The 72,089-nt window shown below is 40.5% G+C and overlaps 1 long non-coding RNA gene across 2 annotated transcripts; it reads right to left on the bottom strand.

Moving 5' to 3' along the window:
* Nucleotides 1-49,440: 49,440 nt before the first annotated feature.
* Nucleotides 49,441-56,977, bottom strand: LOC133225616 (uncharacterized). Of its 2 annotated transcripts, XR_009729211.1 has the most exons (3): nucleotides 56,790-56,977; nucleotides 53,098-54,734; nucleotides 49,441-49,873 (listed from the first exon to the last, which is right to left on the bottom strand). It is a non-coding gene; the product is annotated as an uncharacterized LOC133225616 (long non-coding RNA). The 2 variants fall into 2 exon arrangements; XR_009729210.1 differs by lacking the exon at nucleotides 56,790-56,977 and having other exon boundaries at nucleotides 53,098-56,292.
* Between the last annotated feature and the right edge of the window lie 15,112 nt (nucleotides 56,978-72,089).

The raw sequence follows: 72,089 nt of genomic DNA, 5'->3' as shown, positions 1-72,089 counted from the left end.
AAGTCTGTCAGCCTTCCAACATTTTTCAGCCTTTTCATTTTTATAAAAGAACACAAGGTTATTTGATTTTTGCAAATTCCCTCCTCCTTGTTTAAAAAACCCAGTTAAAACATAATAATACTAAATATATGAAAAATAAGCACATCACTTAAGTAAAAAATAAGTGTATATATTCCATTCTGCATGGAGTCTTTACAGCACAACTAAATCGTATGAGTCACATTATGTCTTTGTAGCTATTTATAGACATGTATGTCCATTATTTGCATCCTATAGTTTGGGGTTACTTTTCCGGATATAAACAGAGCTTCCTCCCTTGCTTTGTTTATGTGTCTGCCCGTCAATGTAGCGCCAGCGACTGTCTCTCCACTTTTCTACTGCTGTTCCCTCATCCTGTTTATAGGTCAGTAGTGATGACTGCCATTGCCTCCCTGCTACCGAGCAGAACTTCCCATAGCACTTCAGGATGTTTTAGTCATATTAACCTGTGCCGCCCGTCTGGAGCCAAACATCTACCCTCCTCGCTAGCACTGCAGGCAGCATTCTCCTCAACAAAAATCAGGTCTTGCTTCCTGGGAGGCCCAAATTTTTCAGCTGTCCCTTGTACAAAAACACAGCTGGGTCCTATTCATTGTCCCATCCATTGCAAAAAGCATAAACAGACACACAGCTGAAGAGTGAAAAAATTCTTCAGTCCCAAGAACATGAAGTCTCACAGTGGACAGGATCCTTGCCAGCCACTGAATGTGGATTTAAAAAAAGTGGTACCTCTTGATTTGATGCAGGTTTTTATTGTCCTTATCAAGTAATGTCCAAGGTCATTAATACAATAATTCTCTAGGTATTTACTTCATCAGGAGCAGAAAGATCATGTGATGTGAACATGCCCAAGACACAATACAAGAGGAAGCGGTAAATCAGCTGTTAAGCACAGAGCCAGTTGCTGAAATGGAGCCAGTAGAGCAGCCTGTCTATATCCCCACAGCACTCGGAGAGTCGTCTTTTCCTTCAAGCCAGCTGGGAGAAGATACATACATCCAGAACCTCTAACAAACATTAGAGCTCTGTGCTTTATGAAATCCATAGGAATAGGAGTGCAGCACTTTTACAGATCACTTTTTCCAGTTACAAATGCATAGCAGCAGAGGATTATTAGTATTTTGGTCAGAGGTTGTTGAAAGACATTAGTTTCTGCCTACAGCCTCCTCCTTATTACTGGATTATAATTCAGGGCCCAACAGTGTATGTCCAGCAGTTTTTAATGTTTCCTTTAACAAGAAGCTCACACAATCTGTTTCAAAACACACATCAGTAACAGCGCTCACAATTGTTCCTGTGCCACCTTGCTGCATTTTGCTTTTTATACAGATACCCAAAGAACATACAGAGCATACATTATGATGAACCTCCTCTTTAGATTGGGAGATGGAAGCACCACGAATACAACATCAAATGAGGTTGACCTCACTTCTGCCAGGAACTGCATGGTTTGCAACCTGTGCAGAGGTTTCCAAAAAGCTAGATGGCACTTACACACCTAGATTTCATGGGGTTTGTATCGGTAGTAAGGTCCTTAAATTGTGCCTTTCAAAAACTTCCTTCCTGGTCTTTAAAATAATGTCAAAAAATATGATGCATGAGAAAAATCAACATCTCAAGTTAAAAGTATTTTTTGCAGACTATTGAGTAAAATGAGTATATCATCAAAGCACTGTTGGCATGTTGATTGAAGTTAAACACATGGCATGAATGTGTAGTCTTAGAAAAAGGCTGATCTAATAATTTTGTTTCTTTAGATTCCACTTGTAAGCTTTTAAAAACATTTTACTGCAATAAAAAGTTGATGATTCTGACATATAGGCAGCTTCCTCTGCACTCAGCAGCCACTGATACATGTGACAAGATCACAATTTCACATGACCCAGTGTGACCAACCTTTGCAAATGCTGTTATGAATCTCATGATGCTGTGCTTTTTCTGTGGTAACACCAGATCTTAGAGTCATATGAACAAGTATGAATATGTCTGGGTTTGTTGCTTTATAAATAAGTGTTCTTTAATCCCACATTTTGGGAAGAGGAAGTTAAACAATCTGAAAATATTAGAAAATGCACAACAAGATACTTTCCCACAGGTATGATTAGGTTTTGCTTCTCATTCTACCGCATAGCTTTGTTACAGTGCAAGAAATTAAACTTATGTTTATCACTTCCCCACGATGACACTAACAAAAATCACTGTACAAGGAAATTGCCTCACTTCAGTAGTGCTGAAGTAGTGAGGTCCATTTCGATTTAGTTCAACATCTTATCTGAAGAGTAGTGCAAAACCTTCTTTGTGGTATTTCTCACTGGCTTAATCACAACACTGGATTTCTGTGGCAGACTCATTTGTTTTGTTCTCACCTATTATTCCACTCTTTATTTAGGCAGATCTGTATTAATTTTACAAGCAGCTTCCTTCTAAATCTTTTGTTCAACTGTTAATTACCTTATGTTCCACTTTCTTTTCGAAGGCTTCCACTACATGTGAAAGATTTGATGGCCCAAAGAGGTGCATATTCTTGATGAGTTTCAAGATTCTCACCTGTACGTTGGGTTGTTATTTTCCTAAAAAAACAAGAGCAAACCAGAAAAGATCAGTATACCTGAGCACGCTGCTGTAATTATCAAGTGATTGTTGAGTAATGCCAAAATATGCTAAACTTGTCTAATGTTTCTGATGAAAAAATGTAATGGCAAGCTATGGAAAGACAGAATGACATTTAACTCATTTTCCATTACTTTCCTGCCAGCTTTTGATGGTGTTCAAAGATATAGCTTGCTAGCATGCCGAATTACTCTTCTGTTTATAACAGTTCTCTGTGCCAAGTCCACAGATGTTCAGATTTTTCCCCATGTGGATGAAATACTAGATACCATCTTACCTTCACATCCAGTCCTGAGAAACTGAAGTAAAGCCTACAAAGCAAAATGGCATCTGGGAATAAGAGATCAACAAGGGGAAGAGCTAGGGAGTCAGACTCAGACCCCCCATTCAGAAATTTTGACCTAGGAGTAAAATGATTTTCACTGATGTTTTAGAGCCTTTTCTACACATAGAATGATGCCTGCCTTTCTCCTGTGGAGATTCTGGGTGACTTAGGAGCAAAAGATCTAGGAAACCCATCACATTCAAAATGTATTTAGTTAGCTGAGGGCATGAAAGGACAAAGAGCATCCCAGTGATAGAGAGGAAAAGTGGAGTTCAAATAAGGAAGCGCTGAATACCCAAGAGTTAAAACTGGCTGAAATAAGAATAGTGAAAGAAAATGAGCTCAACCTGCATGAAAGAAGTAAAGTCTGGGGATGAAGTGAGTCACTAGCCAAATACCTGGAAAAGAGGGAAAAGGATAGGAGAGGAGAAGAGAGGAGAGGAGAGGTAAAAAGAAAAACCTCTTCAAACACATTTAGAAGTAGAGTGCCCAAACATAGGTCACATGATAATTATTCTCTCAAGGAGAGATCTAAAAAGTCAGAAGTCACAAACCAAAACTAGTTCTAACACAGTTTTATTATTTTACTGTTCTCACAATGAGTGTAAGGAAGAGTTACATTTCAATGTATGCAGATATACTTACGTATAGATATGTACATATATGTATGTATATATATGTGTATACATATGTATATATGTGTATACATATGTACATATGTGCATATACATGGGCATATGCATATACATGCATATGTACATATTGCATTGAATTCTTATTTGCTTATCAAAACAATTCCAGACAATTTAAACCAGTGAAAGTAGCCAGTTTGAGCAGTTGATCTGGACACCCTATTTGATTGATTGATAGAATTTCATACAATACAGAATCTATAGCAAAACATCTGTACCTATGAGGTCTGCTCAGGAAAAGCGGTTTTGCCTTTGAGAAAGACTTGTGTAAATCTCAAAGTATCAGATCAATCTGTGGAAGAGATATTGCATGGATAAGACATGGGTTATAGCTTCTCAAAGCTTTTTACCACGGTATGTCTCAATGGACTTTTTCTTTCTCTAAATGTAAATAACTTTATTTACCTTTGCAGAAAGATATTTACCTTTGCAGAAATACAGATTAATGTGTTTGCTTATCTGTTAATAGTTTTGCTTAATGTACTGGGATAAGACGTTACTGCTTTATTCAGCCAAGACCAGCCGTTCAAACAACGTTGATCACTTCGGACCTTTTCCCAGATGCATCATGCAGTGTAAGAGCGCCTTCTATGCTTAGAAAAAAGAAATGCAAGACAAAGAAGCCAGTGAAAAAGCACCCACAGATGTAAAGGCTACCTCTCTTGGCGCGCAAGCTGAGCTATTCTTAATACATAAGAAGGAAGGGTACAAGAGATTTCTCTCTGTTAAAGGAAATGGGTCAAACTCATCATCATGGTAACAAGGATATAGCCATCATCTTTGGAGTATGATTATAAATACTTCTTGAATGCAGTGTAGGTGTAAGTCTCCCCAAGGAGCCTTAGAGAGAGTTTTATTGGCAATTTAATTTTAAAACAAATTTTGAAAATCATTTTCTTAATATTCTCTGTGGCTTTTAAGGAGATGTGTGAGCATTAATGAGCTGGTTTCACAGGGCAAAATGTCAAACGTAGGTGTGAAGAAGCTCTCCTTGTGGAGTGTTATTTTTCTCTTGGGTCATTTCATTGTTCCAGTTGCCCAGGCAGCTTCACAAACAGTTGTAGTCACCCAACTAAACGAGCAGCAAGCTGTGGTGGAAAGTTACAAAAAAGCCCCAACAACTGGAGAGAAGAACTTGGCAGGAGCTACCTAAGCCAATTAATATGCCATTGTATATAAAACTAAGCAGAACTTGGACCCCAAATAGCCACCTCCTGGGTGAGAGTCTAATTCCTAAACTAGAAAACCATGTTATTCCTCTGTGGACAGATCACCTAGTAAAGCTGTGGCCTGGCAAAGCCTTAGGAATATGGTCAGATTAAGCTGCACGAATGCTCCATGTCAGTAGGACAACTTACGTACTTAAAGCTGAGCACATGTCTCGGGACTTACTGTAACCCATGTACAAAGGGTAGAAAGCTAAACTGGTTAAAAACAACTACACAATAGTCTTGGATTTCCATGTAACAGTTCTACTTTGATTTCAAACTCCCCATAATTTTTCATTTTACTCTTTCCATACACATTGATTTTGATATGAAGACTCTCTTAATCCATATACGATCTCCATATGAACAGAACTAACTGTAGTCAGAATGAGTTGTTTTTTCACCTCTTCTCTGTCTTTCCATCATTGCAGCGCATCTGTAAACTGGAACTAGTACACCCAACACAGTCCTTCATGTGCCCTTATATTCAGGAAAAGACAGCCAAACCATGCTAAGTAAAGCAAAGAGCTCCTGTGGTCTATTTGACAGCAGTTATAGGGCTGGCATTCAAGTAGTCACAACACCTTTTCATGACATTAATATCTAATCCATTCACCCATCCACATCCAGACAAGAAGTCAAACTTTGCTGAGGAACCAAATGCTCTCTCCATTAAGATTTTAATGGCAAGTGGGCTCAATAGAAATGAGACTGATCATGCTGTTTGATGGTTGAAAATTACAATTTCCAAGCCAAGAAACTCACTAAGCTGCTGGAACATCAATATGTGAAATAAGCTAACTCAGGCAAGAACAGATACAAGTCTAAAAGAGGATTACGTGATTGTGGCAAGTGATTACATGTGTCCAGAGTCCCTACCACAGCTTAACACCATGCAGTGAAACACCTTGCAGGGAGCCAGAGCAGACACACAGACTGAAAGCAGTATTAGCACATAAGACCGGTCTTGTGCCCATTAGTGAATCCATTTGAGATACAGCTTCTATTGGGCTGAAGGCAGCACCATGTTCATGTAGAAATACCACTTTGCAACCCTGTTACTCTCTAAACACTTTAAGCCAAGACAAGAGCATAGAGCCCAACCTACTGGCCTTCCCTCCCCTAGAGGACATTTACTAGCTAAACTATCCTGGCAAACCCTCTTAGCAGAAATGACACATATACCAGCAAATATTTTTGCACCATAAAGCTTAGGCAAAAGCTTTTGATACTGCATGCAGTATCAGGGCTTATCCAGACAGTGCCTTTATCCCATTGTCTGTCTGTCTTGTGACACAGGTGTGGTCTGCTCTTGTCAGAATATTATTCTTGCTTGAGAACAGAACAGATGAGATCTTAGACCAGCAAAGGTATATTATGAACATCACTGGATGTAATCTGAAATGTCCTCTCTCACTGGTTGGAAAAAAAATGGTTTGGTCTAATCCCTGAATGATATTTTCTTTACAAGTAATAATGTCTCTCTTACACGGACACAGAAAGACAGGATATAAAAACCAGACTAAAGGCAAGGCATAGATTTTGGAACTTAAAATAGCCCTTTCAAAATGCATCTGTCTCAAAGGGAGGAAAGATGTGACTGGCTGAACAGTATAAAACCTAAATGATATAATGCTTTGTGTAATTTTATCTAGCTCAGTCTTCATCTGTGAAGCTGGCTTTCCTATGGACATTCTCAACTTCTTAAACAACAATGAAGTTATTCACCCAGGGGTCTGGAGGCAAATTAGTTCTTGTTTTAAAAGTGTAATGAGAGTTGGCTGCTCTATGAAGTTCTTAATACATAGCATCGTACCTCTGTTGCTTATTTGATCATCACAAAGCAATCCAGCTTGATTTTCAATATAGCATAGTCATCAGCATACAAATCTGACGCAAAGAAAATAAAATTATATTTTCCTGTTTCTGTCACTGATCTCTTAATTTCATATTCAAGTAATGCTGCCTCTCTTCTTCTTCATCTGACTTGTTGATTGATGCTCAAAGCTCTTTGGAGCCAGATCTGGCCTATATTTCCTGTATGGGTCCTTACTAACTGAAAGATGTCCCAGGCTTTTCTGCATATTCTCTGCATTACTATAAACTATTTATAATTAAATGTATTTGAAGAAGTTTTGGTTGAGAAAAGGAAAAATGGTAACCAGTAGCTTAATCAGAAGTTAGTTGGCTTAAAATTACTGTCAGTTCCCTCATAGAGTTAGTACAATACACCACTTGAGGAGTTTTATTACCCTTGGGGTATACTAGCAAAACCAATTCAAATTTAGAAGCTCTTGCTCTAAAAGGTAGATTTGAGAAGCTACCACATGATCAAAACCAAACCAAAAAACACCCCAGAACAAAATAAAAAGAACCCCAACAACAACACAGTGTTTTGTCAACAGTTTTCCAGGTGAGCATGGAGATGGATGATTTAAATAATTGTTTCCATCAGAGAGATCTTGATATTTAATCTTATGATATGAAGGAATTTCACTAAATGCTATGTGCTACAAAGTTTCAATTACCTAATTGCACAGCTAGTGTATTCAGAAATGCATAAGTGGATTTTTCAGCTTGCAATATTATTCAATAAATCTTAGGAAATTATAGAAAAAAAGAGCAGCTCAAGGTTAGTATTTCAAATACTAATGACATCTTTAGTTACTGAGGAGCTTTATTTGGGCCCATGAATACTTTTCACCGATTTCAAGCACATTAAAAACCTGTCTCAAATTGAGAGAAAATGGTCCAGTTTTCACAGCAGTCGCTTGAAACTTTGGAGATGCACAGTGAATTCATTACTCTGCCACTGGGTACCATTTTACCCACTTATTAAATAAATTTATGCAGGGTAAACCAAGAAAGACTATAGCTTTTAGATACAGTTATCTATTTCTAGCTATCTGGAGCTGTCTCTAGAGACATGCGTCTGCTCAGTCCTGCATTGTTTTATTCTATTTTGAAGGACTAGCTCCTTTCTTGCACCTAACAGAATGCAAACCCACATCTCTAGTCACTGAGAGGAAAACCTTTCAAACTCTCTATAGAAGATCTGCAACAATAAGACAAAATTTTAAGATTCATTGAGACAGGAACAGCAAAGGAAGAACCTGGAACTGGGAAGAAGGATATTTAGGTTTCAGTCCGTGCACCTGTGACAGCATTTTATTGGGATTTTTTTTTTTTTTTTTTTTTACTTTTTCCATTAGGAAGTTATTGGATAAACAAGCAAAAATTTCACCACACGCTGATTTAGGCCCCTCTATTCCTCTGAAGTCTCAGCCTCAGAATCACAAGTGATTTTTTTAATCAATATAGAGGAATTAGTTAGTTAAGCATTGCAACACAGAGGTCACCAGTGCCTGAGTATCTTTACAGACAATGGCCTTTTGTCTCTGGACCATGTCCATAAACACACCTAGATGCCTAAAGCTGCCAGGAGACAGTGTATAGTATGTGTTCAATAACTCCAGGGATATTTGGTCTCCAGATAGGAGCACTCCATTTATACGATGCTGTAGGGTGCTCATAGATATGAATTCTGCTTTCCTCTTACTGCTTGAAAAGACCATACAAATTTGTGAAGACCTTAGGGGTGAATCTTCCACAGCCTCAAACTGATGCTGCTGCAAACACCAAAAACTTGTGAAACCTATTAAAATCGTAGACTTAGATTCCACTGGCACAACTATGGCAAAACTGGCTTCAGACCCTACACAGTCCACAACACATATATGCAGTATATGCTTGCATTGTCACAGTGGTGTTAATAACCAAATACATGAGACAAAAGCTATCTTTATGTCTGTCTGAAGTTCTATGGAGTGCTTGCAGACATACCTTACATCCCTATCCCATCTAAGCCCCTGACTTAGACATACTTCATGTGCATGTGAAATACATGTGGCTTCATTGAATGGTAGACCAATTCATCCATTTTTTTCAGTCCTTGAGAATGATAAGAAAATTGCATCAAAATTTTTTGATACAACTTAAGTTAGCTGGCAGATTTTCTGCAAAACCTGCTAAAAGCAATAAAGATAAACCAGGATCTGACATTTCCAGTGTAGAAAAACAAATGAAAGTAAAAGAACACAGAGAAGCCATAGTTCCGCCTTACAATATGGTAGTAAAATACCACCTATGGCACATAGAGCCACACCTTAGAAGTTTCAACAGATACAGACACATTTATTTTATTGTTTTGACATTCATCTCAAAGAAGGCCCTTACAAATTCTACCACCTTAGCATATAAGTAACTTAGAAGCCATTAATCTTTGCCTAGGTAAGTAATTGCATGGTGTGGGTTCTTGTTTGTTTCTATTTCTCTGACTAAGTAGCACAGAATGTACCAGAATATTGGACCACGAAACATTCCTAACATTTTTTAAAAACATGTTTTTATACTGCTGCTCTCAAGCTTTCAGATCACCATTTCATATCTGGCCACACAGACACTCCCCCAGACAATGCAGGGAAATCCCGCCTTCCTGGTTAAAGGTCTTACGTACACCCACAACAGCACTGCAGGTAAATTCCACATATAAGAAATGATCTGCATAAACCTAATGCCATGCTGAAAATTAATTTTGTTTTCCATGATTTGGTTTATTTTCATTATTTTTTACTCTTTGGCTGGAGCATACATATCTATATTTGCATGTTTCTATAAAAGCAAGTCACACAAGTCTTGCATAGGTTAAATTCTATGGCAATGTGTTTAAATGGAAGCAGATGCAGAAATTTTCAGGCTCAGGTCCGCATTTAAGATTGTTAATCCGTTTCTTCAGCTGTTCTTGCATGCACCAAGAAACACTTCTGAAGCATGCAACCTTTGCTCCATTTTTCCAAACAATCATGAGAAAGTAGGGTACATTTACCATGCAAAAATCCCCGAGCCAGGACCCAGGACTGATGTGTTCCAGAACAGGTATGCTTAACAGACCTCAGTTTCCACTTGGTGCAGCTATCTGCAGAAATATAGTTTCTTCTCAGTTTTTTTCCTGTCTTCTTACATTGTCAATAAAATTAATTGCTACCAATTCCAGCAATCGTTGCAATGTTCACATTATTAATAAAAAGTAACTCACCATGGCAGGGGGATTGGCACTAGATGATCTTAAGGTCCATTCCAACCCGAACTATTCTATGATTCTATAAATAGTAATATGCAATAACGTTTTTCTGCCACAGTTGACCTGACCTGCCTTAGAATTGGTCCTGCTGGTTATTTTCCAACTTGAGGCCACAAATTATGAGATACAGTACCAGTGGGTTGATGCTTTACAAAGTATTTTTTACTCTAATAAATACAAACATACAGAATAAAAAACAGCAGCTTTCTAAAATTTGAAAAGTTCAAATTCCATCAGTGTAATCAATGGAAAATAAGATGGTGAAAAATTGCACTTGAAACCAGAAGCAACACAGGTTCTGAAGTTTCTGTTTTCCTTTACTGGTCAGATTATTGTTTTAGGTGGTATGAAATAACAAGACTCCTAAAAATGTATAATTAGATATCATTATAGCACTTATACTGCTGCCAGCTAGTGAGAAAAATCCACATACAAATCCACATAGAAATTCACAAAGTTTAAGACCTAAAGAGACCACTGCATTATCTGATGTTCCCTTTAGTAAATCACATATGACAAAGTTTCACCTGATTGCTCCCCCTACTAAGCTCATGATCCTGCCAACAGACAGACATTGGCTTTTGAACTGAAGAAATTAAATCGCAGCAAAGCCACTTCCTAGGAAAGACACTGTCCTGGAGATTTATGTGCTTCATTAAGGAGTTGTTCCTCCTTCAGACTTGTACAGGATTAGCTGCTAAGCCCTCACCATGCTGCTGCTTTTGTCTGTGCCCTTAAATAGTTGTCATTGGCTTCCTATGAAGACACAATGTAATCAAGTCATCTCCCAGACACTCTTCTCCATTTTCACCTGCAGGGCATATTCTTCAGCCTTCATATCACTTCTGTGCATCTCTTCTGTCATGCCTCCAGTTTGTCAGCCTTCTTTTGGAAAACGGTCTCTACATTTGAACACCGTAGCCCTGCAGCACTGTCGTAAAGGGAGAAGCTCTCTCCCTCATCCTGCTTTGTACTGCCCATCAGTGCTTTAGCTCCTGCTCTCTGGAGGAGGCTGCAGCTGAAATGTCTGTACAGGCACCTCTCCAGATACTAAGCCCATGTTCTGCAGCTGTGTTCAGCTTTCTTTGTTCCCAGATTATAAGCTTTCATCTGAAAATATCTGAATGACCTTGCTTATCACATGATCGTGATCACTCCATTAGCTGCCTCATCCTCTCAATTTAACAGTCTGCTGATCACTATATTATCTCCACATTTTCTCAGTAATGAACTTAGACTGTTACTAAAATAAGCACTAGTTTCAGTCTTGTGACTGTCTTGACCATATCTTGCTTAGAGACAAAAAAATCCATTGGTTCCTGCTTGCAACCACTTGTAGGATTTTTTCATTTACCTTAATTTTGACCTGTAACATTGATTTGATACAAAACAGTACTAATATGTAAATTATAACACTGAGCAGTGCTGACAAACCACTTTGACAGCCACTGGTCACACTGAAGCCTGTTTCAACTACACCAGTCATCTCTTCAGCCAACTTCACTATGTCAGACCAGTACAAGTTAACAACACCTACTGATTTTAAAAGATTTGTCTTAGACATTTGCCATCATCCTTCTCAGAAACTGAAGGCCTGTGTGATACTTCATAAGGTGGAGATGAATTCTTCTTTACAAGCACACTGAGTTATATTTAATGCTTTTTTTCTCTTCCAAATCTCTAATAATATGCCTCCTAATTTTCAAAATTTCCTTTATTGCATGGATATTTATGCTCTTTATCTTTTTTTTATCTAGATCTTTCTTTTGTCTATTATTTCACTAATCCTTTTATGCAGTTTCATAACCTGCCATTTATTTTGATGACTATACAATTTTGCATTCTAATAGAAATATATACATGTATGTATATATACACATAAAACACTTTTTTTCACTTCTTTGAGTCATGAAGTCTTACTCTTTCTGACTATCTGGTACACTACTATCTCAGAGCTAGCAAGTTATGTCACTGTATTGAGAACATGGAAAGTAATAGTGTCTTAAACAAAGGAACCACTGTCACTGACATAGCGACATAGTGTCTAAGACAGCATCTAAGACAACAAAGTCTTGCCCCTGTTACAAAAGTAAGAACATCAATGAATGCATAAATTTCTGATTTCATAATTTAGAATATAATGTACAAAATTCTTGAGGATTACAGTATGTTTTCCCACCCAGAACTACTAAAAAAACAGGAGATGATACTAAAAGCCTTTATTTTAACTCTTGTCTCTCTAAAGGGCACAGATGCCCTCTCCTTGCATCCAGGCACCTCCAAAGACCTGCTTACCTCACCTCCCCAGAGAGGTCAATTAGACTTTTAATACTCAGGTCTTTTGTCTATATTGAAACCACAAGTAAAGTAAAAAGAGATATGTTCAAAGTTTGGTTTGTATTAGCATTAACAGTGGTAGCAAAAAGAGCTTGCTTTCAGCAGATCCCAGATGTGGTCACCTTGAACTACTAGATGCAGCCAGGTTTTCTGCACAGGGATTGTGAGAAGGTCAGAAGGGACAACCACGCTAGTTAAGGCTGAACAAACTGTTTAAATGTGAGCAGAGAACTTAAAAGAAAAAAAAAACTCACAAACAACACCACCACCTTTAAGGTCCATAAATTGTGAAAGAGAGGTGAAAAATAGCTCAGAAGTCATTTCATAGGCAGGCAAACAAAGCCTTGCTTATGCACTGAAAGAAACCAGAAAGCCAGCTCTGAAGTTGGACAACACCTAATAGAAGTTAGGAGAAAGCACTGAGGAGAAGGCATTTCCATAGCAAGCAAGATTCATGCAGTCAACAGCTAATCCATTTCTTTCCTGGTATTCAGCTTACAGAGATTTGGCCCAGTTACCATCTTCCCTGTACAGAGAATGTATTTGAAAAGCAAGCGTTTCAGCACTGAAGTTCAAGGGGGGGTGAATTCATCCAGTGACGAAGCAGAGAGTATCTGACACATTTCAACTTAGGAAAAAAAAAAAACACAAAAAAAAACCAACAACAACATAGGGAGAGAATAGTAAAGGATACATTGCAAATATTGTAAAACTATTATAAGGTCTATTATCAGCTTGTCGATGTTTGATACTGATTTACCTGTACAAAAGAGAAGTTACTGATATGAATCATGAATACCTGACCCATTCTTCAGTTTCCTCTGCCAAACTTCTCCTTTCACCTCAAATTTTGTGAAGTTTTGACTCAGAACCAAATTCAGTTTTACCATAAATTTTTCAGGCTTGTGGGAGAGATCTGTCACGGTGCTTAATCATGAGGGAATATGTCTTTGTTCCATTTGGTGTTTCTCCCTGCCATCATTATCAGGAAATGGAGTATTTAAAAAGGATGATGAATTCCTCACCCTCTCTCTCACCCTCCCACCAGGATGAACCAGCTCCATATCCCAAACACAAAGGTTTAACATGTGGGAGAGCAACTGATAAGCTAAAAGAAAGGCCAAGTGCAACAATGACCCCTTATCTATTTCTTTCTTCATTCTTCAAAAATAGCCAGTACCATGGTCCGAAGAGGAGTCTTCCCTGCAGCATTATCACAAGACACTTCTGAGAACAGACTTAATCTTTATTGGTTCTTTTTTTTTAATCTCTCCTCTCCTAAAGATCTTGTGTATTGTTAGATTATATTTTTGCAGGTTTGGGGCAAGGAGAGTTCAGGGGAAGCCAGAAGACAAAATGTTTTCATTATAGAAGGGCCAAAGTAATTCTCACTCCAAAGAGGCTGCACGGATGTGGCTTTGTTGGTTGTGTCTTGGCTCTAGCCAGAATTATGTTGTTACACTTCTGCCCACAAGCTCTTCTGCAAAGCAGGTGTTTTGTGGACACAGGTGAAAAATCACTGACCTGCCTCTCAACCCCTGAGAAAGTCAAAATCACACCTGCACAGCAAATGAAGGTGTGTTAGGAGTACAGGTAGACATAAATCCACTAGCTTAACCTCTCATTCACAGAGAAAATAGCTGTTAAGATATGACAACAGGGACTTCAGAGTCAGTTATACACTGTGCAAGTCACTTTTTGTCCATCTGGTAATTTTGAACATTAACCACAGTTGCTAAATTGAAGATCAGGTGTTCACCTAGCCTTGTTACAAGGCTGACTTCTATTCAGCTTTATAAAAATGCCTAGTCTGGACATAGCCTTGTGGAAACTCACTATCTAAAAGCTAAGAATTATTTAGAGAAGGGCAGCCTGTTCCCACCCCCACACCCTCCCATGTTTTATTTAACATGTATTATGAAACATGCAATGCTACTCTGTCATCATTTTGCCCCAGCCATTCTCAAGGAATTACAGGGAGTGGGCACAGATGATGTGACTGAATAAAGTAACATGACTTTGCAATTATCCCCTGGTATACACTTTCAGTCACTAGCATTAGGAAATGAGAACTCATCGTGTACAACTAAGCTGCTTTGGCAAAATACTCAGGAAACATGTGGAAGAGAGATTAACAAAAGCATTCCAGCTACCCCTCCTAGTTGCCAGATGTTGAATAGCCAACAGAAGCAAATGATTTTTAGTTGCCTGCTCAGCATCTCTTTTGATGCTGAGCAGCAAACTCAAGGTCAAGAGTGGAGGGACGGAGAGAGAGAAGGCATAGCACACTGGGAGGCAGAATGGTCATGCTTCTCCTGTAGATTGAGCTTCCTTTGCTTCCAACCGTAAGATAGTTTTTAATGAGAGTACTCTAGAAGGGAGGTAAGTGGACAGAAGCAAAGAAAAAGTCAGAGACCTGTGAACACACAATTCTTCCATTTCTCATGCTGATTTCTATTCCTTATATCTAGGATTTTTCTGCCATGTGCTTGCACCATGTATTAGACCAGATTTCAGGGCTCAGCTGAGCAAAAAGTATTCCTCTATGTGGATAGATCACTCAAAATCTCTGGTTAATTTTCTACTGGTACCTGCTCTGATGCTAACATAGAAACAAAGCATATTGTTAAGATCAAATTAGTCTCCCTCAAATACTGTAAAAGGTAATCTTTTCTGGACAGACAAGAGAGTGTATGAGAAGCTCCTGTGAAAGGAACCATTTAAAGCCCCTTGATATCTCAAAATGAAATAATATTCATTTAACATTTAAATTAAATACTATCCAATGTGCTTCATATATGAAACACCTAAGCTTATATTTTTAACATGCAGTTACCTTAAGGCCACTGTGTAATACAGAGATTATAATTTGCCCTTGAAGACCAACTATGCATAGGTGTATATAGGTTTACCTCCACTGCTGTCTGTGTGCAAATACTATTATTTGTAAAAGTACTTACTCCTATGTCTAGCTTCACATTACACAAAGAAAAGAGGAATGCAATGGCTCAGGGTGAAAAGGGGAACTAGAACATTTCGTTCTCAATTACTGACTCAGCTTGAGGTCAGCAGCTGGTGAGGGGAGCTCTCTGAAACAGATTAAGATCTACTTCAATCAAGCGGTAGCTTTCAAAACACCATTTTTTCCATTGAACCACAGTCTAGATGTACTAATGACAGCAATCTATTTTTATGGGCTAGCATTGGGTATGAACCATTAGTCACTAAGAAGGCAATGGCCAATGAGTACCTTTCTTTAAGGAAGCAGATTTTAAAATCCAGGTGTTTCTACACAAGGATCACATCTGCCCAGCTCTGAGATCCCCCCAGTCTACACCGGGCCCAAAACAATGAAGGAAGACAACCAAAAAAAAAATGGAACATAAAGAATGAGGAAAGAGAAACCTTTAATTCTGGCCCACCTTGAAGGATAAAAAAATGTCACCATGCAATGCAGGGCAGCTACTGACGTGGGCAGGTTTCCAAAGATACATATTGAGAAGTTAAGCAGACCTGACCTGGAAGTCCCCCATCACACAGTCTGAGTCACTTGAAGGTGTTGCTGCACATGGCAGCATTCTTGAGAAATTTTTACTTTAGCAGACACGACTGGGATAAGCACTAGCTTTAACAAAATAAACTGAGGCCAGTTATTAAGGCACCATACACATACTCTGATTTCCAACTTCAATCACAACTATAAGTTAGCTTAGCATCCCAATCAATGTCCTTTTCCTCCAAAAGAGAAAAGACTGAATCAAGCTCCAGCAGACGTTGAGAAAATGACATCAATGAGAGGAAAAGGATGATAATCTTTTGAAAACCTTTTGTATGTATTTCCTGTATTTCATATATACAGCTGGAACAGCTACAGATAATAAACTTGCTAACCACCTTTCTGCTATAAAACTTACCTAAGTTAGGTCATAATTCATATAGATGGCCTTCAAAGCAGTAACTGTCTGATCTTATTGTCCCAAGCTTCTCCAAATCACCATTTTTACCGGTTTGTCCAGACATTCTCGTTTATAGGGAGAGGAAAAAAGTTATCAGCAAACTGTTCAAGGTGTTATACAGTGTAATGGGATCCTCATTATGCTGCGCCTCTCCTTGGAGAACAAATCATCCCAGAGTGTCTTATTGTGGCAGAAAGCTGTAGAGGAGCCTTTGTCACAGGTTATCAAAAAGAACTAGGGCTGATTTCTTCTGATTTGGATGAATATAGTTGATTTGCTTTTTCAAAAAAGATATAATGTAACAGTGACCAGAGCTGCCAGAGGAGCAATTCAGAAAAGAGAGTACCAAATACTGGGTGATTTTAGTTCACACTCGGTTGTCAGCACCACCAAACCAAGACAGAAGATATACCTGTTAGTGAACATCAGATACTTCACTTGGCACCCACCCAGTAAGTGTGGTAAGCCTATCTATTTGGCTATTTGCCTGACTTAGGTCAGAATTAGACAGTGCTGAGCAGTCAATGAACCCAGCAATGATTATATGGCTCCACTCTCAGATGTGCTGACAAGGCAATAGGTTGACATGTTTGTATAATCAAATATAAATGACTGAACACAAAACTTGTAACTTGAAATCTGTAATTGATTTGGCAATCCATTTCTATGGCAGTAGCTAATCCCTGCACCTACTTTAGTGACTGGTAATGTCAACTGTTATTAACAAAAGACTCCTCTCTCTTACACCCTATATTGATTAAAGGCCTGGTTTAAATACCTGACAAAAGCTTCTTCCTCATGACTCAACTACGAGAAATGCTATATATGCTAAATGTTAAGAAATGTTAACTACACTCCTGAACAGAGCCTCTATTGGCGTATGAATGAGTTCAGTATTTTTATAGTTTCAAATGCTTGTAATAAGTATTTGAAGGCCAAAACAAGAAGAATCTAATGTATCCACAAATCAGAGTAGCTCAGCAGTTCCTATGGTACAGAATGAATGGAAGAAAAGTCCCCTAGGTATGCAAGGGGAGATGCTGACTTAAGGAAAGTCACTGAGCCACTGCTGGCTGCAGTGTGGGCAGGAAGCACATAACAGAGGCAGCACTGAAAGAGTCAGTCTTGAACAGTGAGAGTTCCCACCTGAATGAAGGGTTGAGGTAATGAAGAATCACAGAATCAACCAGGTTGGAAAAGACCTTTAAGATCATCAAGTCCAACCACTGGACTTGCCAAGTCAGTGGCTGCCAAGGCAACCACTAAACCATGTCACAGGGCATGTCATTACATGGTTTGTGAACACTTTCAGGGCTGGTGACTCCACCACTGCCTTGGGCAGCCTGTTCCAATGTCTCACTGCCCTCTGGGGGAAGAAATTGTTCCTAATATCCAGTCTAAACCTCGCTTGGTGCAGCTTGAGGCTGTTTTCTCTTGTCTTATCACTTGTTACTTGGGAGAAGAGACCAGTCATCACATCCTTCTTACTTAGATCAAGTATGGGATTTCAGCTTCCTTTCTGGCCCTGCATTTTTCCAAACACTTACATGCAAAAGGCAGTCATGGCTATTCTTCCACCCCTCTTCAGCCAAGTCCTAGCCTTGGGTACCTATGTATCCCAGATGAGAGACTGAAAGAGCACACAGTGCTTCTTTATGTGGTTACGGTAAGCTCCATTTTCATCAGTTTACTTTCATGAGGGTAAAAATCATTGTGATAATAGCTCACAGTGATGTTTTGGGTACAATCTGAAGATGGCAAACAGAACCACACTAGTGACAAGCTCCTTGGGACAGGACCTGTGTCTGTATAAAACCTATTAAATTGCCCTGTGTAGTATCCGATGTGGTGCAGTAAAGATGCTTTGACAGCTGCTGCCAAAATGTGCTGCATTAGTACAGCACACACCAAAAGAGAGGACAAAGGTCTTGAGAGTGCTCTGTTTCAGGCAGCTGATGCAACCACTAAAAAATTTACCACACAACCTGTTACCTCACACAGATCTGTCCTGACCTATTTCCCAATAAAAAAACCACTTGTTTCTGATATCAGAGAAGTTCGGAGCCTTGTTTGGACAAGCTCTGATGATTAAAAACAATCCGTTGCCTTATTCAGAGCCCACATCAGGTTTCTGGCTTTGGGAATTTGAACAGCTCATGAAATCTTATCTCTAGAGAGGCATTTACAGGAAATGTTATCTAAGACTATGTTCAATAAATAAGCTGATTTTTTAATTATTATGAATAATTTTTAAAAAGAGGTTTAATTTCTGCAGTATTTTTTATTTCCTTTAAATGAAAGTAAGTAAAAATGCATTTAGTTTTAAAGCAAAACATTTTGTTTTGAAACAAATGGCAAAACTAATTCAGTTTTCCATTTTTCTTTTGTTTTATTAATCACAAATGTTTCTTTTTTTAATTTATTTTTTTAATCAGCACATTTTTTATCACAAGGAACTTAGACTAAATAACATTAAATCAATTTTAATTAAAAGCTTTACTTATTTCCATACAGGTGTGTTTCAAAATCAGAAATAGGTACGAAAATTACTGCCACTACTCAGCAAATAAATTTTTATTAGTCATAGAGAAATTTGGGTTGAAGGGGACCTCTGGAGGTCATCTTCTCCAGTCTCTCACTCAACACAAGGGTCAATTTACCCAAGGTCTTCCCAAGCCCCATTTTCAAATCTCCAAGGAGAAAGAGTCCCCAGCCCCTCCAACATTAAGTCAGATACGTTTGCTCCATTAAGTAGCTGGAGTGAGGCTCTCCCGCCATGTGCTCTTACTTACACAGTTAACAAAGCTCGGAGTATAATGGCTGCAAGTAGAAAAATGTTCAGTGTATCAAGGGCTACTCTGTGCAACAGTTGCACAGAGATGCTGCTGCTGTTACAGGAGGCAGGGCTGCATACACAGTGAGGTCTATCTTCCATGCAAATAACCTTCAGGAAATTCTGGGTGGTTACCCAGATGTGGATTGACATAGTTATTCCAGGTCAGAAGTAGTGCAAGCACCCCAAATCTGTCACTTTTCACCTATTTATTTCTGTGGATAAGTAAATGGTGACAACTTCTAAGAAACCTTAAACCTTCACTGAGTTTTTCCTGCACTGCAAACTCTTATAAACTCTTCCCTTAGGAGAGCAGAAACATGTGTCCTCATAAACAGCAACAGTTCATTAGCTTACCAAATCCCCATTCATCTTACTCTTAGATTTATAATTAAAGGATCTTAACATCTTTTATCCAGATCACCCCTGAAGTGAGATCTGAATCAGACCCTGGAGGTCTTGTGGCGACACAGCACCCCAGAAGGCATAGAGTTAGCCAATGGGACCCATTTCCATAACAACATTATAGACATCTGGGGCAAAGAGCATGGCATTGAGTGGTATATCACATCCACTCCCATGCACCAGCCTCTGGGAAAATCGAACGATACAATGGGCTTTTAAAAACTACACTGAGAGCAATGGGTAGTGAGACTTTCAAACACTGGGGTACACATTTACCAGAAGGTGCCTGGTTGGTGAACACCAGAGGATCTGTCAACAGGGCTGGCCCAGCCCAGTCAGAACTCTTACATACTGCAGAAGAGGATAAAGTTCCTGTGGTGCACATAAAGATTTTGCTGCAGAAGATAGTCTGAGTTATTCCTGCTTCAGGAATAATCCCACTCTTGTGACTGCTTTCACTCAGGGACCTGGATTTACTCTCTTCACTGTGGATGGAGTGAGCAGCCCTGATTATTTGCCCACATATGGTCAGCAGGAATCAAGGTCAACATTTACGTCTTTTAGGGAACATATGCCCTATATTTGCACCCAACAGTTAAAGAGAAACTGTCAGCTTGCCATTCTTGTCCTTATTTTCAGCTGAAGGAGCCAAGCAGCCATAACTACCACAGCATAACAGGAAAAAACAAGAACATTTAAATCTTTGTTTTTGTTGCGCATTTCCTGTTCATTTTTGGTGTGCTTGTTTCCAGACTATTACCAAAACTTTCTCAAAGCTTCCACCAGCACTGTCATAACAATTAAAAAAAGCAAGGTACATCCAAAGCTGGCAGATGCCAAGATAAAGTCAACTTGTTGTTCCCTAGGTCTCTAAAAATAAAACCCATGACTCCACAAACTGATACTGCACAATGGTCATATGATAAGCAGCAACATATACAAATTCTAATTATTTGTCTTGTAATATGCTGCCAACTCCTCTTCATTTGGGGTCTTCAGATTCAAACTTTTCATGTGTTTCACATACTGATACTAAAATCCTATAGATGTAGGAGTCCTTTACAGAACTCCTTTACAGAGTCCTTTACAGAGTCCTTTACAGAACTAGAGGATGTAGGAAAGCTGCTAGGATGGCTAAGGCCTCCTTGGAATTAAAGCTGGCGAGAGGGGTCAAGGACAGCAGAAAGAGCTTTTTCAAATACATGGCAGGTAAAACTAACACCAGAGGCAATGTAGGCCCGCTGATGAACGGGACGGGTGACCTGGTGACAGAAGATACAGAGATGGCAGAGTTACTGAATGACTTCTTTGTCTCTGTCTACTCTGCTGGAGGCAGTCCTGAAGAGCCCTGTACCGCTGAGACCCCGGATGAAGATAGGTCAACGGAGCGGTCTGCCTTAGTCGATGAGGAATGGGTTAAAGACCAGTTGAGCAATCTGGATATCCATAAATCCATGGGTCCAGATGGGATGCACCCGCGGGTGCTGAGGGAACTGGCTGAGGTCATTGCTAGACCGCTCTCCATCATCTTTACCAAGTCTTGGGAAACGGGAGAGGTGCCTGAGGACTGGAGGAAAGCAAATGTCACTCCTGTCTTCAAAAAGGGCAAGAAGGAGGACCCGGGTAACTATAGACCGGTTAGCCTCACCTCCGTTCCTGGGAAAGTGATGGAACACCTTATCCTTGGTGCCATCTTAAGGCATATCAAGGATAAGAGGGTTATGAGGGGCAGTCAACATGGCTTCACCAAGGGGAAGTCGTGCTTGACCAATCTTGTAGCCTTTTATGAGGAAATAACACGGTGGATGGATGATGGTAGAGCGGTGGATGTGGTCTACCTCGACTTCAGCAAAGCGTTTGACACGGTCTCCCACAGCATCCTTGCGGCTAAATTGAGGAAGTGTGGTCTGGATGATCGGGTAGTGAGGTGGACTGTGAACTGGCTGAAGGAGAGAAGCCAGAGAGTTGTAGTCTATGGGGCGGAGTCTAGTTGGAGGCCTGTATCTAGTGGAGTGCCTCAAGGGTCGGTACTGGGACCAGTATTATTTAATATATTCATTAACGATTTAGATGAGGGAATTGAGTGTACTATCAGCAAGTTTGCTGATGACACTAAGCTGGGAGGGGTGGCCGACACGCCGGAAGGCTGTGCTGCCATCCAGAGGGACCTGGACAGGCTGGAGAGCTGGGCGGGGAATAACTTGATGAAATATAACAAGGGAAAGTGTAGAGTCCTGCATCTGGGCAGGAACAACCCCAGGTTCCAGTATAGGCTGGGGAACGACCTGTTAGAGAGCAGTGTAGGGGAGAGGGACCTGGGGGTCCTGGTGGACGACAGGGTGACCATGAGCCGACACTGTGCCCTTGTGGCCAAGAAGGCCAATGGCATCCTGGGGTGTATTAGAAGGGGGGTGGTTAGTAGGTCGAGAGAGGTCCTCCTTCCCCTCTACTCTGCCCTGGTGAGACCTCATCTGGAATATTGTGTCCAGTTCTGGGCCCCTCAGTTTAAAAAGGACAGGGACCTGCTGGAGAGAGTCCAGCGCAGGGCAACTAAGATGATTAAGGGAGTGGAGCATCTCCCTTATGAGGAAAGACTGAGGGAGCTGGGTCTCTACAGTTTGGAGAAGAGGAGATTGAGGGGTGACCTTATTAGTGTATATAAATATATAAAGGGGGAGTGTCACGAGGATGGAGCCAGGCTCTTCTCAGTGGCAAACAATGAAAGGACAAGGGGTAATGGATACAAATTGGAGCACAAGAGGTTCCACTTAAACCTGAGAAGAAACTTCTTCTCAGTGAGGGTGACGGAACACTGGAACAGGCTGCCCAGGGAGGTTGTGGAATCTCCTTCTTTGGAGACATTCAAGACCCGCCTGGACACGTTCCTGTGTAACCTTATCTAGGTGTTCCTGCTCCGGCAGGGGGATTGGACTAGATGATCTTTTGAGGTCCCTTCCAATCTCTAACCTACTGTGATACTGTGATACTGTAACTCTTGTTATCCCTAGATCCTTCATCTGACTTCATTACATATTGCTTTCTGCTGATCTTCGTGGTCCTCCTCTTGTTCTTTGCCTTTCGCCCCCTTTGTTATTTCTCCTTTTACAAACACATATCCCACCAACCTACTTTGTTAAGCTTTTTGCAACACCTTTGAATCAATCCTGTGATTTTTAATTCTGTCCATAATTGCTGCTAACATTCCTTCCGGATGGACATACTATCATTCACTCCTGAATGTGCATTTCTCCTAAGTCTACAAACCATACCTCTTCTAGAAAACTGCTGACTGGCAAATCAAGTTAGAGAGAACAGACTTTCTTAGGGGCGAGACTGGGGTTAGCAAAACATGTATAAGAGCAGAAAAAGCTAGTGTTCTCTCCTTTCACTGAATATTGTGTGTGTGCTATTATGCTTCTGAGTTAACAATTTCATTAGTGCCTGTAAAATGCCTTATTAATAATAGCAATAATAATCCTAGTTATCATCACTGTCCAGTTCATTATAAATATCATTTTTACAGTTTTCACCTGAAGAAAATTTTAGGGTTTTCCCATTCTGAAAACAGGCAGTGGTGTACAAGGCAGCAAAACCCTAATGCTTTGCCATTCTTGTTCTGTTCCTGGAAGAGTCCTTGCAGAACATCTCATTCTAAGAGCTCAGTGCAAGGCAAGCCACATCTCTTGTACCATTTTAATTGGCTGAAAAGTATTTTCTCATTCTTCAGTGTTTGAGTTCCAGCTTTTTCAAACAAAGTAGTCCCAGCAGGGTCCTATTGGTTGTTTCTGCATTGTTTTACTTGAAAAGCTCATTCACTTGACAATGAATTAGATCATATCTTAGAAAATAGCTACAGAACTCTCATCCAGTGCTAAATAAATTCATTGATATCAAAATCATATTAGGCAAATAAATACCAAATAATTGATAAACAAAGGCTACTGCAGGACTTTGTTGTATAAAGAAAACAAAAGCACTATGTCTTCAAGAACTTACCCGAACAATGGAAAAACAACAGACTCAGAAAGACAGCAGCATTAACATGCTTTTAAGAAGAAACAAATTAAAAGGAGAGGACTGAGGAGCTAGCCAGAGGATGGGACAGGAGAAGTTTGAATCATTCAAAGACTTCTGGTCCTGGAGGCTACCTGATCATTCCTCAGCCCTCTTTAAATACACTCAAAAACAGTAGGCTAGATTTTCATTTAGTGGAAAAAAAAATACAGCTCCACTGAGCTTGTCTCCTTCAATAGGGTAATACTGATTTACACCAGATGAGAACCTGTCGTTAAAGATTTGTGCTTGGCACTAGCAGGCAGTTTGCTGGCTTTAACAGCTACACATTAGAGAACGACGCTTGCCCATTGAATCCAGATTTTGAAATAAAATCGTCTGAATCCAATCACTTTTTAATTTTCTTTACACTCACTGCAGGAAGTTTGATGTGGGGACCTTTTGCAGAAGGATCACAAACCATTTGGTTCTTGTACATTTTGATAAGAAGAAAATCAAATATGAAGCTTTTCTCAAATTTTCCCAGCTAGAATCAAAATCCTCTGAACCATGATACAGTCTATTATTCCTTTGGGGATTTGTAAATCTCTGGTTAATTTGAGCAAATATCCCCTCTAGGGGGATAATACTCCCAATGGAATTGACAAAACAAGCAGAAAATGCCTTTTCTAGTCAGATTCACAAAATTCCTGACTCAGGAGGAATGAAGACACAACTAAGAGCTCAAGGAAAGCAGTTCTCTCAAGGTTTCTCAAGAACTGGAAGCTGGAATAATCATCTTACTCTTCAAAAGGTGCGCATTTAATTGGACCATCCATGTCCTGGTATTTAGAAACAGGGCATGCAACGCTAACTGTAAGTCGTATTTACTGAAGACTGCTTGGGATGGCATACCAATTTTTCTGTGCTTTACTTCTGCTGTTGTTTGGGAGAATATAAGTAGAGCCCTCCTGATGCAGAAGAACTCCAAACACTCTTTTCTAATTTGAATGTGGTAAAAATGAATATGCATAAATGCAAACAACAGAGCAAGTAATAAGGTTTTTTGGTGAAATATTTATCCTCTTATTATCATAGAATAGTTAGGGTTGGAAAGGACCTTAAGACCACCTAGTTCCAACCACCCAGTCATGAGCAGAGACACCTCACACTAAACCATCTCACCCAAGGCTTTGTCCAACCTGGCCTTGAACACTGCCAGGGATGGAGCATTCACAACCTCCCTGGGCAACCCATTCCAGTGCCTCACCAACCTAACAGGAAAGAATTTCTTCCTTAATATCCAATCTAAACTTCCCCTGTTTAAGTTTTACCGTTACTCCTTGTCCTGTCACTACAGTCTCTAATGAAGAGTCCCTCCCTAGCATCTTTATAGGCCCCCTTTAGATACTGGAAGGCTGCTACGAGGTCTCCACACAGCCTTCTCCAGGCTGAACAGCCCCAACTTTCTCAGCCTGTCTTCATACAGGAGGTGCTTGAGTCCCCTGATCATCCTCGTGGCCCTCCTCTGGACTTGTTCCAACAGTTCCATGTCCTTTTGATGTTGAGGACACCAGAAATGCACACAATACTCCAAGTGAGGTCTCAAAAGAGCAGAGTAGAGGGGCAGGATGACCTCGTTCAACCTGCTGATCACGCTCCTTTTGATGCAGCCCAGGATACGGTTGGCTTTCTGGGCTGCAAGCGCACACTGCCCGCTCATGTTCATTTTCTCATTGACCAGCACCCCGAAGTCCTTCTCCACAGGGCTGCTCTGAATCTCATCTTTGTCCAACCTGTAGCTGTGCCTGGGATTGCTCCGACCCAGGTGTAGGACCTTGCACATGGCATGGTTAAACTTCATGAGGTTGGCATCAGCCCACCTCACAAGCGTGTCAAGGTCCCTCTGGATGGCATTCCTTCCCTCCAGTCTATCAACCGAACCACACAGCTTGGTGTCATTGGCAAACTTGCTGAGGGCGCACTCAATCCCACTGTCCATGTCAGCGACGAAGATGTTAAACATGACCGATCCTAACACCGATCCCTGAGGGACACCACTCGTTACTGGTCTCTAGCTGGACACTGAGCCATTGACCACAACTTTTTGCGTGCAGCCATCCAGCCAGTTCTTTATCCACCAAATGGTTCACCTATCAAATTGATGTCTCTCCAATTTAGAAACAAGAGTGTTGTGTCAGACAGTGTCTAATGCTTTACAGAAATCCAGGTAGATGACATCAACTGCTCTGCCCCTGTCCATCAGTTCTGTAGCCCCATCACAGAAGGCCACCAAAGTGGTCAGGCAGGATTTCCCCTTAGTGAAGCCATGCTGGCTGTCACCAAGCACCTTGTTGTTTTTCATGTGCCTTAGCGTGCCTTCCAGGAGAATCTGCTCCAAGATTTTGCCAGGCACAGAGGTGAGACTGACTGGTCTGTAATTCCCTGGGTCAACCATTTTCCCCTTCTTGAAAATGGGGGTTATATTTCCCTTTTTCCAGTCATCGGGAACTTCACCTGACTGCCATGATTTTTCAAATACAACGGATGGTGGCTTAGCCACTTCATTTCCCAGCTCCTTCAGGACCCGTGGATGGATTTCATCAGGTCCCATGGATTTGTGTATGTTCAGGTTCTTAAGATGGTCTCGAACCAGATCCTCTCCTACAGTGGGCCCAAGGTCTTCATTCTCAAAGTCCCTGCGTCTGCCTTCGAAGACATGGGTGGTGCGGTCAGAGCATTTGACAGTGAAGACCGAGGCAAAGAAGTCATTCAGAACCTCGGCCTTCTCCAAATCCAGGGTAGCCAGTTCTCCTGATAGCTTCCAGAGGGGGCCTACATTGACCCTAGTCTGTTTTTTATTTGCTATAGACCTGTAGAATCCCTCCTTGTTATCCTTAACATCCCTAACCAAGTTTAATTCTGACTAGGCCTTAGCTTTCCTAAACTGGTTCCTAGTTTCCCAGACAACATCCCTGTACTCTTCCCAGGCCGCCTGTCCTTGCTTCCACCTTTCATATGCCTCTTTTTTCATTTGAATTTTCCTCAGCAGCTACTTATCCACCCAAGGAGTTCTCCTGGCCCTCCTTCTGCACTTCCTTCTGGTTGGGATGTAACACTCCTGAGCTTGTACCAGGTGATCCTTGAATATCAACCAACAGTCTTGGAACCCCCTGCCCTCTAGGGCTATAGCCCATGGAACCTTACTAAGCAGGTTCCTGAAGAGGCCAAAGCCTGCTCTCTTGAGGTCCAGGGCAGTGAGCTTCCTGCACACTCTTCTCACTGTCCTAAGGATCTCAAATTTGACCATCTTGTGATCGCTGCATCCAAGGCTGCCCTGGAGCATTACATTTCCAACCAGCCCTTCCCTGTTGGTGCGCATGAGGTCAAGCATGGCACCTCTCCTTGTCGGTTCCTCTATTACTTGAAGAAGGAAGTTGTCTTCCACACAATCGAGGAACCTCCTGGATTGCTTGTGCCGGTCCATACCGTTGCTCCAACAGATGTCAGGGTGGTTGAAGTCCCCCATGAGAACAAGGGCCTGTGAGCGTGAGGCTTTTCCTATCTGTCTGTCTAGCTCTTCACCCATAGAGTCCTCTTGATCAGGTGGTCTGTAACAGATCCCCAAAGTAAAATCTCCCATCACTGTTTTCCCTTTAACCCTGACCCCTCTGTTAACTGCTCACCAGTCCCCAGACAGAGTTCCATACTCTCCAGCTTATCCCTAACATAAAGGGCAACTTCCCCTCCGCGCCTGCCAGGCCTGTCTTTTCTAAAGAGTCTGTAACCTTCCATTCCAACACTCCAGTCATAGGAGCCATCCCACCATGTTTCTGCGATGCCTATTATATCATACTGTCATAGATGTGCACACATCTCTAATTCCTCTTATTTGTTCCCCATGCTACGGGCGTTTGTACAGAGGCATCTGAGCCGAGCTCCAAATGAAGCTGGCTCATTGGCTGGAATATCTCTACATTGCTCCAAGCATTTATTATAGGTGTTGGCAACTGACTGGGTGTGTTGGGATGGAATGATGCCCCCTCCCTCAACACATTTAGTTTAAAACATCCTTGACAAGTCTGGCTAGCCTCCTACCAAAACCAGCTCCATCAGCCCCCAGTAGACCTGGCCTACAAACTTAGGTCCCATGTTCAAGACACCCAAATGTCTGACTATGACACCACCCTTTTAACCATTTCATAACCTGGCAAATATTGCACAAAGGTTTCACATTGTAAAAAAAAAGGCCATATTTTCAATGCAAGGATATTTTCTCTTTGCAGAGTGTTATTCAGAAGACTTTAGCACCATCTTTGAAGCAAGGTCCTTAGCTCTGAATCAAATAACATAGCGCTAAATTTGTTGCTATGATGAGGGGTCAGTCCTACAACAAAGAGCACAAGACAAAGCAGCTCAGTATGCTGAATGGTAGTCTCCCAAATCCTCTAATTCTGGGCATTAATGAGGAGGAGCTTTGTAATTTTTAGCAGAGAAAAAGAGCATCGTTTCAAGACGCAGAGGTGAAGAACTCACTCTGTATCAGGGCCAGATAAACTTGTCAGCTGGAATGGACTGTGCCCTTCACTACATCTGTGATCTCCACGAGCTTAATCAATATGAAAAAATGCCCAAAATCTTGATACTGGGCAACATGCTGACTTCATTTGCTAATAAACATCAGTGTATACATGAGGCTTCTTCCAATTATCTTTAGGATTTGAGAATAAATTTCAAATTCCTTGAAAAATGTCTTCAAAATAAACTTACAAAATGCATCTTTGGCAATCTTGTTTTATGTACAACTGTAGGTTTTCAGCATGCTTTGCTTTTCCTCTTATTGGAGTGTAATATTGAAAGCTATAAAGCACTTTCAAACAGTATTGCGTTTGAAACCAAATCCCAGGGCAGGAAGAACAGAGTTAATATAGCCAAAGCATTCTTGACACCACTTCATTTTTCCCAGTCAGTGTGCACACAGTCTGCATGCCAATAGTCTTACACAGCAAACTGTGCCTGCACTGAATGAGTCTCCAGAACAGCTCTCACAGTTGCTGGAATGATCAGTGGGGAACTTTTTGCTGGTAGGTCACTAATTAAACACCAGCCTCATGATAATAATGACTAATCCTTTTTACCTACTGTTTTACCATCATGTGCAAAATAGAGCAGTGTTTTCAGCCTTGTTTCCAGCACCCACAATAGAGAATGCATTTGCACAGCTCCAACCAGGTAGTTTGTTTGTTGAATTGATAACCTCCAAAGAGAGAAGAATGGAAAGTAGACAAAGAAACTCCCTTGTGTGGCATTTGCTAATCATGACTGCGAGAGTTATGTCTGAGCAAGAAATTGTATCCTATTTTCTTTATACCATGGCCAGGAAAATCAGGCACTTTTATTGTTGTCCTGTAAAGGAGGTTATGACTTATGCTCCTCCCTTCCCACACCGTTGCCCCTCAGAAACACAGGTGAAGTCCAGTTCTTCAGGGATGTTCCCCCTGATCTCACATCTGAAGTATCTCTTCTACACCCTCAGCTTAACCTCATCCCTTCCTCTCTGGGGAAGCAACAGCTTTGCCTCAGTTGGGAGCTGCCCTGAGCAGGCAGCCCTGACCTGTTCCTGACCCAGTTAAATGGAAAGCTCACCCACCCCAAGCAAGCTCTGAACCTGCCATACCACATGAGCAAGCCCAAGTCATAGAATCATAGAGCCACAGAAGTCTGTCAAGTACCACCACCTGATGTCTGCTTATGAGATATCCTCTTTCAGTCCCTTTGCAAAGTTTTAACTGTAAGAGTTCATGAAGTAATTATTCTAGGATGATAGGCTAGTGCCGAACACAACATTAAATCCCATATCTATGCACAACTCCAAAGGAAACTTCTGCTCATGATTGTAAATGTATTTATAAATTGAGTTTTAAACCCCTTCAGCATTCCTTCTGTGAAGATTTTTTAAAATAAAGACTAAATTGCTAGAAAGTTTGCTTCTGAAGACTTGACCTTGAAGTGAAATTCAAACCCTTACATGTCCAGACTGCTCGGTGCAAACAGCTCCTTCCTCTGCAACTTGCAAACTCCAGCATTTCTCAGAGGACTGCAGTTGAACATAAAGGCATCTGGTGACAAGGAGCAGTCAGGGAAATGTGTACACAGAGGATATTTTTTGTCTGGGATTTCAGCTTTTTCCTATGCTCTTTTGATGAAAATATGGAAATGCTTCTAAAGCATCATGGGCTTTCCAGGTCTTAAGAGATAAGGTCACTCAAGACCTTGCTAGGAAATACGCATTAAAAAAGGTCCACAAGCTGTACTCTGCAAAAACTCACCTGCTTCAAAACTCCACTTACTTTTTAAAAGAAGAGAAAGAACAGGAGCTGTTTTTCAATGTCAACATTGTTAAATCACATGAGCATTTCATAAAAGAAATCTACTTGACTATATAAAAGCTGTAGAAATTTACTTTGCAGGCATAAATTAGGGCACCCTGCAAGCCCTGCTCACCATTCCTCTGCAGTCACATGGAAGCTGGCTGCTCCTGCAGTCACACACGTGAGGCACCAGCGCTTGGCTGCAGCCTGTGGAAAGCTCACCCGTTACATGTGAGGGTGGTTTTTCATTGCTCCTGCAAATGTCAATCTTACTGTTATCCACTTTTTAAAATATTTTCTTTTATTTATCACTGCTGTATTGAACTAACATAACCAAAGCACTAACATGAAGGTGTTTTTCAAAGAAAAGGAACCAGGATGTCCAAAACAGCTGCTTTAGTGCCCAGGGACCTTTGCAGCATAAATCCTCCCAGGCTGCTTCATTAATTAGTAATCTGTAAACATTTAATTGGTACCACTGGATATTCAGAACATAGAAGCATCAGCCTGAAGAAGGAGGTAGCAGAGGAAGAACTGTTTCAGGAATGTTTTTCTCTGCGACTGTTCTTACAACTTGTACCCTGATGCTTTATCAACAGAGCTCTCCCTTTCATGTAACATCCAGAACACTCCCATGGGATACGGATGTCTCATGCTTACTTCAAAAGATGTTGTTGGTGTTCTTGGGGCTGTGGGGCAAGAAGACACATAATCAAACCCACCCTTGGGCCAGAAACCACAGGGGGCGGTGGAAAAGGTCCCATTGACTTTGGACGCAACCCTGCCTTAGCTCATACTCAAGATGGGTGAGGGAAGGTCTGTGTAAGGGCTGGAGGGTCTGCTCCAGGGAAGGGTTTTGGCTGCAGCAAAAGGGTCTGTGACGGTGCACTTAAGTCTTTTTATTGCCTACGATTAAGCATCAGCCTTGTCAATGAGTAGTTCCAAAGCATCAAGGGAGAAGGGTGAGTCCCATCGAACACAAGGACATCCCTTACCACCCTTCCTTTTGCTAAATATGTGCATGATCTAAAAGGAAGCACATACCTTTCCATCTGAAAAAAGGAAGTGGCCAGCACAAATTAGGGCTGCCATGAGTGGGACTGGAAAACCTTTAAGTAAACTCACATCTTTGAGTAAATGTGCAAAATGTTCCTTGTTCCCAAATCCTTCACTAAATACTGCTTTGTTTCCCCTATGAAAGGAGTAATACCCCTGCACTGAGGCAAACTCCCAAAAGACAGAGCATGGGAATGTGGACAGAGCTGGACCTCCCCAGCCAGACTGATGGATGCCTCTGGTGCTGGAGCTGAGGGATGGCTCTCAGAGCCACAGACTTACAGGTGGTGCCTGAGCTGCCACCAGGCCAGCCTGGTGATGCCCTCTGCAAGACCAGTCAGACCTCTGACACCAGAAACTGAAGGTGGGAGCAATGGAAGGGAAGATGCCTGCTGCCTGCTGCTTACAAGAAGTAAGCAAAGAGATCTTTGCTTACTTCCTTGCCTCAGAAGTCCCACCTCACACAGCAGGGGCAGTGCTCCTTCCCACTTCCCATGTCTCCAGGAGGACCTGAGAAGACTGAGCTTTGTACTGCAAGGAAGCTGGTTGAATCCAAGACCTTTTAAGCAGCACACTGTAGCTTCAGAGACGAGATGTGTTTTGGTTAAAGTGCTTTGCCAAAAGATTTCCAACTAATTATGGCAAGACTTTCCAAAGTTTATCAGCCCACACACCAGTTTACTGAGCTGTTTTGCTGATCTGTTTCACATCATCTCTTTCAAACTTCTGGTGCACCATAATGTTGTTAACAATTATCACCTCTTCTTCCACTGAACTATTTAATTCAAAATCTTCTCTTCAGTTTCTTCTTTCCCTATGGCCAGTATGAAACCAAATCTAACCCATGTGCTCACACTATTCAGGTTGTCCCACTTTTGCTATAACAGTGTTGAGCTGCTGTGACCATCTATTGTTATGATTAGCTTAAGCGCTTCTGTCCACTAATAATGCTCATCAGCAAGTTCAATATAATAATGTTTATATAAGTAAAAACATGGCAAAATTAGGAAAGATTAAGACATACAGCACTCTTTGAGCACACATTAACACCTTCTGGAAGTTATGCCTTGGCAGTAAATATACCTATTTACAAGGGCTTGTCACCACAAACTTAGAACATACACTACCTGGCTTAGCTTAAGAGCAAATATTATTTTCCTCAGCAGTAGTTATTGTTCATTAAAATGTCCTTGCCATTACACTTCTTTGGCATAACTCAGCAGGTATAAGGTGATAGTAGAATCATAGAATAGTTAGGGTTGTAAAGGACCTTAAGATCATCCAGTTCCAACCCCCACTGATGATGCCTCTGAATCGAATTTTATAAATTCCTTAACCACATCAGGAGAGTGGTCAAATGAATGTATTTATGTCTTTACATTAACCTTATATTTTTCAGATACTTTCTGCCAATCAGACGAATCAGACTTCCTAACACAAACTGTACATACAGCCTCTAAATAAACATGTAGACTGATACAGACTGAAGCTTTATGCACTTAAGGAAGGAATTATCTGGAAGTTGGCTGAAATGAAAGATGAGAAAACCTGCCCTCCAACTCAACCTTGAATTTGATATTTACCTCTCTTTAGATGAGTTCCCTCCCCAGGTGAGCCTCTGAGCCCAGACATATGCAAACAAATGCTCTGAGCTTGGAAGCCAGGCATTTTGTGTTCACCTAAGTTTTGTCATAACCCACACTTGAGACAAGGAAATACTAATGCTCTGCATAAGAATCCAAAAGGTCCAGTTGGTAAATGAGGCTGTGAACAGAGGACGAGTTTAGGGCATGGCGACCTGATAATAACTTCTTTGTAAGTGTCCTCCCTGTGCTGACCCTGAGAAAGCTGACCTCATCAGCACCCTACTACTTGAAGCTGGATGTTGCCCTCACCCAAGGTCCCCATTCCTGTACAGGATAGCCCCCCATGCCTGCTGCTCTGTTCATGGGCACATAGGGAATTGGACTCCAAGTCACCATCACAGGTTGCAGGTGACACAAGATGAAATAGAGATGATTTGACACCACCGAGAAGCTGACCAACTTTGCAGCTGGTAGTGTAACATCCTTGGGTGAGGTGAGCAGGTAATTGAGAACAAGTTAATAGTTCAGAAAACATAGGGAGATTTGTGTTGTAGTCCTGATCCCAGAAACTATTACATATTTCACATCAGACACTCGGTAGATTATGCTCCCCACCCAAAAAAAAAAAACCAAGCCAAAACCAAAACCTACATAAACAAAACAAATAAAAAAATCAAACAAAACAATAAAACCAAAACAAAACAAAAAACCAACAAAAAACACCCCCCCAAAAAAACAACAACAATACCAACTAAAAATACAACAAACAAAAAAACCTAAACCTAAAAACCCAATCATAAAATCTACTTCAGTTTTACCTTAAACTACTATTAGGAAGCCACCTTCTGTCAAGAGACAATTAAAGGCCATAAGGCCACCAGTTTAATGTATTTAATAGCACTATAAATATCTTTCAAGCAAGAGAACACCTGATAGGTAGGCAGTAGAGGGGCAAAGTAAAAGCATGCTTTAAGGATATTGGACATTTTTTTTTATATATACTCTACTTCTTCATATAATGCTGTTGTCACAGATATTTCTCTAACTTCATTTTAGAGTGATTTGCCAAGGTTTTATTTCTGGTCACATTAGTGTTTCATACTTCACATACCACCTCCTATCAACACCTGCTTAACAGTGTGGTGACAGGCTGCAGTTGCCAGGGCTTCAACCTTCAGACCCTTGCTGAGCTCCTAAATGCAAGGGAGAGGTTAATTTTAAAAGAGCGAATGGGCATATCAAAAAATATAGCCGACAAAAACTCTCTGCAAGTTATCACTGAGTAAATTTTTTCAGGACCCACTCTTCCTCACCTTGCTCATGGCATTTGGAACACTGATAGCTCATTTCCAGTAACAGCAGCTGCAGGAACTGTTGCACATCACTGGGTCACACATGCATAGCCTCTCCAGGCTGCCTAATTCCCTGTGTTTATCTCTTCTTTCAGTCTGGATAACTTTATTTTCATTGACCCAATTTTTATTTTCATTTTTTCGGTTCAGAAAGCTCTGCACACTTTCATTCATCTTAGGACTTACGTCAATCCTTTATCTGTGCTCAGGCTCACCCCTGCTCTGGGGATATAGCTCTGTATACTTAGCTCTGCTCCTGGGTACACAGACTAGCCCAGTCTGTAAAGGTTTATTAAACTGAAAGTCTTTTAAAATAGTTAGCTCCCAAATACTGCGGCTGGCTTTTCTTTTCTAGGGATGGAAAACTTTATTTTTCCAAGCTTTAGAGTTATCTAGATTCTGGTATCTTCAAACAGGAAGGTTTCTGACCTAAGTTGTACTTACTTTTTGAAGACACCATTGCCTGCTTCAGCTGATATATCAGCTCAATAGGTGCATCCTTTAGCCTTGCTGGTTAATGCCACCAGCTTTGAAGACTTACCTATTAGCAGACATAGGAGTTTGAAGACGTCCCTCCTGAAGCTGAATCACAAGTTTTGCAGCTGTTGGTCCTACTCAAGTGAGAAAGATGCCGTTCCTCCACAAACACAGCATTTTTGGGTTTGCTTTCTTCGCTTCTGAATCTATAGTCTAGTAATTCTCTTCTGATGGTACAAAGCTGATATTCATAATATATTCAAGAATGCAGGTAAAGGGTAGTTTTGAGGGACAAATACATGGTAGTCTTAATTGACTGATAACCTGTATTTCGTTGCATTGAAGAAGAAACAGGTTTGCACTTATCACAAGTTTTATTCAGTCAAGTCTATCAATTGTTCTATACTACTGAATTTTCTGAGCTACAAACTTCATGGAAAAAAAATAAGAATTAATTTAAATTACTTGCAGTGCTCCTGTACTTGTAATTGAGCTAAAATCTTGGGCAATGTTATCCATCTAGCATAGTCTTCTATTTCTTAAAAGCTTTGCTTCTGGCCCCACCATTTGTTATAGAGATGTTCAAGAAGCCCCTGGAGCAGAGCTCATCTGTCAACAACTATTGCAGTTCTTTGTGCCTCTATTGTGTAGAATTGTGCTGTTGTCTTTTGGGCATCTCTTAACACCAGGTTTTTAATTGTTCAGCTAACATTATTAATTACTTTCCTAAGATTTGACTCGTTGATATTGTACATCTGGTGCTTTCATTCACCACCTAAAATAGTGTAAAGATTATGAAATATTACTTTTCTGACTGGGAGCAAGCCAAGGGATGCATTCTATTATTCATCCTGCTAAGTTGTAGTCCTCTATATTAACAAAAGCAAAATTACTTCGGCTGACATAATACTCACTTGCCTTAAAATTTGTCTGCTGACTTCTGCTGATCCATCTATTACAAATATAATACAAATGGAAAATACCACTTTGGTCCATGTGTTGAAGTGTGAGCTCACAATTTGGTGCAGAAAAATTTAAACTGGAGGCACGCTTTTCAATGAAATATATAGTGAAGGGGGATCATTTTCTTTACCAAAGTTTATTGCAGGTTTTGCAGGGCATTTTTGAACATCACCCACCTCTGGGTATCAAAACATGGGTATGCCTATACTACAGCTACTAACCTTGCTCCTCAAACTGCAAATTAGAGAGCTCTGTGCTGCCTCATCTGATCATAACCCAACAACCACCTAAGCTACCAGATATGACTGACAAGTAGTGCAACACTAGCTGACAAACTCTTCTGGTGAACTAAGCAGCATTGTTGAAAACTAAGCAGACTAGCAGTATGAAATCTTAATTTTTCCACAAAGCGATTCTTCCTTTTGTTTCAGTGTGTCTGGTTTTAATGGGTCATTTGAATTGTGCCGAGTAATTATAATGTTCCTTTAATCCAGACCCAGATGTTCCCTTGCTTGAGCCCTGTGACACCCCCTCACATTCTGCAACTTCTTCATCCTGAGCCAGCTTCAATTCTTACCCTAATGCTCAGCAGTCACTGTCAGCAATGTCATTCTCCAATACCAGCACTGAGACCACTTAGCGGCCTAGATGACTATGTAGCAGATGTCACCCCTTGATAAAGGGGAGACATGCATTGAACGACTTCCCTGTACTAGAAGAAAGGATGGCCAAACGTATATGCATATAGTACAGAAGTGTATTTCCTCTTTTCATAAATAACAAATAATTACAGTGACCTGAGAACTGAATTCAATAAAGAAACAATTTCCTCACCATTCTTTGCTGTTATCCTCCTGTGTTATGAACCTCCTTGGGAAGTCTATCTTCTTAACAGAGAGCTGAACTTGTATAAGCACTTTATATAAGCACTTAACAGAGGCACCCATATCTAGCTTACTATCTGGGCTGCTATAAAGCAGCTTTCATGAAAGAGTGTTAATTGTAAGGAAAAAATAGAACTGCTTCTGCTCTCTTCTGTTAAAAAGGAACAGTTTTTAATGATGAAAAGCAGATTCCCTTAGATATGCCTAAGGGAAAATCCATCAATTCCACCATGTGCATCCAGTCTTAAAAATATATGAAACCAACAGCAGACATGGGAAACATGGGGAAGAGGGCCACTGTTGTCTAGGCTTTTATGAAACATTACAGCCATTTTTGCATAAAGGTTTCTTTTTGCATTCCATTGTTAGCTTATTTCTCAGTGATCTGTTTCTTTTTCTAGAAAAGCTGGATAATCCACTGCTTTTCTGGTGTCATATGCAATCACCTTCAAAATTTGAAATTATTATGTTACTTAGCATAGCTGCCCATCCCTTTTCTAATGACTACAATTAGACATAGACAGAAAGCTTTTAATATATTTACACAATCTGCTAGGCAGAAGTCAGTATTAGTCAGGATTCAAAGTACAATTTGATTTTAATGTCACATACTCCTTCAAGGATCTTGCAGAGTCACCCTATACACTCCTTCAAGGTATGTGAATCCATCAAATAGAATAGCAGACAGTGTCTAACCACCCATATAGTACTCCCTGCCTAAGGAGGCACATTACCTGAAGAACACTGTAACCACCCAGGCCATTGTTTTTCCCACTACACTGGCAGCCTCCAGAGCTACCAGGAAATGATAAAAGAGCAGTCAGATCTTATGAGAGAGTTCTCACAGAAGTGAGAGAAAAAGACTTGCTCTGCATCATTTCAAGTGAGAAAAGATGTATCCAAAAATAGCTGCTTTATCAAAATGTGAATCAGCTATTGAAAACTTTGAGAACTCCCCCATTAGAACCAAGTTTTGTTTGTTAGCTGTTTTCACTGCAAGGCATAGTGGTGCTCATAAGACTGCAGATAGCCTTCCTAAAAACACACCTACAATGTAGTCTTCTACAACAGCATGAAACTACACTGTATGCCATCTTGATTAGTCTTGGCCACTGCTGGTTTTACCTAAGTTACAATAGGGGGATCTCTATTAGCTAACGTGGAGAAAGGTAGGATATGACTGTCCAGGTGTAGGACAATGAAATGTTTTATGATGGTCGGATTTCTGGTTGTATGATTAAGAAGGGTCAGCTACAAGACTGGGGATCCTGCACTACAGGATTAGTTCCTACTATATTGTTAAAGCCCATTACAGGTATGTGTATCATATGTATCTTCCTCTCTTAATTTCATAGCATAATACTCATGTAAGAAGCAAATTTGTCATAATGCAGACAACAGAAAGTCTTTAAAACTATGCTATGGAACAGCTCTCTGAGTGAGCTTGTAAAAAAAGCAGGTGTGCAGTAAAGTGTAACACTGCAGCATTTCTCTACCCATGCATTTAAAAGCCACCTCCTGAGCACACCCTGTGAGGAGAAATCCAGCCTCTGGGCTGCTTCTGATTCTAATTTTGTGGTTATTATTCCAAGTGCAATCCCCGGCAATGAGGTAACAGAGATATTGTTGTTTCTCTGTGGGAGGTCTCACGAGTAATTTTTTGGAATCTATAAAACCATCCTCCTGAAAATCAAACATACTTGTAGAGTTGTGTTTGTAAGAGGAATGCTAAATGACCCCCTCATCAAAAGACCAGAAACATTTCAAATCGTATTCAAAGACCTCCTATTTCCTTGGCAACTCCTATTCTATCAGTTATGTCAGTACACAAGTGGTACTATTTCTTTAGTGCAGGTATATCACTGCTCTTAAAGCTCCAGCTTTTCACAGCTGTATATGCTGCATGAAGCATTTCCACAGGAGAAACACAGTATTTCTGGAGCTCCCATTTTAACATTTCAGTGACGCTGTGGTATGGTGAATCTGCACAGGTTGCTTGGATTTTTAAAAATATATCTTTAAACCTATGCCAGCAAATTCATCAATGGAAATTCTTAGCCACCAGAATCTGATTGTCTGTCAGTGCAGTTGTTAATACACAGTTAAGGTGCTCACGGCTTGCATGTACCTTGGCCACGGGCATTAGCTGTGCTGAGCTGGGACTCAGCTCCTTCTCCAGGCTCCTGCTGCCTCCAGAGACAAATGCTTCATGCAGAGGATGATTCAGAGCCAGACCCTCTGTCCCTCTGACTCATCTGCTCTCCACAACATAGACAGCCAGGAGATTATTCTCCCCTGGCTATGGTGAGCCCTACTAATACTCTGCTGAGAAATGGTTTTGCTGGTGCACCACTGACTGAATGTCATTCAATCTTGACTTACAAAATCGCCTCCTTTTCTGAATACATTTTGCTAATCCTTTGGAAAGGTCTGAAACATCTACAGTTCTGGAGCTTACCTCTAACAGAACTCATTTCCTTAAACACACTTCAGTGTATTACTTCTTTATCATGATTTTATGATCAAGGATATAGATAAATAACAAAAAAGGTGTCACAGTGAATTAAGTGCTTTCACCCTCCTCTGTCTCTTTATAGTGACCAAGACGTATGAGGTTCAGTCCTCCAGTATCCAATTCACAGAAGGGGAGAAATTGTCCACTATCTTTTATAAAGGATTTACTTAGATAAAGGTTTTTGATTCTGATCACATCTTCTCTCACAATAGTCTTGAGACACTTCTTCAAATTTACTCTATATTCACACCACAAAAGTGCTGACAGAGAATGAATATATCCAGTAGTAGGTACCTTACAGACATACTCCTGTCTTTTCAGATTCAATCAGTAAAAAACCAATCATTTAAAATAAATCTATTTTGAAATGAGAAAATAAATTATACTGCTGGTCACTTCCAAGAAGAAAATCCCACATACCATAGCAATAAGGAAAAAAATAAAAATAAAAAAGTGGTTTTTTAAATTGAATTCTCACCCTGCCTTATTTATTTCATGTCAAACAGGTGAAAAGGAATTGACATTCATATCAGACTTGCAATTGCAGAGCTCTTCCAGAACATTACATCTTCACTGCCTGACAAGTATCTCATGTCAGATGCGTGCTGCAGAATGGAGAAGGCAAAGCAATGCTCACACACAGTGATGCCACCCACATCCTTGCTCTGTTCTCATCGCATTGATTCAAGTGCCTGCAACCAAACTAAGAGTGGCTCAGTTTATCTCAACGGCCAACAGCCTCAGTGAAGAAGAAGCCTTGAAGCCTTACAAATGGAATTCTATGCTAAATGTATGTGTATATATATATATATGTGCACGTGCACATGTATGAATATTTTTGTAGGCAATTCTATATGTGCTAATGTGCTTCTGGAAGACCACTGGCAGGCAGTGGCTGTCAGGGCCTGATTCCTCCTCCCAGGACAGAGAATGCCACCAATTTACAGTGCAGGGATGGCTCTCATTGATGATTGTCCTTGAAAGAGCTTAGGAATCATAAGGGTAGTTAACCTGATCATAAGCAGGTCACTGAACTGTGTTATGACTGAGCCAGGTGTTACAGAAATGTTTCTCCTTTAGTTAAAATTCCAGTCCCACAGGAACAACTGAAATTGGATGGATTCATTTTTTATGTGTAATGTTTGACTGTAAGAGAGTACTGAAAAGGAAACCAGTTCAGCTTTAGACCCACAAGTTTTCTACACTTTCTTATTATAAATGATTATTACTGAGGCACATTGTTTTAACAACACTTGCTTTCCTGGAACTGTCTGGGAGTTTATAAGATCAAGTGTAATACAAAAAAATCAAAATGATCATTAGGTTCACCAGTCAAGCTAAGTAAGAAAAGAAGGTTTTTAATCCTTCAAGTCAGATTTACAGAAATGAGGCAGTCCTAAGAGATATGACTGACAGTTCTGCCTTTTAATGCAATTAACTATGCTCACAGACTCACAGAAGGTTGTTCTGGGGGAATCCTGATTGAACTATCCATAAAGCATTGCCACCTCTGCAGTATAGAATAACTAAGATAAAATCCTAGCTTATTAATTGGGTTATAAGGTGAATGTTTGTTTAGACTATTAATAGTAACTGGCTTTATGTCTTTATTTCCCTTGATAAATAATCAAAGCCATATGCAAATATGACTGATTGAAGCCTTGACGTATTCCTGTAGTCATTATTCTCACTTCACTGCTGAATATACCACACTTTGCTCTGTACACCGGCACAGAAAGATAATAGGACCTTACAATAGCAGCAGAGAAACTTATCATCAGGCTAGAAATAGAACCAGGGTAACCAGACTCCTTGGCATGTGTGTTAGGTCCAGAGGTAGAATCTGAGTCTTCCGTCACCACCTAACACAAGCAGAAATAAAATGAAAATGCCACAGAGCTTAAAAATATGTCCTAAACTAATATTCAAGTCTCTCTAATGCCAATACTTGCCTTCTTTTGGATCTTGAAAGTTGGTCTGGCTTTTCCTTCCCTCCCCAGCTAGAAACAAATGGCAAAGCTCAGTTGTGGAGATATGGAGGCATCAGGAGCATACCACACACAGTCAGTCCATTACCAAGGATGCTCTGGCTACCCTGCAGCTCGTGAGGAGTATGTGCAAACTCTTAGCAGCAATTTAAGCAATCTGGCCAGCTACCAGAACATTCTTATTAATTACCAGCAGGAGCATAGAACTGGTTTCTACAGTCACCTAGCTCAGCTCCTGGCATAATGGTCATAATGAGATGCAACCTGAAATCAACAACATTTAATAGGAGAAAGTGTAAAAGTAAGTAGAAGAGCTGACAGTGAGCTCTGAGGTTAAGCTCCAACTTTTTGGCTACAGGTACAAGTAGAGTACCTGTAGAGTCCCTTTGTAAGTAGAGGGACTTAAGCAGAGACAGACTTTTAACATTATTTCATCTGCCATCTCTATATTTCTTAGCACAATTCTGCATTTCTCATAGCATTTCCAAAAAGAAGAATGAAGATCAATTTTATGTGGCAAGACAATTTCACCTGGAAAAGAAGGGCTATTTTATACTGTGAGAGAGCAGAGATTTGCAGCTGCACACATTCGTTTCAGAGCAGGAAGCACAGTGAAGCAAAACAACAGGGAAAACTAAAGCTCACACATAGTTATCAGTATGAAATTTTCTCATTTACTTCCCACTGAATAATTTTTTCATCTCATAGTATAAGGGTACATTGAGAGAAATAAGGAAAAATGGTTTTTATCAGAGTTCAATCAGTATTGTGGAAAAAGAAAAAAACATCTCTATCCTTTGGGCAGTCCTTCTTAATTGTGAACACAGCCCAATAGTCTTAAAAGGCTGCTCACTGCAACTTCTCAGAAATAATTAGTATGGATGATGTTCACAATGATCAATTTTAAAAAGGCCAGAGGAGCCGAGATACCAGTGCGAATCCAGCTTCCTACCACGCAGCATCTGAACAGCACAGCAGACAAAACTAGCTGCCTGGTTTTTGCACAGCTGAAGGGCAGCCATATCCTCCACATCCCCATCCCAGCTCGCACACTGCTGCTGGTGCTGTGACCAAGCAGCATGAACCCCCTGCCAGGTAGCTGCCCACACCATTGCTGCTGATGCTGGTTTCTGTTCAGCTCCTTTCAAGAGGAGCTCAGTGCCTGCTTGAAGTTTAAATATGTACTTTGAGTTTGGTTCCAATCTGACAGGGGACGTGGAAATCTCTCCTCTGTACCACACTTCTGGAAAGTCCACTGCAGGTTAATGAAGGGCCTGACCTGAAGTTCTTTACCGCTTATCCAAAGACATCAGGTTTTTCTCATTGTGGCAGTCAAGGGACACGACCTCAAGCATATGAGAAGTTCAGATACAAAAGTACTCACAGAAATTTTAAACTCTACATATTGATGACAACTGTACAAATCACAACAGCCCTGCAGCTCCTGCTGGTGGGCTTTAGGATGACCAGCATTCAGATAGTCTGAACAATGTTGGGGAAATAAGTATGTGATAAGAACAGACAAGAGAGTAATGTCCAAAGAATTTGATTCCTTCGTTTTTTTTATGCCTGGGAAAACCTTTTAAAACCTTACTGCACAAAGATAATGCTATTTTCTGCCACAAGTGCGTTGCTGCTGACAATGGTAAAGCGCTGAGTATTCAACTACTGCTTTTATCCTATTCCCCTCTGTAAATTCCCGGATAAGAGCAAGCAAAGCATTTTGCTTGTAGACCCTTCCTATCCCTCCTGGGAAATTAAAAGATCCAAAAATCCACCATGGGATACTGTGGAGCTTAAGGGAGAAATAATGAATACTTGTTAGTTAGAAAGGAAAAAAACTCCAAGGAGCCTGAGCACAGAACTGTAAGGAAAGTCAGCAACGACTGAATGGCTCTGGAGACTAAGATATTAGCCAGCACAAGTGAATAGATCATTATGCATAAGGCCTTAAGGGACTTCACACAGAGAAGATAGGAGAGAAAATGTCTGCAAGACAAGAGGGAGACATAAAGTTTCTCATTCCTTTCTTTCAGGCTCATGAAGCAAGAGGAACAATTTACCCTAAGGACAGCTTCACACTGAAGGACCGCACCAGCCCATCTGGCCTGCACAAATACTGGGAAGGAGGGTCAGACTTTTCAACTGAACTTCATTTCAAGGAAAGAATTTACTTTGAAGAGCCACACAAATTTGGCATCCCTTCGTTTTTATTGTTACAAGTTATTTGCAGCGGAAATAAAGAACAATGGAAGAGAGGATATAACAGTATTTGAAGGAATTTCTTATTATTTATAGCTAGGAATGAACACCAAGTTTTACATTTCCCGCTTGCAGATGTCATTTGATGCCCTGTGTTAAATATTTGTGTTGCCCACTGCGCCCCACCTGTGGCCCTGGGCTGCTGGAAACTGCAGTGTGGTATTTCCCAGGAGTCCGGGGGCTCACACAGACCTGGCCAGCAAGTGTTCCCAGCAGAAGCAAGCACTGTCAGCCCACCCTACAGTGCCCAGCACTGACCTGCTAGTGAGACTGCAGGAGTAGAAAAAACAGAGGAGTTGTGTATAAGGGAGGCTGAGGGAGAGTCTGGGGAAAAGGCATTGAGAGATGAAGAGCAAAGTGAAGAGTTGAAGAATGTCAGCTGGGAAACATCACCTGCTGTGGTAGCATATTCCTTATTTTTAGTGTTGCTGGTTGTTCCTGATAAGTAGTAGTAGTGTTCTAAACCAAATCTCCCCCAGAACCATTTCAGGTGAGTCTCAAACCATAAGTTAGTAATGCTCAAAAACACTGATGTACATGTTCTAAGCAGGGTCCTGTTAAATTCTGCTGAGACAGGCCAAAAGTGGAAGTTACGCCTTATGTGCCTGTTTAAAATGAAATTAATCTGAGAATTCAAAGACTATGTTATTGAACACACAGCCATTAGTGAAGTATGAGTAAGTATATTTTAATAAAACTTTAGATGACAACTTTCTAACACAACCTGAACACAGCCTGTTACTGACCTTATAGCGATATGGGTATAATGAGTTCTGAGTCCAGAGACTAATGATTTCCCAGGTGCACCACATGGGAGAATGGTTCATTTCCCCTGTACTGCTTTCCACTGCTTCAGAAGCAGAAGTCATGGCCAAACCATAGGAAATCAGAGAAAGTCCCAATCAATAGTGTTTATACTTTAGTTTCCAAAGAGTTAATTCCCCAGCATTGAGGAAAATCAAGAACAAGATGACTGATAATGATTAAATACTTCCAGTCAATTTGCAACTGAGCAGGAAGAATATTAAACAATTTAAAATGGAGAGGAATATTTTTTGCTTAGTAGATGAAGATAATTCATACCACGAAGCACCAAAAGCAATGTGTAAGCTGTTAGCTGTTGGTGAATTTTCAGTTACAGGTGAACCTTTCAGAAGTGTGTCAGTATTGTATTAGTACTAAAACAAAAAGTGAGGTAACCTGTATAACTCTAGATGACATCAGTTTCAGGCTGTTATGGCAAAGCTGAAGGAGGAGTTTATGACTAAACCAAGATGGGAGTGCAAAGGGAAAACAAATTTTGCCAGACCAATCCGACCTCACATTTCAGTGAGATTTCACTATTGTTTGATAAAGTTACCAGAAGTGGTGTACAAAATTCTGGCAAATTCAAGAAAAGTAGTGGTATGAACTTGTGCTGAAGAAAAGGCACCTATAGCACTCCAACCTAACAGGAAACAGTGTGCCTGTTGAAGAAGGAATGACTCAGATGTGGTTTTCAATATTCTTTGGAACTGGGTTGCAAATTCAGTCAGGAACTAAGGACCAGCGTGGCAGTGTCTGCCACCCTTTGGGGCATGGATGTGATGTGCTTTCATACAGTTGCAGGATTAAAAGCGTCATGAAGTATGGCAATGGATTTTGTTCCCAAAATTCAGATAGGTATAAGCTCTGGCAACAGCAGAAGAAACAGAAAGGAGGAGCGAAATATGTTGAAAACTGCAAATAAGCATTTATAGGAAGAGGTTAGCTGATAAGAAGTGCACTGTGTGGAAGTTTTACACATTGACACATTTATATCAGCTTCATAAATCCTTCCCATTTGACTAAAAATCTTGGCTAACAGGCAAAAATGTGAGAGGTGCATGCACAGCTGGGAAATGAGCTTCACAATGCACAGGCGCTCCAAATCCCAGATGGGAATGGCCCCACATGGTACTGGCACAGGGAAGCAGAATGACACATGGGACCTTGCAGTGCTCTCTGCAGACGGGAATCTGAAAAACTCAAGCTGAAAGAGATTTGCAGCTGCCAGCTGAATCTGAAGGAGACTTACCACAGATAAGATTTGAAGTACTCCCACTTTAGCAGGGAAGAGACAGCTGACCTGACTGCAGACTCAAGGGTTACTTATAACACTTTTGAAGCTGAATTCATCCTTAGATTCAGATGTGCTGATAATGCAGCAGTAATGGAGACTTTCCACATATCTCATTTGAGAATTTACTCAGATACTGGGGTTTATTATTTAAAAAATGACTAATGACATTTTGTCTTTGCAGACAGCTGTGCCAGGATATCATTTTCCAAGCACTGATTTGTGAAATATGTATGAGATGAATATATATGTATATGAAATACATATAGCCACTGATTATGGGATAAAAAATAACTTCAGGTTCCATTTACAGTATAAACCTGTCACTGTAATCAATAAAAGCCTGTTAAATATTAACAAGGAGAGAACAAATGGGGAAACAGTACACTGACTAAATCCTACTTAGGCTTCAGTTAATTGCCAAAAAAAAATAAAAATCTCTTTTTAACCCATGGCCTCCAGGAATCGGGCATTCTGTTTGGCAGTGGCATTTCTCGCCATTATTTGAACATTTAGTCTTTGAATGCCTGCAGCAGTCTGATGGGAAACATTAGTGAAAAAAGAGATTTCTGAAAAGACCTTGCTATGTTTGGAAGATCCCCATTCAGTACAGCTATGTAGAAAATGTAATTCAAGAGGGCCACATACATGATTACATTTTTATTTGTAATCAGATGCTCAGCAGGAGAATAAAAAAAAAAGGGGGGGGGGGGGTGTTGCTCTCCAAACAGAATTTTAGTGGAGAAGTGGAGAAAACTGACTGAAACTGGTAAGAAAAAACAGTCTATCTGACCAGTATTGTCTTCTTGTTGCCTCAGGTTCCCTCTTCTGCCTCTAGTGTTCCAGCTGCTATTCCTATATTTAACACATGCCCAGACTACAGAGCAGAGTGCAGCAGTGAGTGCCTCCAGACTAACTTTGAATCAGCTTCCCCAGTAGCATACTGAGCAGGTTGTGCTGTGCTCCATCTCCCACGCTGGGAGCCTCACCAGCAATGGGTCACAATACCAGCAGCAAGGTGGTTGCTCACAGGACTCCCTGACATGAGACTGAAGCTGTCCACAGTGATACTACATGCCTGGCAGTCAGCAGGACACAGGTCCTTTCTCTACATGACACTAACAAAGTAGACAAACCATGTTAAAGTCCTTTCCAAATTCAAGATCTTCTCAAGAATTAAACCAGCATTACAAGATGCCTCTCTACTTGCACAGATGCTTAGCTTCAAAGAAAAACAGTTTTTCAAGCCAGAATACTCTCCATTCAGTGGTTCTCTTTGATATAACTAACTATTAACATGATGGAGAGATTAAGTGCTCTGGGCTTAATGGGATGGCACAGCTGCTTGCCATTGCTCATTAACTACCAACAGCAACACAGGAAGCAAACCAAAGCCTTACTGGCAGGTTTTTTAATCTGTATAAATTGGCATTTAACAACTAGGGAATGTGCACTCAGAAAAAGGAATGTGGCTAGTCAGGGTGCCCAACAGACAGCAGGATGTTAAAAAGGAAAAATGACTCTTATTTAGTAAGCTGTTGTAGTGCCACTGAACCTACCACAGCTTTACTGGTCCACAGAAGCTCAGGCTTTGTCTGACAGGGCCAGATCTGCTGGATCTCCACACCTAACCAGTGAGCTACGCTACCCACACACTAATTCCTTATGCTGTCCCACAGGTTTTCCCAATCTATCCACCTCTGCACAGCCCTTTGTCAGTGCAGTTTTGCAGCACAAACATTCAAATGAAATATTGCTCAATGCTGATGAAGGACCACACTGTCATTTTTGCTCAGGTACCATGGTGCTGCTCAGTCCAAGTGGGGAAGTAAGGTAAGCTTCAAAGAAAAGAAAACAGGGGCAGTAAATCACAGACATTAAAAGCCTCCTTTTAAAGAGTCATCTGGACTAATTATGTGAGCTTATCCAATACTGAGAACACACTGAAAAGCTCAATTGATAAAGAAAAAAGGCTGGATCTGACAAATCCATGTGACTAAGAAAAACATGTCCTGAGGAGGCTGCCACTGCTACAGCACAAGAAAGCGCATTGTGAAAACACCATGGTGTGGGAGGGAAGCAAATTCCAGAGTTACAGACGGTATGTGGCAGCATATTGATTGCTTCCCAACAGGACTGCCTCAGATCTGCACAGGCATTTTGCTTGAAGGAGGCAGAAAGTAGAGAAGCAAGTTCTCATGCAACACAGGAACTATTCTTCTGAACAGCCAATTCATCGCCTGCATGCAGTTGTCCATCATGGTTGCAGTTGTTTAGTTTCTTCAAAAAGTCTTTGTACTCCTGGGCTTTGAAACTATGGGAACACTGAAAGGGACTTTCAAAATCAGCTGTTAAAGTGTGATATATTTACTTTCGCTCATTATAGATAAATAAGAGCTTTGTTTTTATAATATTTCTTTTTCTAAAGCCCTCTGCAAACTTTTAGCTATGTAACACTAAACTTTGTAAGACTTGACCTTGTTCTTCACAACAAAAACATATGGTAGGGAGCCATCTCTAAGATGAAAGGCCCATAGTTCAACCTTTGCACTATATTCAGCTGCAAAAACAGTCTTCACACTCCTCTAGAGAGCTATTGAACAGGTTTAGCAGTAGAGTATATCAAAAGGATTTGCCTTCATGGCCCATAGTATCCACAGCCTCGTATTAAATCGTACTGGGGGAGAAACCTGAAGTGCATGCTGTTGAAAGGTCATCACACACTGGTAAGTGGAGATGGGAGCAGATTCAAGCATGAAAATAAACTCTGCTCTTCATGACTGAAATTTTTGCCCACATTGCAGGCTTTGCTTGGCCCAAATCTCTCCTTCAGGCATTCACCATTCACACCCTGATTTCAAACACTTAAGCGATGGCAGCTTGCCCTGCCTCTGGGAAGGCAAATTGTATCTGGAAATGATTGCCCTGCCTTCTGGGAGACCTGTGGTGAGACCTGGACCTGCCTCTGATCTGCAGCGACTGCCTAAATGAACAGACTCAGGTCTACAAATGCATCTTCAATAGACTTGGGCTCCAGATCTTCAGAGCCTGAGTTACATCTGAAGTGGATCCAAAACTTAGCAGAAATATGTTCTGCTTATCTTGCCATGTCTTACTTGCCTGCTTGGTGGTCCTCAGAGCCCCTGAAGTGAAGTAACAGCACTTATCATCACTCTTCATACACATTTGCAGCAAAATATTATTGAGAATAGACATTAGAAGTAGGCTTTATTGGAGCAGCTGGCCTCTGAAACATGTGCCATGAATACTTACTCACATCACTGGTGAAGTAGCATCCTCAGCTCAAACTAGATCTTGACAATGGAGACCAAAATGCAGGGTCTGTCAACCTTTTGCCCAAGCTCACTTTAAAGCAGGCAGGAATACTATTCTTTTGCTCTTATCTGGATCAATAAAACAAACATTAAGCAGAGTTCAGCTGTTTAATTTTGGAAAAGATAATTTTGAAAAACTAGAAAGTACACTGAGCTCTTTATGCTGACTGATCTATGAACTAGTAAAAAATACAAGTAAGGTGGTAAGAGGTAGTATGTGTTTTAAATCAGGTGATAGAGCTAGGAATGAAAGATCAGACATCCTTTCAGGAAAATCACTCTATTTGCCTGGTGCTGAGCACCTGCAGACTGAGTCTCATTACAGTGCAGAGTATTGTTTTACCGTGTGGCTTAACAAAACAAAAATTGTTTGCCAATTTTATGTGACAGATACTGATGCCCTGTTCAGAAACAGAACCACAGTCTACTAACCTCCTTTCTTTGTTTTAATTACCGAACCATGCTTTCTGTATTAGAACAGTTCAGTGAAGAGTGGGAGAGCTGAAACAATCACCAAATGGTAAAATACTTGTTCCAAGAACACTTTACAAAAGTAGAAAATGATGGTGACTTGGCCTGGAGGAAAAAACATAGTGAAATATAAATATGCTACATTGCTAGATCAGTGAAGAAATTAATGGAGGTGATCAAGGATTATGCCTGCTCATAATGTAGTCATGGCCATGCATAAATGCACTCACAAAGAGAAGGGCAAACTTCTGCTGCTGGCACAAGGACCTCACAGACAAGTACTAGCACATACCGCGATCACTTTAAGTACTTCTGAGGATGAGTACTGAAAATTTCTATGGTCCAACTTAATTATTAGGTGCTAGATAACTTAAATTTATCACTGTAGAAAAAAATATTCCTCTCTTAATTAATTCTAGGGCCTGTAAAAATTGTTCCCTGGAGGCTGCTAGATTGTTCCAGTACTAATTTAACACATTCCTGTCTAGACTGAGCCATCAGTATAGCTCACTGCAATACAAACGATCATATCATCACATGAAACTGCATTGTGTACACTGTTTATTACATCAGAAGCTTTTCATTCAGGCAGTAAAACCAGTTATAGATAGCACAACATGTCCCAGAGTCTTATGAGTTCAGAGGAGATAGATAGAAAACTGCCAGGCAGTTTTCCCTACCCAGCACAGCAGTACCCTATCTGGGAAGGGAGAAGTCCTGTTCACAGATCAAAATACACAAGAGAGAAAGCAGCTTTCTGCTGACAAAGATCATACTTATAGCTTTCACTGGAGAGATGCAAGCTGTAAAATGTGCAGTCTAGCCATTCTTCATTCATATGTAATAAACACAAATGCTTTCTTGCAGAAATCAATGACTCAAGGAAAAGTTTGTTTGCTCTTTGAGTGATTTGGGAAGGCAGAGAAGAATGCTGTTGGGGAGTACTTGGCACGAATTTACAGCCTGAAGACAACAGCCTGCAATGGAAGTTGGGAAATATTTAGAAAATTTTAGAAGAGATTTTGTTATATTGTTCCTGTCTCAAATGATGTGTGGATGGTGTTCACCTCCCTGCGGGAGGGATGGGGGTGCATGGCTAAGGAGGGAGGCACTGAAATTTGCACGATCCAGTCCCATTGGCCTTTGTTTTGTTTTGGTACAGAGGGAGGACAGAAAGCAAGGAAAGGACACTCCTTGTAGGCCTAAAAAATAAAGAGGTGTTTTAATTAACACGAATATATTGTGCTGTATGAATTGTCTTATATTACTAGCATAATGGCAGGAGATGGGGGGGAGGGGAGAGGAGAGGTGGAGGTACTTTTTACCATCAAGCTCAACAGCACAGGAAAACACGCATTTAGAGATAACCAAAATTTTTTGTTATATTAAATTTTTATAAAGTCAAAGCTTGCCCATTTTGCAAAACATAAGCTGTCATTGTTTTGACAGGAAGGAGGGAAGAGGGTGGGGTAGGGAAAAAAGTAAAGAAGAGAGGAAGACAAAGTACATGAGAACAGGCACATGTAACACTTCCCAAAAGGCTCAGATGTTGATGAGAAGTGACATCTTGACACAACTCAGTTTAATGAGTTTAATGTTTGAAAGAGCTTGGGTTTATTTCTGTATGGAACCAAAAGGTGTTTCAAGACCTCAATAGATAACCCAAAATGGGAAAGCCACTCTCCAAGAAGATCTAACTAGGTTTGCTCCAGTGCATATCAGGCAGAACCTGAATATGAATAAGCTAACAGGCACAGAATTTACACTCAGGTTTATACTATGCAAACCATTATTATACTTTGCAAACCATATTATACTATGCAGCCATTGTGCTACTAATTGAGAGCTCATGGACAACATACTGACTTGCACCTTTATGGGCAGCCATCTGAGTACAAATAGATTCTTCCAAACCAGTTTTCTTAATTGCATCTTCAACCTGCTGTTTAGGGACACTGTAGTAACCGACCACCTTGGGCTCCTAAAAAGCACTGAAGAGCACAAGCGACAGAAGCTCACTAGGGTTAGAGGAGAGGTAAGCAAAGCAACACAGTTCTCAGGCCCATAGAAACAATCAGAAAGAATCTTTCCAGCCTTCTGAGTCTTCTGACTGCCCAAGTGATTGGTTCTGGTAGTCTCTGGGTGAGGTGGGTCATTTTCATTGTTACTGATGCAGCTCTGTGCCTTTCAAAGAACAGTTCTGCTCACCTGTCTGCCTGCCTTTCTGACTGATACTGGCACAGCAAGAGCAGGGGCCTGAGACCACAAGCAGCAAGCAGGTTCTTCACAAGACTGAACAGAGAAACAGAGCATGTCGTTTATTCCTGCAGATTTATTTCCAGTTTACAACCCATGCAAGAAACCTGTGTGAATGATACATAGCTGAGATAAATTTCTACTTTCTTTAGAAAAACAAAATAATAATTTCACAGCACCATACATAGGTATTTGTCTAAAAACTCCTACTATGCAGAACATTTTTACCTCCATTGTTTAAGATACACTGGAAACCTTAGCAAAGTTAGAATATTGGTTTAAACAAAGGGCTATTTTTTTTCTGAATATGTTGGAAATGTAAATTTAAATCAGCCAAATATTTAGCTGAAATGCTATGAAGATATGCTTTCAATTCCACTTACAGAAAAAATATGCCTAAACTAAGAAGAATTATAGTACTTCATAAAGTTTTGGGTTTGGTTAGGATCACTTAACCTGGTTTAGCAGAAGCAGATTTCCCATAGTGGCTTCTAGTAAACCACCATCGATTATCGCAACATTACAAGAGGCCATTTTCAACTTGATTGTTTGCTTTCCAATTACAGCTAATGTTACCTTGGTTATATCAGGTTACCCTGATTACAGCAGCTGTAAAACAGATCAAGGTCTTAGAAAACCTAAAGCTCAATTGGCTCTATTTCTAGAAATCCTATATTTTGAGATCGTTGTAGTTCCAACCATACAGGGCATCTTAGGCCAGAACACAGTGGCTATTGGAAAGGAGCCATCTTTTCATCCTCCTCACCTACCACTTGCTGTAGCAGTCCCAGACACGTGGTAGGAGGAGAGCTGGAAGTACCACACAGGAGGTTACAGAGCAGATTGACTTTACATGACTTAGCATCAGTATAGGCCACTGCTTAAGAAGAAAGACTCACTGGTAATATCTAAGCATCTAAAATGTAAAGCCAGAGGGAGTCAGATATGTGCACTTGCTTTTCAATGCCCTGTGCCATACGGCATTGCTACATGAGCCTTCCTGCCTCATAAGCTGAGTGGAAGTAGGCATGTGTGTAACTAATGCATGTACTCATCGTGTCCTGCTCCTGGGAACAGTGCCAGGTTCAAGTAACTGATACTTCCAGTAGCCCATTTCACCCCACTTGTGTGATCTGTGGGAATTATTAGGGTCATGTTTGCACAAGCCAGTCTGCAACAGAAGGCCAGCCAATGCTTATCTGCTCAGAAACTGGAAGCCATTGAGCTGGTAGGCACCAGAACTCATTTGCTCTGAAAATCAGCACTGTTAGATGCAAACCAGGTCAAGTCAATACCCCTAAGTTCAATGCCAGTCTACATCATGGTCAGACTAGAATGGACAGTCTTGCTAAATTTGATAACTTGCTTTATCATCATGTCTACTCTGTAATTTAATTTCTGTGTTAACCCCCTCCTTATCGTAGTTAAATGATGCCTGAAACACTTATTTGACTGAATTCTGTGTCTTCCACCCCTTATCTATCATAATGGCTTGTTATTAAATATGGAAAGGGTTAGACTTAACATAGGGAGATGGGAAAGTTTCCAGGATATGCACCTGTCTATTGCACACTAATTGGGTCACTCATGCACTGACAGACTAATGTGTGTAATGTACTGGCTGGTGTCTTTCAAAGCATTATAAACCTACAGCCACATTAGATGTATCTGCTATTATGCCCAGGAAGAGCTGTGCAAATCCTTGTGTGAAAAATCTGAGCATCTTCTAAAAAAGACCAGAGAACTTGTCTTCTGCTGTGTTCGCATCTTCTCATGCGCTTTTCCTGGAAACCTTCACCCACCTATTTAATGAGGCTAAAAGATCCTCAAAGAAGTAGCTTATGCTTACACACACAAAGATTTTACATTCTACCTCTCTTAAGTTGCCACACCAGTAATCTACTTCTAATTATACTCTTGAGTGCAAAGGAACAGTATCTCTTACCCGATCCAAACTTTCAGCCCCAAGCTACAGAGCTTCTGCTTTGCATTCTCAGCTCTGAAATCACAGGGTCAACAAAAGTCAGGAACAAGTTTGTGAAATCACTTTGATTGATGATGGTAAGTTTGTTCACAGTCCATTGCCTCACCAAGCAGTAGGAGGTGTTTCACCAGTTATGAGTCAGTGTCTGTAGCTGGAACTAGATGCCTAACAGCAGGTTAATACAAAATAGAAAAGGATCACCAAGGACTAAAAAAATCACACTAATACTTTCAACAATAAAAAGTGGCCACAGGCAAGGGGCACTGATATCACTAAGAGTGTTCTTGCCATATATACAACAAAAACATTTCTCCAGACTAGCATTGGCTCTACTGACTTTTTTAGGAACCTGCCGGCAATCAGGAATCTCAAAAGTTTATTTGGGGTTGGGATTATAGGGCTCAACTCCAGTATTCCCTAACGTGAACAGGAGCACACAGCAAGCATCAGCTGTCTTAAACTCTTCCCATGCAAACTGGCACATGGACACTCATGGTACTCTTTGAGATGCATCTGAAAGCAAAAAGTAATGTAAGCCTACATCATCATAAGAAATTAGTTGGCTAGATGCACATCAGGTTCTGTTTCAAATGGGTTAGTAAGCCCTTAAGGAACAAATAGTACATTTACCCTTAAGTGCTCTACTTCCTGAAAAGATCAGAAAAGAAAAATGATCCCACTTACTGGCCATGCTTCCTTACAGATCTTGCTTTCTAATGACCCACATTTTCTGGCACAGTTGCCTTTTCAAAATTCAGTGTTGTCAAATACTTCCAACAGATGCACAGTCACAACATTTTCCATCATACTCACATTTAGATACAGATCTCTTCAATTTTCTCTTAAGGATGGATTGTAGGTGTTATCTTTATTTATTATTTAAAACTTGGAAAACAGTCAGGTGTAACTTTTGCCTAGAGGGACTCAGCACCTGAATACATGCACAGATTTCAATGGAGCACTAGGCATTATAACGTGTTTTACTTGTATATGCCTGCTCAGTTCTCCCACCTTTAGCATGGAATATTCACTGGCTCTGTTATCATCAACACAACTTAGCAAATAAACCAGCAGATAGAAACCTGCCCACTTTACTGTGCAGGCTGAGAGATCCACATCAGTTGGATGATTCCTGGAGCATCCATCTTGAGAATGTTCTCATCTGTCCAGGTTTTGAGCTGAGATAATCAGACTAAACATAGTACATATTGTATTGGCTTTACACTGGAGCAATTCTTCCAGTTGAAATATAATAGCTAGAACACTTATTTGAAAAAATGGTCTATCTGGAATGATGATCTGTTCTAGTTTGCTATTACCCACCCATACAAAATGTATGTGTCAACCATCCTTTCGGATTTATTGAAGGAGAATTTATCACAGTTGTTTATCAAGAATCCACTAAATGAAAAGCCCATTCATTAAAGTACATCCTTAATTCATTTCAGGCTCTTTCATGCCCTGTCATGTTATGGATATTCCTATTACACAATCCAAGCAAGCAAAACAGAACAATCCATCCTTTGGCTCGCCAGAACATTCACATGACCTGATGACAAATATCCATCATGGAAGAAATAAGAGCTTTCACATGGTGCCTGAAAAAGAAATGTTCAAATGGACTCATCTTAATAAACAATTTAACTTATTTCAGACAAATATTTGTTCTCATCAGGAAATAAAGCACCCATTTTGTTTTTCAGCTACTCATTAGAAACAACAAAAAAGGAGAACTTATGGGAATTCAAAAACACCGCCAACACCCTTTTCCCCCTTATGTTTGTAAATAGTCTGCAGCAAGTGTCCCATGTGCACTGAACAAAGCTGCTGCTCACTGCCAATAAATGAGACAAACGGCACTACAGAGAAAAGCTTAGACTGAAAAGGAGGAGATTGACCCTTCCATCATACATGGTCTGAAAGACGGCTGTTGCTGATTCCTGAAAAAGCAGAACAGGACAAAAGCGCAGCTTTTCCTCATTCTTGGGTCAAAGGGCTTTCAGCACAGCTTGTATCTCTACCTTTGACTCAGAATGAATGGCTAGAGTGTGCTGAGTTGTCACTCCTTGCTACTTGCAGAGCTGTGCAGCAGATTCACATCACCCCATGTCAAGCAACTCAAAAATGCAATATAATACAGTGATGAAAACCCATGATGGGTTTAGAGTATTTTTAAGAAATGTTTTCTTTCCTCCTTTATCTTCTTTTCCCTTTCTCAGTCTCCAGATTGAATGTTCCTTGGTGCTAACAGCTTTTGGGCTTGACCTTTTAAACCTCTGCATAGGATGTTTTAAACTCTCGTGTGTAAGTATACTATATCCCTTCAGGGGTTCAGCCCTGAGGACATTGCTTATCTATACACAGCAGGGCAGCAACCCATATGTTGAGAGGGGAATGTCTGTATTAGAAAAAAGTACATAACAAAACTTTGGTTTCATATACACTCCATTGCTGAGCTCCCAGCATTTTCTCTAAAAATCATTTTTATTTCCTTTAATTTGGCCTATAGTTTTCTCCTTTGAAAACCTGTTGGCACGAAAATGGAGCAGAAGTGCAATAAACAAATATAAAAACAGCAGAAGTGTCTTGGTACATTTTTTGGTCCGTATCTTAAAGAAGTCTTACAGCATATTTTGAGGTCAACAGAAGGGTACTTATTAATCAGATTGGACAGTGTTACTTAAGCAAAACAACTGATCTTACATCCCTTTTTACTTTGAATCATAGTGGTTAATATGGAAATAGACTCCTCTTGCCCTGACTCACTCTTTAAATTGATTAAAAGGCAAGGGCTTGCTCTACCACAAAGGGACACAAAAGTCAGATAAGCCAGTTCAGAGGCAGCAAAATTACCCTCTGTAAATTTTCCCTTAGAGGACATGCCCAAAATGGCCCGCACCACAATTGTTTCTCTTGAAATGTTTGCAGAAGATGATGCAGAGGATGCCCATCTGACAATCTCTGGCCAAATGTCTATCACACAACTTAACACTCATTACTTGCCAATGCATTAACAGTCACATTATGGGAAATCTGCCCCACATTATGGGAAAAGAGACTGTGCAGCATAAATGGGAGGGAAAGAGATGTCTAGCAGATTCAAGCCCACTGGGAGAGGTGGTCTTGGTTTCTCAGCTCAACTCACCAGGGAAAAAAGGGAAATTACATCAACCACTTCATGACATCAGGATTACAATTAATGACCTCAGGTGGGAAGCATCATGTCACAGGGAGCCTAAATCTTTTGAGGAATGAAAGAAGGTTAGAAATGCATATGAGTTACACAAACTCAGTGAAGAATTTATTGCAACAGCATTGCTCTTTTTCTCTGTTCCCCTGCTCTCCCTCCATTCCCTTATCCTTACTATTAAGTCAGCTAGGAATGGAGGCAAAGCAAGGCTTGCAGCACTCCAGAAACCTGTGTTGCTGCTGCCAGAAATGAGATAGGATGAAAAATGCAGTTATGTAGCTTTATGAACGTTTTGCTCACACAGGAAATCTAATCAGCAAAGACACCATGTATTTTAGGACATTCTAAATAGCAATATTATCTATAAAAGGAATGAATGCTATTACATTAATTCCCCTTCTAAAAGTAATACATTTCATCTCCTTTGCCTCATTGGTATACCTATAAACCCTCTACTATTTACAAGTAATAAGTGCCCAAATATTGCTCAGATCCTAAACTCCATTTGGTACAGAGGAAAGAGGAGGCAAAGCTGTGTCCATCTGCTCCTTGGAAACATTAACATCTAGTTAGGATTTAAGTTCATTCCTCTTTCTCAATCTCTCATGCACCCAGTCACCAGGAGGGAGAAAAAAAAGGAAACCCACAAAAACAAAACAACAAAACCAACAAAAGCTGCAATAAGCCAACTTACCCTGCATTAGATTCTTCTCTGAGGTTTTTACACGGCCAGCTGACTGGAGAATTCCTTAGGCAGCTTCATGTCTCTGCCATGCAGGAACTAAGGAGCTTTTCAGCATGTCCCAGGTACTTTACTATGAAAATTAAAATATTATGAAAAAGGTAGCTTACATAATCTTTTAAATATTCCTTAAACCAGCACTTCATACTTCCTGCTGGATCAGAGAAGGAAGAAACTAGAAAGAAATAATCTGATTAGTAAATCCATTGAATCGTCTTCTTTTTAACAGTTAGACTCTACTAACAGTACATGTAATATTTGAATGTGAACCTCTGCTACATATATACCCATATTACATAGACATAATATGCATATAATACATATGTAGGGCAATGTAAGTGAAGGTCATTTCACATCCATGAAATAACGGGCCACGAGGATGACCAGGGGACTGGAGCACCTTCTGTATTAAGACAGGCTGAGAAAGTTGGGGCTGTTCAGCCTGGAGAAGAGAAGGCTGCGTGGAGACCTCATAGCAGCCTTCCAGTATCTGAAGGGGGCCTATAAGGATGCTGGGGAGGGACTCTTCATTAGGGACTAGAGTGACAGGACAAGGGGTAATGGGTTAAAACTTAAACAGGGGAAGTTCAGATTGGATATAAAGAGGAAATTTACTGTGAGGGTGGTGAAGTACTGGAATAGGTTGCACAAAGAAGCTGTGAATGCTCCATCCCTGACGGTGTTCGAGGCCAGGTTGGACAGAGCCTTGGGTGATATGGTTTAGTGTGAGGTGTCCCTGCCCATGGCAGGGGGTTTGGAACTGTTATTCTATGAAATCAGTTTCAGCTTTGAGAGAAAAAACATATGCTGTCCTTTCATCCCTGTTCCTGAAGATCCCTCATTGGCTTTACGTCCCCACTGCCCTAATCAACAGGACACTTCTTTCAGAGTCACTTGTGACTACATATCCTGTGGTTTCTCCTCACCTGACCCATTATACTGTGAAGGATATTTACCAAAGACAGATTAGACTTGTGCAGCCCCTCACATTTTTAGCTGACATTAAAAATCATCAGTGACTGCAGCTATTGCTGTGACTGGCACCCCAGCTGTCATTTATTTCTGGAGGCTCTAGAACTAGGCATGACAGAAGACATCCCTTCATTTAGAAAGCAAGCTCTGCAGGAAGACTGTAGCACTCTTCCACCTGTCTGATCCAGAGAGAACAAATAAAAGATGCTCTGATCCCAGTGGGTGACAGCCGAAATGAGGAATACAGTGATGTCACAGGGGACTAGAAGTTCAGCCAAATGGAGAGCAGATGAACTCACGGACAAAAAACATTCTGTCTCCATGTAAGGTCTGTGTAATCAAAAACAAACAGAAAGAGGAAAGACAGTGAAGACATTTGGGCAGTATCATTCAACAGGACTGTTTTCAATGGAGTCAACAAGTCTTTTACAACATTGGTATTCTCAAGCTTGACATTAAATCAGTAACAGAGTTCAGTGTATACTTTGCTAGATGGTTTTAGTCCTCCTATCCACTTGTTCATATGTTATCATGTTAACAATTCAATATGGATCTTGTTACACTTGCTGGGGAATTTCCCAACAAAACAGATTATTGTCTAGAAACTATTGACTGGTCAGAACCAAGAAGTTTTGGCCAAATTGGAGTGAAAGGCAGGAGTTTTTCTGGAATTCATCCTGCCTCTTTTCCTTTGGGAATATGAAGGTATCAATGATCCCAGGTTCTCAGCTTCTGGGGAATTTCACCATAATCAGCACTAACTCATCCACCAAGACTCAAGGTTCAGGCTCCTTGCCCCTTGATTTAGGAGTCTAAGAGAAGAAGAAGCCTAAGAGGCTCTCCTCAGCTGCTATTTCTCTATCAATTTTTCCTTCTCTGTCCATTTGCCTCATATACACCTATACAACGGCAGCACAGATGATCAACTCATTTCACATTACATTTCACTTTCTCAGGTCTGCATTTTAGTTTTAAGTACAACCCATGTTGCTAAAAATAACAGAGAAGCTACAATAAATCTAAAGCGAGAAGCTTTCTACTTGGGAGGAGGTTACCTCCCAAGACAGCGCAGGATGGAGCACACTTCTCATTTTGCTTTATGCCAGTGTAATCTTTGTTGCAGATATCTGAGGAGACAATTTCTGCTTCTCTAGGTGAAAATTAAAATGTGATGGGCAATATGCTGGGCAAAATAAAACTGCAGTCACATCATGCAGTGTTAAGGTAAACAGCCTCTTTGTTAGACATGCTGTTGAAAGAACTGGAATGAGAATTAGAAGTGTTTGAAGACTTTCCCTCGGGGTTTAAAAGAACAAGTTAAAATGAATTTGACTTGTGCCATGAAAAGTACAATACCTAGTGCCCTACCAGAAGAGAGACAGTAAAGGAAAGCTCTACTATGCTTGGGCACCACAGACGAAACAGCAAATACAGAGCACATAAATGATGTTCATGTAATTGATTATTAATCTGAAAGGACAGGAGTACTGTTCATCATTCATTTACTTCAACATGTTTCATTAAAATAGATCTACACTTTCAAGAGCTTGACATCTTTAGATAAGAAAACATTGGATTTAAACAAAGAAATCCCACAGATGCCAATTTGACACATGCTAATGAGTGGCAAATAGCAAACAGAAGTCTTTGATGACCCAAGAATTTGAATAAATAAATGTCACAGGGGGAAAACAGTGGGGGCTTCAGCATTCTTAATTGCTTTTCGATTATACCAAGGAAAAAGAAATGTCTGGATTTTGATCTGAATAAAAAATTGGTAGCTTTACATAGCTACGCACTTTGAGTTGATATTTTCATAATATTAGTAATAGTAGTAGCAGTAGTGGTAGTAGTGTTATTATTTTAATTCCTGTTCTCAGATATTGATACAAAATTCAAAAAGAAGAATAGGAAGCAAAAATTACCACCTTGGGATCAAGAAAGGATTTTAACCCTTACTACACATACAGCAATGATACAATAAACATCATTTGCTTAATAACATCATTGCTGTATAAAACAGAGTGACCACAAGCCTCTTGGTAATTCTTCTAAGGATTGTAGTAGCTCTCCTCACATCACGTGTTAAGGTGTGAAGCTAAAAGGCACAAACCAAAGATCCTAAACTGCCTTCTACTGATTTGTCAGGTGGCATCAAATAAACAATGAACACTTCAAGTGAATTTCCCATATTATAAAGGAGAATCAGTATGGAAAAAAGTACCCACATTGGAACATTTTTCAAAAACCGGCCAATTTCAATTTCTCTTTGTTGCCCTCTTCCCCACCCCCAAAAGAGCAGGAAACCAAAGTTTTATAATCCCAACATTTGAACAAAAGTTCATTGTTAAAAAAAAAAAAAAAAGCCGTTTTAGCTAGATAGCATTAATATTGCAGGTTTTAAACTGGAGGAGACCTTTTGTAGTACTGCTGCCAGTTTATTGATCTTCTCCTAAAGGCCCCATTGCACACCTCCGAGCACTGCAAAATCTTTTAATCTATTTATCCTTATGGCACCCATGAGATACAGCAAAGCACTGTTATCCCCATCTGCCAGGTGAGCTGATGGAATTTAAAGCTGATGGAATCTAAAGCTTACACCCTTGGCTGAGTTGTGCACCCAAGACCCCAGCACAGGCAAGAGGAAGGGGCTGGAGGCTACTGCTCAGCAGCCACCTAACCCTGTTTGTGCTCTGGGTTATCACTAATGCTCATTTAGTCTTTCACCAAACCACTGGGGCCATGGGTCTCTGGGGATGCTTCTAAAGCACAATTCTTGCCCTGGCAGTTCCTGGCAATTACACCAGAGCTAAGCCCTGAGCAGCCAAAAGCACCAGGGCAAAGAGATACCCTCCCAGCAAGGGGCCAGGAGCCATTAACCATGGTTGCAGTACCTCCTCAGGATGAAGAACACCATGCTCTGAGTTAAGCAAAGAAAAGAATGGAATTCCTCTCTCAGTCATCTTGGACATTTTCAAATTCAACTCAGCAGCTATTCATGCATGTGGTTTGATACCACACCTCTGCATCTGAGCAATCAACCCACTTCAGGAAAAAGTGTTGACAAACAAGAATCCTGTAAAGTAAGTATCCACCTCTCATGAGGCCAGTTAAGCTGGTGCCTAAAAAATTCCCTGCCTATTATTCACCTTGCATAGGAGAGCTGCACTTCATGGCTTGAAGTGGCCATGAAGGAGTCAGGTCTTGCAGTGCTGAGAAGAAAACCTGCATGTAAGCCCTGAGTGGTCTGCCAATAGTAACAGGAAAAAGGTGATTGAAGGTGAAGCAGGGATATAAAATCAGGCATTCTTGAATTTGCTCATAAATTCTGGTTTTCCAGCCCCTGGACTATCCTCACTGCAGGGCTATATAGTTTTGAAAGGAGATAAGAAGCATTCCTGTCATGACCAACCGGGATGGTTTTTATCCAGGAATATGTTCAAAATCTCTTCTCTCGACCATCTGGCAATTAGATGAGCACACATGGGGTGGGAATGTTAATCCATGACATTAGCTTCCTTGAACTGATATAACCTCAGCATCTACAGTAAGAGAGTCTGATTTATGCAGAAAGATTAAAACCATTAAATGTGTTTAGCTTGGCCAAACAACTTCTAAAGTGGGAGGTGGCTGTAAGCACTAAACTATTTGGAAGGCATAAAAATTGAGTAAGGAAATTAAGTGGTTGGGTTAATCCAAAGGAGTGGAAATTATCCCATGTGGTGGCTGAGTGCAGTCAATTTTTATACTAGACTTATACACATTAAAAATTGCAAAGCGCCCCATTTTCAGTCAAAACTACCATTAAGGCATGTACTGCTAGAGTAAAATAATGATTTCTCATTTTCAGTGACCAGCTTACGAAAGGCATCAGTACAGGCATGTGTATTGCAGAGAGGAGAGAGGGAGGAAGGAAGGGAGGGAGGAAGGAAGGGATTCTGCTTCTGGGACAGTATACTCAATTATTAAAGGCCCAATCTGCTGCCCACATCTTTTTCATCCAAAGGCAAAATGGACCGCATTCATCTTCATTGCAACTTCACCACATCTCACAGAGATACATCACAGCTCTCTCTGCTCAAACCCCGAAGGTTTTTGATTCAGCACTGAAGCAAACATCTTCATGAGCAAGTAGCAAGTGCTTTCATCTATCCCATCACACAATTCCAGGCTTTCTTTTCACCTTTTCATGATCTAATTTCATATTGCAGTTCACAGAATCACAGAATGGTTGAGGTTGAATGGGACCTCTGGAGGTTGTCTTGTACAACCCCCCTGCTCAAGGAGGGTCATCTAGAGCTGGTTTCCCAGGACTATGTACAAATGTCTTTTGAATAAATCTAATTATATTGCCTAAGACCTTTAATCAACAGTAAAGTCTAAAATGGAGTAAAGCCAGCATATGTCCTAGGAGGAAAAAAAAAACCTTCAGGCATAGTCATCATTTAAGTCATAGACTTCCTTGGAGAGTCCATAGCATAGGATTACACATAGCATAGTCTACACATAGCAACTGACAATCCAGTTTTAGCAAACTTGAATATTTACTGTTATTGACTGTCATTTCAATTGTATTCTGTTTATTCAGTCTAGAAAGATACAGTTGATGAAAAGAAGAACTGCCTCTCTGAAAGTCACTTGAGATCTTAGGTAATCTTGATGGATTGGACCTGAAACTCGTTGTTCCAAGATACTGCAGTGTAAATAGATAAAGCTAAAGAAGATAAAAAGGAAAGCCAAGAGCAGGACTTCCCATCTTTCAGGAGGTCAATGGCACAGTGAAGAGGTGAGCTTCAAGAAACCCAGTCCTAGTTTTATGAATCCAGATGCCTTAATCACTGATCTTGAAGTCTTAGAGAGCCCCTCCTAAACCTTCTTTCAACGTTGTTAAAAATGCTGCTGCTTACCTCTAAAATACAGCTATAAACAAGCATTCAGGACAAAGACACATCATCTTTATGAATAATTCTGTGCACACATGCTGATAGGGCTTTTACAAAGATTGATCTGAAAAATGATGTTTCCCTGCTATTTGGGCATGCTTTACTAGTGCGTCTGAAAGCTTTTGCATTGAATCCAACACCACAACAGTCCATAGGTTTTAATCAATTTCCTGCATGACATACACTGCTTTGTTTATAAAAGATTAACTGATCAGAGAAGCATGCCTCTTGAGCTTTAGAAGCACATCAGCAGTAAGCTTTATATGTGGGCATAGGCAATGGCTATAAGAGCATACTAACAGAATCAACAGGGGTCTCAGAATTGATTAACTGCTTATTTATATGTCCGCAGATTGTTTAATTGACCCATTCTAAGCATAGACTAAATACAAAGCATGTTGACTTCTTCAAATATGGATGACACTATACTGAACATCTAGAAACTTTAAGGGGAGAGGAGGTTTGTCAACAGGGCTGACTTCCTCAAACCAATCTAAGCAAGTTAAATGCACAGCTGCCACTGAAATTAGGAGCCAACTCCTTGGTATCTTACAGAAACCTCATTCTTCTTCAAATTTTTCATAAAGGGAAAATAACCCAGCTGTATTGTGAAAATTGGAAGGTAACTATTGTTAAAATTGGTGCTGACAGAAAGTGATCACTTAAAGCTATCAATTCGTACACCTGCAAAACATTAAAATGGCTTTAGTGATAAGTTCTTTGTGCTTCCTGACAATTTTAAATGATAGTTCATGTTCCACAGATAAAATGGGTATAATGCTGGAAATCATGGGACAAAACTAAAATGGTGTGGATACCCAGTTTACATTCCTGCAACTTATGTGCAAACCCTCTTTCTCTGCTATCTAACCAAGCATGTATTCTTTCTTAACATATGCAGACACTCCACAACATATACCTAACATACCTAATACCCCAGTTCTGCAGTTCCACATAACAGATGTCAATATCTGAGGTTCCCAACCCATGGTCCGCATGCCATAAAGGGTATAAAAAGCTCTTCCAGATGAATGTGTGGAGCAGGTGACAGCAGTAGTTCTTGACAATGGCTGCATAGAGTTTTCCACAGGAGCTGCAAGATAAATCCCTCATGGTACTCCAGAGGGCAATCAGGAGTTTGAATCATTAGCACCCAACACAGACATGCCTACAATTCCAATGCCAATGGCAGGAACTTGGCAGGATGAGGTAGAGAGCACTGGATTAGGATGGAAGAAAGGCTAGATCATATTTATCCCCGAGGTGAAAGGCAAACAGAAATTAAGAAAGAATAGGGGTAAGATTAGAGTGTTCATTTTGGCAGATAGCGAAGGAAGGGGAGGCCAGGGGGTAAATAGGAGCTATGGAGTGAACTACTGTTTAAAGGTGTATAGAGGGAAGCAAGGAGCTTAAAGTTGAGAAGGGAAGATGGGAGGGAGTTGAGTCCTAGTTTAGGAAGCAAGCAGGCACATGCAACCTGCCCTGAAAGCTAGCAACTGCTGCTGCCTTGAGTAGTGGTTCCCAAACAACAAAACCTGGAAACTCTGTTTCCATTAAGTTCAGCCTGGGTCAAACAGAGTAGAAAGTGAATTTCAGAACAAAGGGATTATGGCAGACAACTCCCTGCCCACTCTCCCCTCCCTTTTATAGGAAGAGGAATCAGGAGAAGGGCTCAGCTTTGGAAATCTGGTTCCAATCCCAACCCATTTAGTGTCAGAACCAGCACCCTAAAGTGCACGCATGGGACCAGCAGGAACCAGAGCAGCTCCAAGAACAGGGTATCTATCCCATGCTCCCTCTCAGGTGTGTTGCTTACTGACATGCTACTTTTATATCGAGACTGGACTGCTGAGAGAGTACTGTGAGGTAGTTTTTAGGTCTATAAATGCAGAGCTATCATTTGTGGTAAAAAGGAAATTAAACAAACAACAGATGTGTACACTGGAAATGATGCCAGGGAACAGCAGTCATCAAAAATACGTATGCTTTTTTTCCAGTGACCACTAATGGACAATATGAGGATTTGATATCACTGGAAAAAAGCTGTCCTCCCATCCCACAATTGCTTAGGTGTATTTTGGCCTAGTTAAGCAGGCAGATTTAGCCCTGACATCAGTAGAAATCAGTGCTTAAAGTCATCCATAAGCATCTGCACAATCAGACACTGTGCCCCTATAGTTGGCTTATTCCAATGCAGTTCACAACACTGCCAGAGAATCATATTTAAGACTGTATTGCAGTATGTTCAATCTATTTAGCTGGTAACTCCTGCACTTCAGGGTATACAATTGCCACAGACTATTGCTGAAGATTTGTTTTTCTGATCACCAGTTTTCCTGATCATCTGGTTTCTTTTTTGGTTAAGACGTGATTCATTAAACTGAAGGGACTTTGATTTTCTTTATGTTCACGTCAGTCATGCTTGCTTTGCTGAACTGCATATGTATATTATTTGTGATATGCATAATGTTTGGAAACAAATGAGCAATACACTCACTAAGGATAGAAATTACCAGCTCCAAAGGCAAGAAAATGATGTTCATTCCATTATCTAACTTCACCAACAGAAATCTCATTGATGAGCTCTAGCCTAATATACGGACATAAGCATAACGCATAAGCAATCTTCCTACCTCATAATGAGAGCTGATGTCTCCTCATCTAAACCTCCATTACTTCTGTCATCTCATTTTAATGTGATTTCCTTCTTACAGATGCATTTATGTTAAATTTCCCCAAGCAGACTAGAGATATTATGTTTGTTTGATATCTATTGCAAAACCTTTTATGTGGAATGAAAATAAGTATAGAAAAGCTACAGGAAGGTTTTGTACCCTCGTGCACTCCAACTATATATATTGTACACTGCAGATTCCTTCTAAATTAATGCTATGCTCCTTCTCAGAAACAATTCCAATTCCAAAGCTAAGGATTAGCAAGCTAAGCTGCAGGCTCAAAAAAACCTTTTATTTGAAATTTTATTATTGCTGATAATACTGGAAATAGAATACAGAAAGGCCTTACAGATTTATCTGCTGAACTGTATTCAGCATGTCTAATAAAACAGTAGCATCCAAGAGTTTTCTTCTACCTACATGTATAGATTTCTTCTTCTAACACACCTATGAACCTCACCACATTTGTCTTACCAAGATACAGGTCCCAGAATCTAATTCCCATCAGAAAACTCTTAAAGATGGAGAGGTGAAACCAAACCTGGATGAAGTACAACTTGCATTTGGAAAACACACATCAAATTAGACTAACCTGATCATTTTTCTCCAACTATCTAAAAAAACTCATTGTAGTTAAGGGTGTCTATAAGCTACACGTCTAGGTGGAGATAATTCACTAGTGTTGCACCCCAGGCAGTCCTGGTGGGACACACCTTGGGTGCTGGATTAGGTGCAGGGCTCCCCAGTACAAGAGAGATATGGGTATAGTAGAGCAATCCAGTAGAGGTCCACAATGGTAGTTAAGGGACTGGAGCATTCTTCATACATGGAGAAGCTGGGAAAGCTGGGACTGTTCAGACTGAGAAAGAGAATGCTTGGGGATGTTATCAATGTGTATAAATACCAGATGGAGAAAGCAAAGGAGCCAGACTCTTTTCAGGGGTGCCTAGTGACAGAACAAGAGGCAGTTGGCACAAATACAGGAAATTCCATTTAAAAATAAGAAACTTCATTTGTTTTTCATGGGGGTGTTTGAATGCTGGAAGATATTGCCCAGAGATGTTGCAGTCTCCCTTCTTGGAAGTATTCAAAACCCACAGGATGTGCCGCTGAGCACCCTGCTCTGAGCAAGGATTTGGACTAGACTATCTTCAGAGGTGCCTTCCCACCTCAGAAACTCTGTGAGTCTGTGGAAATTATGCAGTACTAAACAGGAGATTAGTCATTCAGCTGGAGAAGAGAGTTACTGCATTGATAAGGAACCTGCAACTGCCAATAGACAACACAAATGTGTTAAGAGGAAAATCACTAATTCAGCCGATGGCATTTGAACAAATCTTTCCTTATTGTTTTTATCACTGGTCTTGATACCAAACAATAAGAACAGTTCAATGAAATCCACAGCTGACAAAGCTAGGAGGCTCTGCTGACAAATCAGGGGATCACTGCTAATGGAGAGGAGAACCAGAATATCACCACAGAGAAACTGAATGCTCTTAAAGATTGTTGAAACAGAAATAGGGTAAGTGATAGAAAAATACATACAAACTAATAAAATAATTGCAGTCTTGCAATCGCAGTGAGGATGCAACGTTTGGAAACAAATGACAAAATAAAAGACTTAGAAGTTTTATTTGACCTCAGGATAACGAGAAAACCTATAAAAAAAAAAAAAAAACCCCAAACCAACCAACAAACAAAAAAACCAACCCAAAACAAGCAGTCCTGAGCAACATAAAGCTATTTACACTCCCCCCACCAAAACAAAAAGAAAAAGATAGAGTTGTACTAATACTGTTGCCACTGCAAAAGGCGATATAATGCTGTATACAATTCCACACACCTACATTCAACAAAATCCACTTTGCATTTCTGGGGGGAGGGCAACAGGTGAATGGAAAAACCTTCTTCATGAAAGGACATAAGGAGAACTTAGTTTATTTTAACCTAGCAGAATAAAGGTTAGGGGAAGAAACAAACTAATGAATTGTGTTGCAAAAGAACAAACAGCTTTGAATAAACTGAATCTGGAAAACAGAAGGTATCTAACCATCAGACCAGTGAGATCCTGGAGAATCCAAGTAACTCAGGAGAAAGTATGGAGAAGATATTCAGCTAAGTTTAAGATTAAGGCTGAACAGCCTGTGAAAATGATTGCAACATGGTGGTCTGTATCAGGTCTCTACTTCACATGCTGCCCTGGACCACAGCACAGAGGCCTTCTCTGAGGTGTTCGAAATTATACTGGAAATATGACTAAATATAGAAAGTATAAAATACTCCAAGTTCCAGGTTGTTTAATCCTACACTGGGATAGGTCATGGTAGTTAAGAGGAAGTAGTGAAGTAATTGCTATCTTAAGGCAACTCTCAGATATATATATATATATATATGTTTATGTGGAGGAGTGATATGAGAAGTTCTTAGGCTAAGGTGAGCACCCTGAGCTTAAAATACTAATATTGAACTCTTTGCCAGCTGTTCTTTTCTTTTTTTTTTCCCCCTTTTCCACCACTAACAATGACATGAAATAATTTAATTAAATTGAGCCATTCATAGACTGTGTGATGGTGAGATTTGATGAATAAAATCAAGAGATATTTCTTCATTTGTCGATCTAAATTTTTAAAAACTAAAGACGTGCAATTTGACGTTGTCAATAATATTCAGAAGGTGTAAAACAGTACAAACCCAGTGATTTAAATGGCTTTGCTACTGCTCCACACTCCTCCAAAATCAGCTTCCATGTATCTCAGATTCTGCAACCGAAGGGAATGTATGCATTTAAAAAAATGGTAATAGCTGTCCTTAAATTAAAGAATAACTGTAACTACCACACAATGCTGAAGAACAAGAGAGCATGTATGACTCAGATAAATTCACTTATGTGTTTAGAGACTCAAAAGAGAAGGGGTTTTGTGCTAACAGGTTAGGAAAAACAGTATGAAGAAAATCCTGAGGGCAAATGATCTAACAATTGTGTCATGACATGTATTTTAGAAAGCAAAAAAGATTAACTGCCATGGTGAGCTAAGTGATCATTTAAACAATATTGCAGACAAAGGAACTAGTTCCCTGCTGAGTTTTTAATGACTTGAGAACAAAACAGTCTCCACTTAGACACCAGAAGCACTTGACCCAAACAGCCTGCTCTTGCTGTGTTCACCAGTTTGTGCCCATACTGCCCTTCTGGCTCACTGTTGAAGTGAAACTCTGAGTGTCCCAATTCACCATCTGCCAGCTGGGTTTGTGGAATCATTTTAGCTCATTCAAACTAGATTCTCTGAGGAGGAAACTCACAAAAGCTCTCCTCCATCCACCTATGCAACAAACTCACCCCAGTCCATAACAGAGACAGGAAGTGGCTAAATCAATGACTTGTCCTTCAGAGAGCCTCAAACCACATGTGAAATGGATGTATCAAGAGACCAGATTAAAACTAGTCCATATTAAAATACCAATAACATTAACAATTTTGATACATTAGATGTTGATCCATCTGCCCCAGTATACTGATCTGCTTCTTGTGCACAGAATTACTTGCTTACTTAAACGTGGCCACAGAGGCAAAACCACCATTTCTGCAGGTGAAGGGTGTGTGCTAGTAGCTCCATCAGATCTGCAACTGCCATTAATTTATGTTTGGGTTTTTCCCCCATGGTGAGTAGAAACTCAACACTCCCTCAATGAAGTGACAATCAGTGTCTCTTCTTCCTAGCAGATGTATACCTGACCAAGATTCAATAATGTGGGCTATCAACTGAACTTAAGTTTTCCTAGCAGACACCACTACTAACACAGCATAATGACAAGGCTGCTTCTTACTAAAGCAATTGAAATGATTGTTCAGAAGAATTTATTTGCATTTTATGATCCTATTGTATGATAGATACTCTTCAGAAAATATAACACCTCATGTCAGAGATCAGCAGAGAAGAAGATTCCTACCACTGAATGATTGAGACTTCTGTGGGAATTAAAAGATCCTGTTGCAAGCCTTACAGGCAGCAGACATTAGGTTTAGAATTCCACACCCCAGTTTCCACAGGCAGATTGCATTTTGGCTTTGGGAATAACCCTCAGTGTCCCTGTTACAAAACCCTAATGCATGCTTCCATGTCATCTCTAGCACTATTGTACTTTTATGGCTATACATGTCTGGGTTTTGTCCATCCACAGTCAGTCCAAAACTACTCTCACAATATTGCAAAGTAGGGTTATTTCTAATTCTTGTTTCATCTTGTCCATTTTAGTTGCAGCACTGAATCATGTTAACTTCAGACCATGTAATTGCTTATCCACATGAAAGGTAAGTAGCCTCACAAGCAACATAATGTGGGATCCAAATGAGGTTGCCTAATGCCAAGGTACCCTTGCACCAAAGTACCATGACACTCCTTGCTGCTGCTTCTCTGCATGTGCATCCTCAGTGAGTTCTCCCTGATCCCAATGTGCTGAAAATCAGGTTACTTTGCAGCTGAGCAGAGCCTGCGTTCATTGTGCCTGTAGCTCTCCCTCCTCTCTTGCACACAACAGGACAGTCTCACCATCATCCTCTCTTTCCTCCAAGCCCTTCCCTTTGATTGCCTCTCTTTCTTGGTCATGGGTCTGGAACACAGCTTGAAACAAGCTCTGCTCCCATGTGGCAAATCATCATAATGTGTCTGCAATAATCACATGGACCTGAGGCATGGGTCTGTGCAACATCAGGTCTTCTCTGAACACGTAGCCTCTAATACAACCTATATCAGATCCAGGGAATGCTCATGGTTTAGTGAGCACCAAAAAACCTCTTTCATAATACCTTTGGGCTGCAGCACTCAATACTGTCCTAGGAAACATCATCCAGGGGACCTCCAGGTGAGGATAACGCAGGGCACAGAGAGGGCAGACTCCTGCAGCTGCCTTCCATAGCTGCTGTGTGCCAGGCTGCACTGGTGCTTGACCCATTTACAGTTGCCATGGAGAGACTGAAGCATACAGAAGTATCACATCCCCCAACTGCAACGAGATCTCACAGAAATAAATAACTATTTGTGAATTTAAAGGGGAAATACAATAAAATAATTATGAAAATCTATGTCCAGTGACTGCTAGCAAACATGAATTATTTGACAAAGCTAATCTATCATCATTCATTATTAGTAGGCTGCAGCTCTAACATAATTAACCCCCTTAATAAGAAAAGGGAGGAAACTGGGCACAGTTATGGCACCTTTCAAGACTATCACTTTGAAAATTCAAACACTTTTCATTTTAATGGTCTTGCAACACAAAAACAGACTAAAGCAGCACTAAGCCAAGAATCACAGTTTTATGTACAGTGTAATTTCTTGCAAATTTTGTAAGTAGGTTTTTCTCCATCCAAAGAATGAGATTTCTGCCATCTGTAATTGTGCTCCAGCTACAGCAGCTATTATTAATGAGAACAGCACAGTCGTAAGACTGACGCTCTGAGATTGTGAAGAGCTCAAACACCCTCTTCTTACAAGTGCTACTACTTGGCAAGGTTTCTTGGAGAAATGAGAAAGAAATACTAGTATATTAAGGTTCATTGAGACAATAGGAAATGACCAAAACCTTTTCATTTGGGCTTCAGACCAAAGTAAACATTTTATGCATTTTAAAACTTTTTTCATCAGTTTATTATTGTTTTCTGCCAAACTGATTTTATGGATCCCAAATAGGTATAGAAATGTTAAATATTGCAATCAACTCTGTAGTTATGAGACAACCCAATTTTGCAAGCTTGGTGGCTGAAGGTAATTTTAGTCAAGCCCCCAATTAAGGATATTTGCAGCACATAATAAGAATAATTTATTGAAACTATGGCACAGTGAACAATGTGTCATATGTATGGTGTCAATAAACTCGTGTCAATGTATGGTTCTTGATTAGCTATTTATGTGCATGTAGCTAATCACGTACATTTATTATTTTCCCTTGCCATAAGAACAGATCAACATCCCCAGACATCACCCACAATTTGGGGAGTTTAATCTTAAATTAAAAATACAATCCCTTTTTGTTGTTTTTTTTTTTTTTCACTGATCCTTCTGAGTCTGTTGCACTGGTGATAGCAGGGAGAGAGAAACAAGCTAAAAGAACAACGTACAATTAGCAAGCCATATAAGGTGTATTATTCTATCCAGAAGTCCCATAGGCATATGATTCAGGGCTAGCACTCCTGAAACCGGAGAGGGAAACCGTGCTAAAACAATTTTATTAATACAGACCCAGCTTTGGGTTTTTTTCGCTGGTAAAGATTGAAATCAGACAGCTGAAAAGAGAGGTAGGCAACGGCTTTCATCCAGCCTAGAGGCAGAGGGAAGTGGACTCTCCTGCGGTGATGCAGTGCCATCTAGTGATTCCTTTCCTCAATGAAACAAGAAAAACCCACTAAATTACTTCTCCAAGTTAAAATACCGCTA

The sequence above is a fragment of the Neopsephotus bourkii genome, unplaced genomic scaffold, assembly GCF_033783945.1.
Source record: "Neopsephotus bourkii isolate Nb327-2 ecotype Australia unplaced genomic scaffold, CSIRO-AGI_Nbou_v1 NB_1765, whole genome shotgun sequence".
NCBI classification, from domain to species: domain Eukaryota; kingdom Metazoa; phylum Chordata; class Aves; order Psittaciformes; family Psittacidae; genus Neopsephotus; species Neopsephotus bourkii.
Note: the sequence above shows the minus strand (reverse complement) of the source record. Positions and strands in the feature narration are given on the sequence as shown.